Source organism: Hemitrygon akajei, chromosome 23, assembly GCF_048418815.1.
Source record: "Hemitrygon akajei chromosome 23, sHemAka1.3, whole genome shotgun sequence".
In the NCBI taxonomy this organism is placed as follows: domain Eukaryota; kingdom Metazoa; phylum Chordata; class Chondrichthyes; order Myliobatiformes; family Dasyatidae; genus Hemitrygon; species Hemitrygon akajei.
The window spans coordinates 53,174,485-53,246,573 of record NC_133146.1 but is presented as its reverse complement, the minus strand read 5'-3'; the positions used below and the strand labels follow the sequence as shown (position 1 = coordinate 53,246,573).

General features: G+C 38.5%; 3 protein-coding genes across 5 annotated transcripts; all 3 read left to right on the top strand.

Annotated features, from left to right (window-relative positions):
* The first annotated feature begins 21,947 nt into the window (after positions 1-21,947).
* hmx3b (H6 family homeobox 3b) lies at positions 21,948-23,987 on the top strand. The gene is made up of 2 exons (XM_073027636.1): positions 21,948-22,536; positions 22,633-23,987. The coding sequence occupies exons 1-2, from the start codon at positions 22,242-22,244 to the stop codon at positions 23,235-23,237; spliced, it is 900 nt and encodes a 299-aa protein (XP_072883737.1). The 5' UTR covers positions 21,948-22,241; the 3' UTR covers positions 23,238-23,987.
* Positions 23,988-26,864: 2,877 nt separating this feature from the next.
* hmx2 (H6 family homeobox 2) lies at positions 26,865-34,808 on the top strand. 3 transcript variants are annotated; one of them, XM_073027637.1, is made up of 4 exons: positions 26,865-27,029; positions 32,770-33,035; positions 33,669-33,743; positions 34,115-34,808. In XM_073027637.1, exons 2-4 carry the CDS (start codon positions 32,771-32,773, stop codon positions 34,651-34,653), a joined length of 879 nt encoding a protein of 292 aa, XP_072883738.1. In that variant the 5' UTR covers positions 26,865-27,029; position 32,770; the 3' UTR covers positions 34,654-34,808. The 3 variants fall into 3 exon arrangements, with proteins under 3 accessions (XP_072883738.1, XP_072883740.1, XP_072883739.1); XM_073027639.1 differs by lacking the exon at positions 33,669-33,743; XM_073027638.1 differs by lacking the exon at positions 26,865-27,029 and having other exon boundaries at positions 32,644-33,035.
* Positions 34,809-37,736: 2,928 nt separating this feature from the next.
* On the top strand, positions 37,737-59,525 carry bub3 (BUB3 mitotic checkpoint protein). The gene is made up of 7 exons (XM_073027635.1): positions 37,737-37,862; positions 40,553-40,747; positions 44,835-44,904; positions 45,956-46,107; positions 50,128-50,286; positions 52,795-52,972; positions 58,651-59,525. The coding sequence occupies exons 2-7, from the start codon at positions 40,553-40,555 to the stop codon at positions 58,869-58,871; spliced, it is 975 nt and encodes a 324-aa protein (XP_072883736.1). The 5' UTR covers positions 37,737-37,862; the 3' UTR covers positions 58,872-59,525.
* The last annotated feature ends 12,564 nt before the right edge of the window (positions 59,526-72,089 follow it).

The window sequence follows — 72,089 nt, the reverse complement described above, 5'->3', positions numbered from 1 at the left end:
CATAGATGCTGCCTGGTCTGCTGAGTTCCTCCAGCACTTTATGTGTGTTGCTTGGATTTCCAGCATCTGCAGATTCTCTCTTGTTTCTGAGGGGTATACCTTGCATGGTGGTCTTAACATCCTTCAATATTCAACCACCAGCTCATTTTTATCTACAAAAGATTTATATCATAGTCAGATGTTCACAGAAGCATAAGACAAAATCCCTCACTATCAGATGTGGTCAGCTGGGGAGAACTAATTTTTCTGCAGCAGTTAATACTTTCTCCCTTACCCCAGTGGTATTAAATGTGCAGCAATTACCCGGAATATATAAACCATTGACAGAAAAAGACTATTTTTGTGGATAGCTTTTAACAAAACGTTCTCAGTTACTTTACTGTTATTTGACCTTGGAGAACTATAACATGTAAGAGGTCAACCAATTCACACATTCCTCAGAGTCTCAGCCATTCAGATTGCATTGATAGATATAAGCACAAGAGACTCTGCAGATGCTGGAAAACACCCACAAAGTGCTTAGCAAGACAGGCAGCGTCTATGGAGGGCAACAGAGTCGACATTTCGGGCCGAGACTCTTTAGTTCTGATGAGGGGTCTTCGGTCAAAACATTGATGGTCTATTCCACCACCACAGTGACAGAGACTGCATATCCTTTCATCCTGTTTTGAGAACATTCAAGCAACTTTTGTAACAAAGTAAACATGCAGATTCTGCTGATGCTGGAAATTTTAAGCAACACAAAACTTAGCAAGTCAGACAGCAACGATGGAGATACGTTTGGATTGTTCGTGAATGCCAAGCAATTTGTTCTATGAAGTGGTGGTACTGGATTTGCACAGTACTGTATTTGTCCATGTGGAGTGGAGAGCAAGTTTGTAAATCTGGCGGGAGCAAAGGATGTTGGCAAGGGTGGAGCACTGTGGGAGGGGTGTGGGACAGGGTGCAGGGAAGGAGTGCCGGGGTGGAGGGGAGAGACGGGTGCAGACACACCCAGCCCTGAGGTGCCGGGCAAGGTCATTTGATTCCAAACAATTGGTATATTGATCATTACAGAATGTCTCTCTGGTGCTACCCTCTCCCTTCCCCTTTTCCCAACCATGATTTCCCTCTCCCTTCTCCTTTCCCACTCTCCATCCCCAATAGAGACCCATAACACAATCTGTGTGGGATGGATGATAACATATCCTCCTCGCTGACAATGAACACTGGTGCACCTCAGGGGTGTGTGCTTATCCCACTGCTCTACTCTCTCTATACCCATGACTGTGTGGCTAGGCATAGCTCAAATACCATCTATAAATGTACTGACAATACAACCATTGTTGGTAGAATCTCAGGTGGAGATGAGAGGGCGTACAGGAGCAAGATATGCCAACTAGTGGAATGGTGTCGCAGCAACAACCTGGCACTCAACATCAGTAAGACGAAAGAGCTGATTGTGGACTTCAGGAAGGATAAGATGAAGGAACACAGACCAATCCTCATAGCGGGATCAGAGATGGAGAGAGTGAGCAGTTTCAAGTTCCTGGGTGTAAAGATCTCTGAGCATCTAACCTGGTCCCAATATATCAATGTAGTCATAAAGAAGGTAAGACAGTGACTGTACTTCATTTGGAGTTTGAAGGGATTTGGTATTTCAACAAAAACGCTCAAAAACTTCTATAGATATACCGGGGAGAGCATTCTGACAGGCTGCGTCGCTGTCTGGTATGGGGGGTGGGGGGCACTACATGGGACTGAAAGAAGCTGCAGAGGGTCATAAATTTAGTCAGCTTCATCTTAGGTACTTGCCCACAAAGTACCCAAAATATCTTCAAGGAGTGATGTCTCAGAAAGGCAACACTCGTTACTAAGTACCTCCAGCACCCAGGGCATACCCTTTTCTCATTATTACAATCAGGGAGGAGGTACAGAAGCCTGAAGGCCCACACTCAGCGATTCAGGAACAGTTTCTTCTCCTCTGCCATCAGATTCCTAAATGGACGTTGAACGCATGAACACTACCTCACTTTTTAATATATTTTATTTCTGCTTTTGCATGGCTTTTAATCTATTCGATATGCATATACTGTAACTGATTTACTTATTTATTTATTTTTACTTTTTTTGCTTCTAGATTATGTATTGCATTGAACTGCTGCTGCTGAGTTAACACATTTCACAACACATGCTGGCGATAATAAACCTGATTCTGATTCTGATGCTGACATCATCATTCACATGTGTCATGAAATCTGTTTTTTTTTGCGACAGCAGTACATAAAATTACTACAGTACTGTGCAAAAGTCTTGGGCACCCGAGCTATATGTATGTGCCTCAGACTTCTACACAGTACTGTAACTGAGTGTTTGACCTTCAACTTGATGGTGTCCCTCATTAACTTGGATGTCATTTGGAACACTTCAAAGTTCAAACTAAATCTATTATCAAGGTACATATATGTCACCATATGCAATCCTGAGATTCCTTTTCTTGTGGGTATATGATAAATCTGATTGTTGTATCGGTGTTCCTGTCTGTGCCTTGTGCCATATCAGGCAGCAACTTTGCCGTTTAGCATTTTGTCTATTTTGTTTCTATGAGGCAGAGTTGCTGGATTGGTGCTTCATCCGGCACGGATGGAAAGCGCGCAAGGAGCTGGCCAGATTCAAACCCACGACCACTCTCCACGAAGTCCAGTGTGAATGCCACTACACCACCGGCCAGTAAATAAATCCAATCACCATAATAGAATCAATGAAAGACCACACCAACAAGGCAGACAACCAATGTGTAAAATGCAACAAGCTGTGCAAATGCAAAAAAGAAAGAAAAAAAGAAGTAATAATGATGATAAAGAAATAAGCAATAAATAATGAGAACATGAGATGAGACTGCAGAACCAACTGAAGACATTTTAAGCTTACATTGAGTATTCGTGATCTATCCAAGGTTTTAACAATTCTGTAATCAATTGCATCAAAATAATTACTAAAGCTTCTATATACTCAGTTCAAGGCAGAACATAACTGAGACAATTGAAATTAAGGAACTTCATGATCATATGCCATAGAATTTGCTACCAATATAACTAACTCTTTTGAATGCTTTCCACACAAGATAGAATGACAATCTGGACTTCTTTCATGATGGCAGTGCTGTTATTGTTCAAAGGTTTTTGAGTTATTTTTAGTGAATTTCTTCATACTGTTAGATGCAGGAGATTCCTCAGTCTCCTAATGATGAACATTGAGAAGTGGACTGGAAATAGATTCCACTACAAGCCTTTTCATTATTGTTACTTATACTATTTCTCATCCATATGCAGTTATTATTAACATCAATGCACAGTAGAATGGTTTTATTTATAACCATTGAGTTTGTGTGCTATATAACACCTCTGCTGCTTTCTTAAGCTAATGAGTTTCATTTCACACGGATTTTTGTAGGTATTTTTAAGGCATCCATGCGACTGGAGCCAGGACAGAACCAGGCATAAGAAGGTGATGAGTTTTCAAACTGAAGATATAGAGAAAAGCACAGAAGTATAAAACAAGAAGTTTTCTCTAAGTGAAAGGAAAATTTGGACACCAATCAGATTTATATTTTCCTGATTACAGGGAACACCTTGAAATAGATCTTTGTCCTTTTGCAACTAACCTCGAAGAGTTGGAGTAGCACAGTGGGCTAACACACTGATCCTGAACTTTCCAGGCTATAACGTGACTCCAGCTTAAACTGTGGATCAAAGGTTCAAAAAGTTTCAAAGTTTCATTTATTATCGAAGTATACAACTCTGCAGTTCTTCTTCTCCAGATAGCCGTGGAACCAAGAAAGAAAAACAACAGCAGCAAAATCATCAACCCCCAAACCCCCCCTCCCCTGCACAAAAAAAAATGGACAAAAACGTAACAGGGACATTCACCCCCAAATCCCCCTTCCCCACACACAAAAGATGAGAAAGATAGGGTGAAAAACACAGAATATAAGACTGAGAAAAATTGCATTGTCCATAGTCCAAGTACATATCATATCCATATTTAAAATGCAGAAAACCTGAATAACATTCTCCAGACACAGTGGCAGGCTCTCTCCTCTCTGAGAGCAGAGCGATCTCACCAGCGATGAGAAGGCACTCCCCTCTACTCCTGACCCATTGCTGTTTCTCTTCTAAATGCTTCCTCTCAATGATATATGAAAACACAGCACCATATTCCTCTCATGGCAAGACCCATCTCTGGCTCACCACAAATGGCCTTGCTTCTTCCACTGACTTGGGCTTGCCAGACTGCCTGGCCAGTACTCAGAAATGGTTCAGCAGAAGTTTCTTCCAACTAAGTACTGGGAAAAGTGCACCCACTTTCCTAACATCGTTCTCCGTCTCTGACCACTGACCACATCCCTCACTCTGCTGAATGAGATTATTTGCAACCTAGGTGTCATATTTCACTTCAAGATGAACCTCCAGTCAGACACGCATGCCTTCAAGGTGAACACAGATTTCCAGTTGGTAAACGTCCCTCATCTCTTCAACTGACTTCACTAATCTGCTGCTGAAACTCTTAAACAGCTCTTTCGCCATGCTCTCTCCTCACTACTGCCATCAGGAAGGAGGTACAGGAGCCTCAAGACCACACCACCAGGCTCAGGAACAGTTATTACCCCTCAACAATCAGACTCTTGAACCAGTGGGATAACTTCACTTGCACCACCACTGAACTTTTCCTATAGTATTGTGCAAAACTCTTATACATATATATGAGTGAGAGAGTACTGTACTCCATTTTTGATTTCCTGCTTTAACGTCATTTTCATTGTATCCGAATTCTTGAAAATACAAATGTGAAAATAAAATGCAGTCACATAATGTATCTAATGAATTTAATGTTATATCCTCACGGCAGCTCACATTGATACAGCAATTTTAACAATTTAAAACACCTTGTCTGCAGCAAATCTTTGAATCTGCAATGATTAGTTGCACTAGCAAAATAAGAGGTCTCAGTAGTGTTTATCCAATTGTGTTGTTCATATTAATCTCCAATATTAGTTATACTGTAGCACTTAGAGATACTTCAGTTAAAAATTAGAAAATATTCCATCACTTATTACAATCATATTCAGGGAAAAGCCCAGAAACAAATACATTCCTGGCAGTATATGACTAGCTTGGCATAACCAAAGGTCAGTTAGGTGAATTAGTACAAGCTTTACCTCATGCATCTACATTATGAATCCTACATCTGGAATCATATTTCATCTCTTCAAATTAGACTGACACTGTATATTAGAGACTCTTTTCAGCTTTCAGAAGTTCAGTTTTAAACATTGCCAGGTCCTACGAATCTATGTATTGCCCAACCCACGTGATATTTTGAAATAATAACCGAAAACACTGGAAATATTCAGCAGACCAGGCAGTATCTGTGTAGAAAGAGAAGGTAGGAGCATGCGGACAACAGATAGGCCAAGATGGCCGACATCCTGGAGGGAACTTCCTACTATCAGCCACCAATGGCTCGGCTCATATTAGCCAAAACATGAGACCTGAGATGAGCTGCAGAGCAAATACCAGTGCATCCTCTGTTATCAAAACTGTTAGGGTGTTTTGGGGGAAGGGGGCTCAGAGTTACACTCTGTGAGATTTAGCCACCAGATGGAGCCTTCTCCCAGAATGCCTGTTTCCTGATTGCAGGGTTCTGCCCACCTAGCAGAATTGAGTGTGGGTTGAATGGGCACTATAGGCAGCGAGACGGCACTGCATGTTGGACCAGGCAAAATGAGACCTGAAGTATTTGTTATAGTGTTTTTCTTTCTCTCCACAGATGCTCCACGTGACTGGCTTTTCTGTTCCAATTTCAGAATCTGCTTTATATTGGTTTAACTCTTTTTCTCATATTTTAAATGATAAATGATTCACTACTAATTCCAAACTCATTCAACCCTTGGCTGCTTTCCTAGAATCGATCATTACTCGGGTTCAGGGGTACACTCCCACACCGCTCCTCAGTGTTAATAATTAGTGCCTGCCCAATCATCTTTCCCAATGACGTTACTGTGCCATTCCCTTTTCTCAAATATATCCAAATATCCAACTCTTTTCCAAAGTAAAAGCCTTAGGCATTTGTTATAATGAAAGTTTGGTTTTAAAAAAATATGGTTCATTAGAAGAGCATGCTACCAACCTTATCCAATTAAAATAATACTTCATTAAAAACTCAACGATGAATTTAATTTTAAAATTAAATATTAATTCAAAATTAGTACATCTGCAGAGTATACCTCAAAATATTTTAAATCATTTTCAGCTCTGTGAGTATTTAGTGCAAAAATGTTTAATCATTTGCTTTTCTTGCTAGAAATGTGGGAATGAGAGGGTTAATAGGAGTAGACTAAACAGTCCCAAAGGGCAACAGGGTGGCAATACATTTAGCATAACTGTGCCAGCAACCCAGGTTCAGTTCCTGGCAGCGTCTGAAAGGAGTTTGTACATCCGTGTGGGTTTCCTTCGGGTGCTCTGGTCTCCTCCCACATTGAAGATGTATGAATTAGGGGTAGTAAGTTGTGGGCATGCCAGAAGCACGGAGACACTTGCAGACTGCCCCCAGAATGTCCTTAGACTTCGGTCGTAATGATGCATTTCGCTGTATGTTTCGATGGACGTGCGACAAATGAAGCCCCCAAAGCACAGCTCAGTAAGACCACGGTTAATCCTGTGCTCCTTCACACACAAGGTACAGCAGCCGTAAGTCCCACAGCACCAGGTTCAGGAACAGTTTTCACCCTGCAAACATCCGGCTTTTGAACCAGTGTGGGATAACTTCTCTCAGCTCAACTCTGAACTGACTCCACAACTTATAAACTCACTTTCAAGGATTCCGCAAACTCATGTTCTCAGTATTATTAATTTACTTGTATTTGCACAGATTGTCTTCTTTTGCACATTGGTTGGTTGTCAGCTTTTGTCCATGTGTAGTTGTTCATTGATTCTGTTGTATTTCTTTGTTCTACTGTGAATGCCGGAAAGAAGATGAATCTCAGGGTATATCTGGCGACATATACATACTTTGTTAATTTACTTTGAAATTTGAACTTTCTCACCCTGACCCCCCAGCACTTGATTTCATTAGTGCCCAAACACATATAGTGTTCATTTCATTCTTAACTATCCTCACTCACCAGGTGAACAATTCCCAGAACTCAAGCTTTATTTATTCCAACACCTTGAGCCCTGATATGGTGTTAACTCCCTTAGTGCTAACCCCCCACTAAGCTCTGCAGCTATGGTGCAGACTTGGGCAAACGCCCTCCGAATTCCAGACCAGCCTTTCTCAAAGTCTCCTTATGAGGACAACCCCGTATCACAGGAATTAGTCAATCTAAAAGGTGAGTTTATCAGTCCTTTTGAACAAAAACTAAACGTGCGCACAATACTCTTGCGTATGACTTTACCAAAACCTGGTTAATTCCTTACTTTTGTATGCCCGGTTAATGAAATGCTTTGGAGATTCCTCCTTAAAAGATGACCCTGTATTAAACGTGGAAGAAACAAAGACACTACGCTTTTAATTATTGCTTTAACAGTGTCAGTTTTAGTTTGAAAAGACAAATCATAATTGGATTTGTATAATCAAATGTACAGCAAGGCGTCATCGGGTAAATGTTCTTTTCCTGTTCGGGACCGTTCAGGAACAGATTTTGTTTCGGCTGGTAACACACTCAAACTGCTGGAGGAACCCAGCAGGCCAGGCAGCATCTATGGAAAAGAGTAAACCTGTGTCTCGGCCCGAAACGTCGACTATCTGATTCATTTCCATTGGTGCTGCCTGGCCTGCTGAGTTTCTCCAGCAGTTTGAGTGTGTTTGCTCTGGATTTCCAGCATCTGCAGATCCTCTCGCGTTTTGATTGGCTGGCTTTGCCTCTCTTAGGTAACGTGTACACTCACCTCCCGACCTTCAGTGTGAGCGCTGTAAGTTATCTGAGTGCCAATCTGAAAGCCGATGCCACTTAGACAGTGATTGGCTGTGAAGCTGGGATAGAAAACGAAGTTCAAACAAAGAACTTAATCAACATTTTTGATTATTTCACTTTCCTTTCTCCTAAGGCAAATCCTCCGGTAAATTGACTGAGTGGACAGTGTAAACGAATAGGTTTGACATCAGTAGATAATCATTATCACCTCAACAATTACGTATTCTTCTCATTTTAATGGCTCAGAGCTATCGCCTAGCCAGTTCCCCTCATCAACATTCACTCAATAAAACAGCGGGAAAAATATTGGAATGCACTAAGATGGTCAGTCTGATCTTAACAAGAGTTTAATAATAGTGAGATTTTTAAGTTCCTCTAAAAGCAAAAGCAACAGACAAGAGGAATGTAACTCATTCGATAAGATGGCACATTACCAAGGCTAACAGAAATCTCCGAGTGAAGTCCCGCAATTTCAATATGCGCTTTGTTTAAAAATAAAATCCGGCAAATGAGCTCGAACCTGGCGCAGGGAATTACAGCGCCATCAGCTGGTGTCAAATCGCCAGTATTTAACAATCATTTTTTTGATTTTCGGAATTGCTAGGGAACGCAAGTTTTTCTTATGGTGTCACGGTGTCATGTGAAAAGAGCGCTTGTTTTCCTAGCCTGTGAGCTATTTGGTGATTTGTGGGATTTATGTTCACAGAAATTGTCAAAATGTGGAGTTGATTGTGGCCATTTGTTGCTGGAAAGAACATTGATTAAACCGGAGGCAACTTAAAAATGACGAACCTATTTTGATCCATCATCGTAGCTTTGTACCGTTCGTTTCTTTATTGACGCCCCATCTCTTGTACTTTCATGGTAGGATGTGCTACAATATAATAATTGGCGCAGTGGTCACAACGGTATTGTCACGGTTTTGGCTAAGATTGTGCGAGCAGTTTATCATTCCGATTAATTTAGACAATTGTTCGGACTGGAGTGAAAATTCCTTTTAAAAATCCACAGATTTTAGGCGGCAGCTGAAATGCTTCATAGGGCATAGCTTAATAGTGGCACAGCATTTCAAGAGCAAAGATATGTGAAATACATGCCACGCACAAAACAGGCCGTCTTTCTTTCCCTAAACAATTGATGTGGTAAATTGTCGGAGAACAAATATTTACTAATGATTTCTGCAAAAATCAATATTAAACAGGTAGGTTTCAGAAATTAATAATCCCCTGTCTGTCCTCAAGAGTGGAAGAGAGGCTTTAGTTCTATAATTAAACTGATTAAATGTTCCATTTAACTTTATTTAAATATTTTATACTTTTTAAATGACGTGCTTTGTGTAATTCATCATATGCAACCCAGATGTGCTAATTTACCTTTCTAACCTAATTTGAAAGAGTACAAATCTGGACAGAGGTAATGTTTAATGTGTGGTTCTAAAAGCAGTAATAATGATTTGTATTTATGAAATGCTTTGGACTTAATATAAATGCTCGAAGTGGTTCTCTTGGGTGTAATCAAACAGTATTTGACACCGAGCCACGTTAGAAATCTCAAGTGAGATGATCAAATTATTAATGTTAAAGGATGTTTGAGGTGTAGAGGCAGGGTGTTCAGGTAAGGGCTTCCAGAGTTTAGGATTTTTGCAGCTAAAGACTCAATTGCCTATGTAAAAGCCATTACATTTGTTTATAATCGAATTGCTGGGATTGGAGAGACACTAATAACTCAAAGAGTTATATAGCTGGAGGAGAATATAGAGATGGATGCCAGAGAGGCCTTAGATGGATTTGAAAACAAAGGGAAGTTCAATTGGAATTCAATGTGGGCTAATGAACTCAGGATGACTCCACCATGGATGGTCCCAAGCCCAGCTGCAAAAGGGACATGGTTGGGCGTGGGTCTAGTAATTCCATCCCATAAAAGCCCAAAGCTCCAGGAACACAGCAGAAACTCCATAGACCTAATCCTTGGGAGAGGAGGGTTCTTTGAAGATGAGCTACACCTGGGGTCAATTTGAAAGACTAGCCCAGGATAGAGGACTCTGATGAGCTGTTGTCAGCAGCCAATGCCCCAGCAGTGGTGATGGACTTAAGTAAGCAAGTAAAGTAAGTACAGGTATATTGGATGAATGGACTTAAATTTCTTTATTTCACATTTCTTTCAACTTAGAACAAGCCCAACAAAACTACACCAGCTCACAAAGCAATCCTATTTTTCCCAGTAATTTCCTATCAACTTCCCATTGCTTCCGTCACTCATCTACACACCAATGACAAGCCACAGAGTTAATTAACTGATCACCTTGCATAACCTTCAGGGTGTAGGATGGTAACTGGAGCACTTTGTGGAAACACATGCAGTCACAGGGAGGATGTGCAACTCCACACAAACAATGGCAAAGATGATTGTTGAACTTGGTTCAGGAGCTATGAGGCTATACTCTCCACACTACCGTGCTAGGATACAGGCTGCGGAGATTTGGATGAAGTCAGGTTTTCAGAGTTTATTCATTCCTTATGTGTGACTTTACCATTTCTTGCGTTTTTCACACATTGAGTGGTTTCCGTTTTGAGGAAAGGGACAATTTGGAGAAGTGAACAAAGAGAATCCAGAGAAAGAAGGTAATTGACAATATCAACCAGCATGGGAGACAGGAAGACGGCAAACAGATTTGTTGAAACATGGTCAAACAAGCCAGAAAACCTATCATGGAAAAAGCAAACTCAGACATATGGGAGTGAAACTAGAATAAGATATACATTTGAATCTACCACGGTGGGAGCTTAGACATTCCGTTTGGTGGGCAGCATGACGGACAGGAAGAAGCGAGGCAGGAGACTGCAACCTCAGTCTCAAAAACAATAAAGTTCATGAGCCCTTCACACATGTCAGAGAGAGGCAGAGGACACAGCAGAGAGGGGTTCATTTGTATTAGGGAAAAGAATGATTCCACTATGAGCAATTTGACATTTGACAGAGATTTTTGTGGAAGTGAATTGGTCTGTAATGAGCTCGCCGAAGCCGGAGGGCGGACTCAGAGTTTTAAAGACACCTGAATTGGTTAATTGTTGTTTAACGAGATTCATTAATTACTTATATTTCCTTGTTAAGTTTATTTTGATAGGCTTGGGAATTCCGTGTTATTTGTATTATTTAAGTACACCCTCTATTGGTACTATCATGGGGCGCTGGTTCTGGAGATTGTTTTATCTTGTAGTGTCGCTCAGTCGAGCCAAAGGAATTTTGTTGGAATTCGTATATAAACTCTGTTTGCTGTCTCTACATGGGAGTCTGTCTTTCCTTCACATTTGGGCTCCATCATTGCACTATGACAAGGTCAGCCAGACCTGACTGTAAATTCATAAGCTAGGTCCACTATATCCATGCATGTCTATAGCCTTTGAGCTTAAGTGGCTGGAGTTCTGTACTATATCCGATGGGGCATCTATGGTGAGTGGAAATTATTATTTTAATAGATATGAGAGCATGAAAGATGGGGAAGTGTACAAATCAGTAAAAATAATGTGGTGATTGGAGGGACAATTATAGAGCACGACAGACCTTTACCACATCTAATCCATGCTGAACTGCCTAGTCTCATTGACCTAACCCTGATCTATAACCCTCACTAACCCTTCCTACCACATTAAATTTTCAAATTGAGCCCACACCCTTCATTTCTGCCAGCAGCTCGTTCAACACTCTCACCATCCTCCGAGTGAAAAAAGATCCCCCTCATGTTTCCTTTAAACATTTTACCTTTCACACCTAACCCATTTATCTAGTTGTGGTCTCACCCATCTTCAGTGCAAAACTCCTGCTTGTATTTAGCCTGGCTGTACCACTCATAATTCTGTATACCCCTATCAAATCTCCCCTCATTCTCCCAAGCTTCAGGGAATAAAGTCCTAACCTATTCAGCCTTTCCCTATAACTCAGGGCCCCAAGAACCAGCAACAGCCTTATAAATTTTCTCTGCACTCTTTCAAGCTTACTGACATATTTCCCGTAGGTAGATGACCAGAACTGCACATAATACTCCAAATTAGGCCTCAGCAACATCTTATACAACTTCAACATAGCATAGAAACTCCAGTATTCAGTACTTCGACTTATGCAGGCCAATGTGCCAGAAGCTCTCCTTATGACCCTGTGATGCTACTTTCAAGGTTCAAAGTTCAAAGTAAATGTCATTATCGAAGTTCATAAATGTCACCATACATGACCCTGAGATTCAATTTCCTGTGGGCATACTCAGCAAATCTATAGAATAATAAATATGACAGGATTAATGAAAGATCAACTAAGACTGCAGAAGCCACCAAACCTGTGCAAATGCAAATATAAATAAATAGCAATAAATAATGAGAACATGAAATAACAAGATGAAGAATCCTTAAGGTGAAATCATCGGTTGTGGGGATATCTCAATGGATGGACAAGTGAGTGTAGTTATCCCCTTTGTTCAAGAGCTTGATGGTTGTAGGGTAGTAATTGTTCTCTAACCTGGTGGTGCAAATCCTGAGGTTCTTATACCTTCTACCTGCTGGCAGCTGCGAGAAAAGAGCATGATCTGAGAGGGGATCTCTTACGCTGGATGCTGCTTTGCTACAACAACATTTCATGTAGGTCTACTCAATGGCTGGGAGGTCTTTACCCATGATGAACTAGGCCCAATCCACTACCTTTTGTCACATTTTCCATTCAAAGGCATTGCAGTTTCTATAGCAGGCTATGATGCAACCAGTCAATCAGTCATAGACTCTCCACTACACATTATAAATCTGTTTTCCCAGGTCTCTCTGTTCTACTGTACCACTTAGTGACCTACCACTCACTCTATAAGTATTATCCTGGTTTGCCCTCCCTAAGTGCAACACCACATACTTGTCTTCATTAACTTCCATCTGCCATTTTTTTTCAACTGGTCCAAATCCCACTGCAAGCTTTGGTATCCTTCCTCACTGTCTACCACACCACCCCACCCCCCAATCTTTGTGTCATCCACAAATTTGCTGATGCAGTTTACCACGTTATCATCCAGGTGACAAACAACAGACCCAGCAATGATTCCTGTGCACACCACTGGTCACAAGCCTCTATTCTGCCACAAAATCAGCGTCTAATCTGATTTACTACCTCAACCTGAATGCTGAGCAATTGAACCTTCTTGAACAGCCTCCCATGTGGGACCTTGTCAGAGGCCTTGTAGACAATGTCCACCGCTTTACTTTCATCATCTTTCCTGGTAACCTACTTGCACGTGACCTACCTTACAAAAGGCTATGTTGCCTATCCCATATCAGGCCCTGTCTATCCAAATACTTATATATCTAGTTCCTTAGAAAAACTCCAAATAACTTACCCACTGCTGGTGGCAAGCTCTGTGGCCTGTAATTTCCAGGCTTATTCTTAAGCCTTTCTTCAACAACGGAACGTTAGCTATCCTCCAAAAATCTGGCACCTTTCATGGGCTTAGGATATTTTAAATACCTCTGCTAGGGTACCTGCAGTGTTTCCACTGGCCTCCCACAAGGCCCCTGGGATTTATCACCATAATTTGCCTCAAGAGAGCAAACACCTCCTCCTCTATAATCTATATATGGTCCATAACCTCACTGCTGTTTTGCCTCACTTCTATAGACTATGCGTCCATCTCCCATGAAAATACAGATGCAATAAAAACATTTAAGATCTCCCCCACCTCTTTTGGCTCAATGCATAGATGGCAACACTGATCTTAAAGAGGGCCAAATTTGTCCTTTGCTGTCCTTTTTCTCTCAATATATCTGTAGAAGCCCTTATCCTTGTCTGTTCAAGAAACCTCATGCTTCCTTTTATGACTCCTGATATTCCTCTTAATTGTTCTCTTGCCTTTTTATACTCCTCAAGTACCTTATTTGTTCCTTGCTTGCTGCCTATACCTGCACCTCCTCCTTATTATTATTAACTAGGACCTCAATATCTTTCAATAACCAGATTCCCTAAACCTGTTATCTTTGTCGTTTATTCTGACAGGAACGTGCAAACACTGTACTCTCAAAATTTCACTTTTGAAGCATGCCTTTTCCAGGAAACAACCTGTCCCAATCCACACTTGCCAGATCCAATCTGATAGCATCAGAACTGGCCATTCTCCAATTTCAACCTGAGAACCAGACCTATCCTTCTCCATAATTATCTGGAAACTAATAGAACTGTGATCAGAAAGGTGTCACCAGACACCTTTAACTCTTTTGAGAATTTTGTGCCCCCACCAATACTTCTGAGTGAAAAAAATCTTCATCTCCTCTCTAATCAAATGGAATCTATGTTCCCTAATTATTCTGGCAAGGTAAATAAAACTTTTCTGTTCACCCTATAGAGCAGCTCAAAATTTTATTTCCCTCAAATTAATTCCCCTTCAGTCTGCTTTGTTTCAACGTAATCAACCACATCTTCAGTCCTGCCAACATCCTCACAAGGTCAAAGCAATGGCCTTGAAAATGTACCAGGGAGTTTAAATGAAACCAATGTGCTCTATTGTGATATTGATTGGGCATCAGTATTTAATGGTGATTAGTGACGTTCTATTACTGTCCTGAGGTAGAGCTGACGAGTTTTCATGCACCCCAGTCACAATAATGATTCCACCCCCCCCCCCAATCGTTTCTTCAGCCAGTTTTACACCATACTGGATTTGTACTGCAGCGGCAGGATAATCGTGACATTATACAAACCAGTTTCAAAAGAATCAGACGTTCTCTCTGATTTCCAATGGCATTTAAAATATATTCTTTAAATATCCATCAATACATGTCTCTGGCATCAGGTCACTGGTATAGGAGTAACCTTTCGATTTACGGAACTGAGGTCAGTGCAGGCTCTAGTTTGATTTTTCATTAAGAGGAAGCTTGCGAGTAAGATATTAATGACATATATTAAGTATTTGGCTGATCTCTGGGTATCTGTTTCCTTTACTTCTGACCAATGGATTGGACAGATCGAGCACCGTGCAGACTCTAGACTGAGTGTGGTTGGAACTATGGCTGATGCCAAACCCCTTCTTTAATCCAACGTCCTTTTATTTCCAATACAACATAAAACTTTGAACACTTTTGATACATATTTAAAGGCGGTTCAAATTCATTGGTTTTTTTTTAAAAAGGCAGACTAAAAAACAAACGTTGTTTCATTAAACATATTGCTGTCCTGTTATGGATGATTCTACCACAAACAAATCAGAACACGGCAGATTGTACAGGGGACCGGGCTCAGTTCCCACTGCTGCTTGTAAGGAGTTTGTACGTTCTCCCCGTGACCGCCTGGGTTTCCTCCCTTTCCTCCCACAGTCCAAAGACGTACCGATTGGTATGTCAATTGGTCATTGTGAATTGTCCAGTGATTAAACTAAGATTAAATCGGGGGTGCTAGGCGCCGTGGCTCGCAGGGCCGGAAGGACCTATTCCACGCTTTATCCCAATAAATAAAATAAATAAAAGGAACAACAGCTGACCAAAACGATACCCGTTTACTGTGGTGTTTGGGGAAAGAATGTCTCCTGAGCCATCAATATTGAGTAAGCAGGCCTCATCAATATCGTTGCAGAGAAGGAACTTCTTATATCTAATGCAGACGAGAAATACTGCATTTGCTGGAAATCCCAATCACCGCGCACAAAATGCTGGAGGAACTCAGCAGGTCAGGCAGCATCTATAGGAATGAATAAACAGTCGATGTTTCGGGCTGTGACCCTTCTTCCGGACCTAAGTTAGTATAGTGAAGTTACGGTGCAAACAATCCCATAACAGGGAAAGGAGAATCCATCTACCGTCAGATGTTTGATGCTAATGGTACCGACTGTTTGGGCTCGAAGAATAATGTCGAGGTTAACATTTTCTCCACTACACATTTCCCAGTGACTCAATGCTTTCATTCTGGCCATTCACCAAGGCTGAGCAAGATAATGAAATAATATTTAATAATTCACGTAGACTGAAATTGTTTTGGTCGGATATTGCTTTTTGCGGATAAAGGAATTATGACATTGTTATCGACAGCATTTTGAACCTTCCGTAATTACAATGATGAATATTATAAACTTTGAATCACTCACAGTTAGCTATGCAAACGCTGACATTATTATTGACAAAACATGTCATATTATTTCTTCCTTGTCTGCCAAGACTCCAAACCGCTACACCAGCCATATTGCGTTTTTTTCCCCATGATAATCAAGAGGCATCAAGATTTCTATCGCTGTTGCTTTAACAGAACGTTCGTGCCTGTGTGAATGGCATAATATTAGCATGACCACTGCAATTGTTGAGTACCTTATTTCAAATCCATTTAGCAAACTACTTAAATGTCACTGTCATATTCACAGGGAATGAGATCTGGTGTGAAAAGACATCATTTGAGTTGCCATTGCCTGGTTGGCCTGCAAAAATAAACAGCATTTGGAAACTTTCACACCTGCATTGTAAAGGGCAGTAACGACTGTATTTAAAATAATATGTACAAAATTGCTCATCAGAGTGTAAAATTCGAGTGGTTATGATAGACACAACTATGTATCTACTCTAATATAATCGGAAAATGCTGTTATTTGCGCCCTTCCATTAGTTTCTGGGTTTTATTTTAGATGAGCATTTTTCTTGGCTTTTCTAAAATCAAGTATAGTTTGATTTGCAACAATTGCAATCGAGCAGACACAAAGAGGACCAGTCGGCCGACGTTTTTTCTCTCTCTCACCGGCAGGCTCTTAATAGCAGACTTGAGCAAGCAAATACATACGCAATAAATTAGTTCTAAAGAAAGGTTGGTGTTAAATAAAACAGAGAACCATATCCTTCTGAAAACGTTCTGTAACTGCCTGGGCTTTTATACCGCTTCATTCATTCCATATAAACCAGAATGATTTTAATATATTTGAAATGAAATACTTCTAAATCAAGTTTCAATTCATTAATTTTCCATTTAGAGCCAACTTCGGTTTTTTTTTTAATGCGGATGTTGCCTGGTTTACATTGCTAACATTATCTTGAGCGATGAGTCTAGGTTCCCTACGTTAAAATCAGGCCTTTCTGTTTCCCGGCATCTGCTGAAGCGACAGATGTAGTTGGCAAGGCAGCTCATTTAAAGAATTATAAGAAGAATAATTTATCCCCTCCCTCTTTTAATTCTATTTTTAATTAGTCTTGTAATAATTCACAAGTTAATAATACCGACCTCATTTTCGTCGATCTATAATATTGAGTTGGAAACCAGAATTCCAATTTCCGTCATGATCTCCTCCAAGTGCTTTAATTGTTATCGTCAACTCGCATATATTGCGTTAATAATCTATTACAATTCCGTTCTCTTTTTACATCAGTCTTGAACACAGAGAGAATAATGGTTTGGTTTCGAGACTTGGAATTTACTCAAAAGAAAAAATAGTTAGACTTCTCCCAGACTCAGGAAACTGAGAGCTGTACAATTCGAGGAATCTAAGTAATTCGAGATTAATTTTAATTTTTAAAGCAGCCTTTGTACTAATACATAAACTTGTTTCAGTGTTCCGATATTATGCTGTTTCTGCTAGCTATTACAGGAAATCTTTCTGTCCCATTGTACGCAATTAATTCATTTACGTCGATCACCTGTAATTAAAGAAATGTATAACTATATATCGACAGGGGTCCTATACAGAAATCTTTCAGAACACTCGAAGTTAGCTCTGAATTAATTTCACTCGGACCCATTTTGGATTTGCTTTCTGGTTGCTGTTCAAGTACTGTACCGTGCATTCAGACAACATATCAGAAAGTTTAAGGTTTGCTGTAGGAAAACTTACAATAACTTTGAGAAGAGTTAACCTCTCCCCAGCCCTCCCCAAACGGCTAATTCTGCCGTTTATTTCCGTACCACAGTAGACTGAACAGACCAAAGGGCTCTTTGACATAACTGAACAGAAGGAAAAAGAAATTCCGAGGTGCAGTTTCGAACTCTGACTGCGGCATGCAAATGGTTAATTGGCATTGGTTGCGGTCTCTGCGTCTGTCCAGTGAGGCGACGTCATCTCTTTAAAAGGAAACTTTTTAAAAATCAGAGGGATAAAGAATCATCCCCTAAAACGATGTAAGTCTTCAACATTCAGGGACAACACCTAAAGTATCAAGCAGCTCGTTTATCTCTTGTTCCAAGACTTCATGTTACAAAGGAGCTCCCTGGTGATAAGCATCTGCCGTCAGGGAGATTGACTACCCTGACCGACATGTTGGCGGCTTCTGATGTCTTCTCCTCAGGGGTTGTTTTATGACCTCGAAATGTGTAGCTCTCTGATCTGTCTTCTTATAACCTAGAGGGAAATAATTAGCAAAAAGAAAATCAGTTTGTAACACAGGAGAGGGCGAACCTGATCTCCAAGCGACATCAGAGTGACAATGCATTCCTTTAGTGAAAGTCATGTAATTAATAAGATGGTGGCTGCTTAAAAAGGACACCTCATCCAATCAGGATAAGTAACAGGTAGCTTTTAGGTGCTTACCATACTCGTAGGAGTCAAATCAAAGTCGTTTCATGTTTTTTTTAGACGTAGTTGCGTAATTTATTGTTCGGGTGTTTTATAGTATTGACGTAACGTTTTATAACATAAGGTTCGATTCTGGATTTTACAGCCGAATATCAAATTAAAGTTCTCACTAAACCATCGTAACTTATACTTATTTTAAAATAAACAGCATAATGGCGAATACAAGATAGTATCTTATGTTCAACTGGATATCTGAATCCATGTTCTCGAAGACTTGACCCAGGAATGATCTCAGAATTTTGTATGGTGTGTATATGAATACAGACCAAGTCTGGGGCGGTGTGTGTGTGTGTGTGTGTGTGTGTGTGTGTGTGTGTGGGGGGGGGGGGGGGGGGGGGGTTGTCCATCTGCCTGTCTGAATGTCTGTCTGTCTGTGACTTTAAAATGAATCCAATAAAATAGAAATAACGAACTACTATAAATGTCCATTTGATATCAGCCTCTTCAATTACCAATATATGGTAAGTATGTAAAACACTTTATAAGTTATCTAAAGTATTCCAAAACTCGAACAATATAGCCGTTTATAAGCTCAGAGTAAAACCAGGGTAAACCATTTGAGTATCTTAAACAGATTTTAAAATAAACTTTTACAACTAAAAAATGATATGGACAACTTAAATCTAAAATTTTGGAGAAAATTATACCTAAAATCCAGAGTAGACATTTTCACTAATCCGTCTCAAATTATATGTCTCCAAAAGTAGCCGAATGCATAACATTCCCTAAATCTTGGATCACATTCTTCAATAGTGTCGGGTATTCCACCTTATTAATAAAATTGTCCATTTTAATTCATTTCAATGCAGATACATTAATGCTAATGTACCAGATATAGCTTCTTCTCATCTTAATGACAGCGATATTCACCCAGAAGGTAGACAGAATATGGAAAAGTGCCAAAATTATATTAAGACTAAACTATTCCCAAACCCATCCACTTGTGTCTACACAAACTGAAATTAATATTCTGATGTTCTCTGTTTTCGGTTTTTCCATCTCTAACGATTATGTGCATAATGAAACTTCCTGCGTTCAACAGTTCTATCGGCTTGCAGGCAAAAATCAGAGAGAATCACCTACGTACCTGCATTTCATTAAGGGAGAAAACACACACTATTTCATAACTAAAATTTTCTGTGTATTTCTTCGTCGGGTTCTGGTGAGTAAACAATTCAAAATTGTGGTAAAGCGAATCCCAAATTCCCATTTGTCCTTTAATACATATCACACATTTATCCACCCATTCAGCGAGTGGCTTTAAATAACTGACGGAAGTCTTGGCGGGGTGCGGAGGGGGTGGGGTGGAGGCTGGTTGCCTGTAGCTCACAAACAACCGAACTCAGTCTCCTTCAGTTCGGCAGGCAAATTTGTGTAACTGTAGAACAAAAGAGCTTTATAGTGTTGTACTAATGGTCCCGAACTTTAGAAGCAAGTCCACTCCCCTTTATAATGAGTATAAATACGACATTGTCTTTTGTGCGCGCAGGTGATTTGCTTTTTGAAAGACAAATTAATTACAGATGCAAATCATGAACTATTCCGGAACCTGTAGGGAAGTGCATTGTAGTTGTAATTATCGTTGCAGTAGCTACCTTATCCTGCCCTGTGCATCATTAACTGGTATTTTTATATCTAAAGTTACGCCCCTATGTCTCAGTTCCTCCAATAGATTTGAATAAATGTTTTTTTCAGATGCCACAGAACGCTGTGATGTTTAATTTGAGTCGATTGGAATTGACAATAATGCAGTTGTAACACGTGCTGAAAGATATTACGTAGCCTGTTATTGAGATATGAACATTGGTAATCATCCTGTTAGAAGAGTCAACTTTGGATACCTGGCTCATTAGTCTGGTCGCTGACGCTAAACTAGAAGCTAGTACCCCGGTGGAATGACATTAAGGTGTGAGTGTTGTCATTCAATTGAATGAAACGGAAGATAACATTGGATAAACAACAGAGGTCAAAGGTAACACTTAATGTACAGGGAATAAAGATGGGTGTTTCAATTTCCACGCACACTCATCCAACTGCGTTGACAGGTTCCTAGTGGCATAAATTAACTGCATAAGAGCGGGATTGTTGCAATCATTGCCTATTATGTATTGTCGGACTAAACAGCAAATCGACGGCTTCAGCCTGATTACAATCCGGATACATTATGTAAATAACAAAACACTGCACATGTTGTCCTGTGTTCAGATGCAATGTAGCGAAGCACATTCGCAAAGTAAAAATAAAGATAAACAAATAGGAACAAAAGCCCTTGATTAAATCTTCCAAAACAAATGAGCTCAAATTCCCTTACATCTCTCGAATAGAAGGTTTGTTTTGAGAATGCAACAATATAAATTGGAGGATGAGGTGGAGGCGGGGGGGGGGGGGGGAATAGATAAAAAATACTAGTAGCCCGCTGCCACGCGAAGAGATATGAGAGCATCTGAAGTGTTAGTGTAACCTTAAATGGTTTGGTTTTTCAGCCTAATGTTCCCTTCTTCCTGAATTGTGGTCCTAATTAGCTCTCTAACATTTGCAAGTGTTTAAGGTGTATTACTGATGTTATTGTAGGCGGGATAAAAACACATTTTAATATACTAGGCATGTTTTTGTTTTTCTTTCATAAATCATAAGTGCTCCAGAGCTTCACGACTTTCGACGGGAGGGGTGGTGGAATGGGGTGCTGTTGGTTAAATCCGTCAAGCAAAAGTGAAAATGGTTCGTCTCTATTAAACGGACTCATGAGAAATACCGCACAACATTAAAATGACATATGCGAAATCCTGCTTGAATCGGAGGTCACAGCATATCCGTTCTACTTATAAATCTTCATATACAAATTGGGCTTGCTTCCGTAATAAAATTATTGCTATTTCTTGCAGTGCTACACTTCATAAAATCGCGTTTTAATGTGCAATATATCCCTGGCATATAATCCTTTATCAGGAATACCTCACAAATTGAACGTCTCTGTTTAAAATCGCATGGAACATTACAGACATCTCTTTTTGAGTCTGGCTGTTTCATACGCGAGTAAGCTTTATTTTCTGGATTGCGTCTACCTACCGGGATAGAAACCGGACTTTTAAAAAGAGAAGTCCGTAAAATATCATATTTATGGAAGCAAGTCTGTTTGTTTTCACGTTGGGAAATTTGTTGCCTCAATGGGCAACCAGTGCTGAGGCGCTCTAAGTGACAGAGGAGAGCAAGCCGGTGCGCTTTAAACAAATTTCCCCCACAGATGGAAATGAAATAGCGTTTTGTGCCAATGGACAAGAGTAAGTCATTTGCCTACTGGTCGTCTAGTGGTGGTTTGCAGGACGAGTTTCTTTTCTGGTATTAGTCTCGTCCTCATTTGCTGCCTAATTGGACTATATAAAGCCAATAACAGGCGAGCTCTTATAGCCTTAAGCGAAGCGCAAAGTATAGGGAGGTGGACTCATTATATGCCATTCTTTTTTTCCTTCGGTAATCCCATTTGCCATTGTGCGTGCCCAATCGCCGTATACTTTCTGCATTTAACTTGTATGACATTTTTATTTCATCATTATCATCCGCCGCCGGATTGACGCTGAATGCCTCCTACTCTGTTCCAAATTGCCGTGGATTTCCACTCTACACATATGCAAAAGTTTGGGGCGTTTTTCTGAACTCGCGGGATTCTGATCAACGCACTGTTTTCCTACCAGGCTCCGCGCGGTTCGTCCTGTTTATGAACGGAGTCAGGCCAGTATGCCCGAGACAGCAGCTCAGGAGAATCCCACTCCGCCCAAAGAATCGTCCTTCTCCATTAAAAACCTGCTGAACTGTGATCGAAAGCCTTCGAAGCCCAAGACTTTGCTCTCAGCGGTGAAGGGGGTGGTTGAAGGTGCTGCCTTTCCCTTACCTCACTGCAGGGAGCCCGGATTCCCAAGGTTTGAAATCCCGGCGCAGAGATTTGCGCTCCCGGCGCACTATCTAGAGAGGTCGCCCGCCTGGTGGTATCCCTGCACGCTGTCACCGGGTGTCCACCTCCCAAGGACAGAAGGTAAGAAAGCAAATTGTCCTTTCTTATGCACAGTGGTCTGGGCTTTAAGCTCCACAGCACTTTTAACGGGAATCCCTTTTAATTTTCTCGTCCCAGCTACTGAGAAGGGCAGCGCGTGTGCGAGAGACTCCTCTCCGGACAGAGACTCTCCAGAGCCGGCGCTCAAAATCGAGACAGATCGCAAGGAAAAGGAAGATTCCAAAAGTCTGGAAGAGATCGTGCTGGAGGAATCTAGCGACGCGGAGGAACAAAAGAAGGAGGACAATAATAACGAGGACTGGAAAAAAAGGGCAGAAAGTCCGGAAAGGAAGCCATGCAGGAAGAAGAAAACTCGTACGGTTTTCTCCCGAAGTCAGGTTTTCCAGCTGGAGTCGACCTTCGACATGAAGCGCTACCTGAGCAGCTCGGAGAGAGCGGGACTTGCCGCCTCTCTCCACCTGACTGAGACGCAGGTTAAAATCTGGTTCCAGAACCGCCGGAATAAGTGGAAAAGGCAGCTGGCTGCCGAGCTCGAAGCGGCCAACCTGAGCCACGCGGCTCAAAGGATAGTCCGGGTGCCCATTTTATACCATGAGAACTCGGCTTCGGAGTCTGGGAGCCCGGGTAACGCACCAGTCACTCAGCCTTTACTAACATTCCCACATCCAGCCTATTACTCACATCCTGTAGTCACATCCGTACCCCTCCTGCGGCCAGTCTGATTTTATTTTCATATTTATCTTGCAGTTACTTTTTATCGTAAGAGGAGACCGTGTAGTTTTGAAGTAACGAGCCACAAGAGCAGCTGTAAATTTCCAGGTTACCCAAATCCTCTATCAACCTCATCCAAATCTCGTCTAGCTTTACGATTTCATTTGACAATTTTTTTTTATTTTTGTGAAATCAATCCCTGTAGTTTTGAGGAATCATTCCTACAGGAGGATCTGCTGTAAATGTTCTTTTTTAATGTTTGTAAGTACTAAAAAGAGTGGTGAAAATGTTGTTCCTTATTTTGGTTTCACGTACCTGTGCAATATTGTACTATAGCAGTTAAAGCACTATTTTAGATGGATATCATTGCAAGTTGCATTGGCCTGGCCGGAATAACAAGTGACGAATAGCACTGGTAATAGTGAGCATTATCCAGGTTCAGAACGCGAGGCGCTTTAACTGAAGGACAATCAGTAAAAAATAAGGTTTTGTTTCTTTATTTATTTAATAAATGTACCGTTTACGTGGTGACGATGTATTTTGATTTACCTGGATTGTAAATTTATTGACAGAGGTCGTAAGATTTAGGTTCTACTATTTTCTCCAGCCAATACTTTGTGCTTATTATTTCTGATGGTTTCTCCAGATGTAAAATAGTCATTTACTGCGAAAATAATGGGTGTTCTGTATGTTTTAGCAAAAAAATAAAATATTGGCGTTTTTTGATATTGTAATATCGAATTTTGTTGAATAGACTTGTTGTGAACCAAAATAAAACGTTAACATTCCTTATTCAGTTGTGTAGTTTCATACAACTACCTGCTCAAGAAAGAGTTAAATTATTGTTTTGTAAATAAAGCATACAATTTCTATCTGTGGCCCAAAAAAACCCACATATGCAGTATTCCCAAATATTGAATCACGATCAACTGATGGGCCTAGTATCTCATGGCGCCCACGCTTAAAAGGCATCATTTAAGGGAACAATACCGTTTCTATCAGATTTCCGGAATACTTTTTTTGAGTCTAGTAGCAAAATATCACCCAAACACTTAAGAAATTATTCCTAGTTTTCCTCATGGTTTACTACTTATTCTCGGATACATATTGCGCTATATTTCATGTTCACAAAAGATTGTCTGCCGCACAATGCCATATTAATAACATTGAAATCTCGGATAATAATTAAATAAATTCACGGCAATAAGAATACAGTATATCTTTCAAAAGGTTCTTTTAAAATATGAAGCCCATTCGAAGGAAGGGGTGGGGGCTTTTCGTGGTGGTAGTGATTTATGAGCCAAGGGCTTGCGGAACTGAAACTGTAAGCGATTGTTAGAAGAATCACCTGTAGATGAATGAATGTCGCAATAGTTGGAGCAGACAGTGACTGCACTTCAACTGCCAAGTACCTGGACACACAAAAGATAAGAATATATTTAATTATGCATCAAATAATTCTCTTTATGTTAAGTGACAGTCAATGCTTTTGAAAGGGATGTTCCGACAAGTAAGAGGACAGTTTCAATCCTGACAAGAGTGCGAAATTTCAATGGTAGGTCCCAGACAAGGTGAAGCAAATATGTGAGATTGTATTGTTGAATCAAGTACGCACCGTCCGAGTTTGGTAATCCCTTGATTGCACAGATAAATGCCGGTGCTGATATACTGAAAATATCTTTTAACTATTTATTTTCTTTTTCGCAGAAGGTCACAACTAAAGTCATTTACAGTCGGACAACTCTAAATAAATTCCATTTGTGTTTTTATGGTTGACGTCCAATAAAACAATAGCGCAGCGTTCTGATTTCCAGATAGCGATGTTGTGAGCTTTATCGCGTGAAACCCTGTCAACGGTTCCGTAGGATGATTCACAAGTGACAAGACACTAAATAGGTGTCTCTGTGCTTTGATTTAAAAAAAAATGTTATGCGTCATGGATGAAAATAAACAGCGCAGAGGCCAAAATATGTTCCCCTTTGTGTAAAGATGCAACAAAATGGTATCTTGTATTGTTGGCGATACTAACTTTATGACAACATTGTCAATATGAACTTTCAAGCCGTTTACATTATAAACACTAACCGGTTTAATCAAGAAGAAACAGCAAAAAATACGCAAAAGTATTTTCATTCTGTATTGAATATCATGAATACAACGTAATTTATTCTCTGCCAAGAATTAACCGGTCCAATTGAAGCAAAATCATATTATAACAGCACTTCAAAATTCATCAAGTTGCAAACCGTTTACTAACTGAGCTACTTTCTTGCACAAAGGGGTGTGATATCTTTTACGAACGCAGCTTCACTGATACAATTGCTGCATATCTGATGGTTCATCAAATCCAAAATAAAACAGATAAACCTCAATATCAGTTTAACTTTACTGGCTAGTGCCAAATTTTGAATCTTTTAGCAACGTGACGTTGCTCTCTCCACTACCCACACCCGATATTCACCCATCCACGACTCCCCTTCGTCTCTACAATATTTGAAATATAAACTGTAGCCAGTGCAATAATGTTGAAAATTACAATTAGCTTGTTAAACCACACAGTACGGCGATGAGATTTAATCACGCTTGCGTATGTAGGGGCCATTTTACAGGCATTCAAACTGTCCAAACCGATTTGAGAGAAAAATATTATATTCCAGCAATTGTACCGCTCTTCAAGCCTATCTTGAGTAATTTTGTGGACTTACCTTTTTGTAAATACACGTGCACATTTGGTTTAGATAGAAATAGACAAGTTTCTTCAGATTGTCTGCACCATTTAGGTAAAAGGCGTGTATTTCTCCTTGAGTTTTGAACCAAAAAATTATCATGATTACTAGCCCAACCAAAACAGTGAAAAAATGTAGGCTGATTTTGTTTTATCATTCATCGATGGGTTTTATATTATTTTATCTTTCCATAATTGGTTTCGCCATTAATTGTACTTGTCACCCACATAATTACATTTCTTGATCTGTAGCTGAATAAACGCTTTACTCTGTAGAACGTTGAGGAAAATTGAATTTTCAAATAGTATCCAAAGTCCATTTCAGAATCCCGCCTAAATGAAATGATTCCTATTTAGAAAAGTTTAAACCTTTAATACACTTTCCGCCTAAAACGGGGTTCTTTTCAATAGGATTTCAACTTTTACATTATTTTGCCAAACTTTTTGTAAATGATTAAACAACCAGATATAAGATCATAATAAGATGGTTTTAATCGTTTTTGTAAATAAATCAAGAGTATAAAATATGTAAATTTAATTTAGAACAGTATCTATATATAAAGGCCATACTGATGCGTACTTGGGACAAAGAAACCATTGCCATTGTTCCACATACTGGCGCCTCAGAAATGAGAGAACGCTACAGTGCAAGGACTCATGACAAATATGAACAGTTCCTGCTTAGCACTTAAGCGCTCCAGTTTCCAAATCTCTGCTTTTGTTTGATATATTGTGATCCCTGCTCATTTCTGTAAATATGGCCGTTGTCGTGTTTTTACCCTACACACACATGTATTTCTTTTATTTGGTACAAAACACGGGGAACTTTTGTATAGCAAACACTCCAATCATTCCAAGCAGATATAACCTTTCCATTACTGCCCGAATAGTCTTCAGAACCACCATGCAGATCAGTTGTGGATGAGGTCAGTACAGCTCCAGCGCCCCGCGGGTATTTTACAGTTTAACAACTACACTAATTTCGTCGAACTCTCCAAAATCTGTGTTTAACTCTGGCACTGATCTGTTCTTCTGAAGATACTTTCGATTTTCCGAAAGGAAACGGCACACTTGGCAGGTCAGTAAGGCATGCTTTCAAACTTTCATTTTCCTTTTTTTTAAAAAAGTGCTTATTTCAATAAAGGGGAGAACGACAAAGTATCTTCGAGGTAATCACGTTCCTTTATTGACTAGAGCGATGCAAACTCAACGAGAGGCCATTAAAGAGCATTAATAGATTGGCATAGCATTATGCTTTAGTTCGTATTGATCGCAAAATGTCTGCAAAATATTGTTTCAATGAGTTGCATTGTTCATCTTACGCTCCTAGATTGTTGTGACCTTGATTTATGAGCTTGGAAGGGGAAAGGGGGAAGCACAATTAGCAATTAGGACATCTTCAAACTTCACGCCAAAACTCAATATACGGTATATAGTGAAACTCAACACACTCGGTGAAAAGAATGCAGCACAGATACTACAGTACATATCTTCATAGGTGGTGTGTATTTCGACCCTTCGTCTCTTGTAAAACAGTCCTGAAATCGCTTTACTCAGTAATTAACCCTGATCCGCGCTTTGTAACGGCTCCGGCATTTTAGTCAACAAAACAACTTCATCACCCGTTATAATAAACAGCAAATTCTAAGTACATACGACTCGGTTGGTAACTGTTACCTTGGTCTACCTGGTTTAAACGTGAGCACTACAGTACATCACCCGGGTCTATTTTTTTTTAGAAATGCAGTTTAAAGAATCCTTTGCACCTCTGAGTCCCATTCGCCTCAATGATGGAGTGTAACCATCAGATTTTCATCAAAGTTCTATTAAGTGAAACATAGGTTGCAGGGCACCTCTGATTGAAACAGTTTAAATTTTAATTGTGTTTTTAATTTGACATATAGTTGCAGAAAGGAATGACACTGCACGCTACGGGGCGGTCGATTTTCTTAATTCATCCCCGAGGAATTGATGAGTCTATCAGTCCAGTAGATTGGAAACCCATTAACGCTCTATGGTTTACGCGTCTTAGGTTGTTAATTGGAACTTGATGGATTGTAGCCCTTTGATAGGCTATGCTGATCTAATCTTGATGACTTCTGTTTTCCAATAAATTACACAATTCATTTTCCAGCCCCGATTACATAAATTGTACACCTCCAGGCTCCCGTGGAATAGGGAGCCTTTTTGCAGCCCGTTGTGAGATGTCATTTGTACCAGAAACAGCAAGCTTTTGAATGAAAATCGAAACATAATCAACGTTTATACTTAGAAAATTTATTGATATCATTTTCTTCGGTAATTTCCTTATTTTAAAGTTCGACGCGCCATACATCATAATACACACGTGTAAAGGACTGTGTTTAATATTTATCGAAGCTTGATTCGCAGATCAAACTTGTTTATGACTTCATCTGTCACTGCAGGTGGAACCTTCGCAATATTATAGGCGGTCAGGAGGCTATTTTCGAGCAGCATAAACCTACTCAAGATCAATTTTCATTAGAGACAATGCGCGCCTGACATTTTCTATACTTTTTTTTGAGATGGGGTGGGGGGGGGGGGGGGAGAATGCTTCCATTTTCTGCGCTTTCACAATCTGTGCTTATAAAGCATTAACAGGCATGATACACTGGCAGTGATTACAGACCAGATTTACCCGAGGTACGTTTTCTCCGACCGGCTTACAAAAGAAAATACCAGCTATCCCCTCAAATCTACAGACGTGATCTACGTTATTGAGAACAGCAGAGGTCTTAGAACGAACAGGTTTTATTATAATATAATTTTAAGAGTTCTTTTCGAGCAGATGCGGGCATTTAACAGTCTCTTAAACAGTTAAGGCTCGCAAAATGTGCCTATTTAATACGTCAATGTAGATTTCACGGCTTATCTTTATTGCCTCCAAACACTATTCAAACGCAGTGTCCTGCTTGGCTGTCGGCAATACATCACACAGCAAAATGTTTGCTCCTGTGCACATATGTCCGGCGAATCTGGATTTTTGGTGGGTAACTGAAGAAGAACCTCAGCCACTAGTAATTATACTCTGTGCACGTACATCTTTAATTTGACCAACATTACCACAATGGGTAATGAATAAACTGACTTTAAAATTTTGAACCAATGAGTAGTCAGCGGGATCAAATTGGGTGCAACAATATATTTAGCGAAATAATTTGATTTTGCTTTACAAATTACACTATTCGAATATCCCAAATGGATTAAATGAAATGCTGGTACCTGACGTGATCCCCCAACAAGTTGCACCATATCCCTGTTTAGTGCCTACGTAAGATCAAGTAGGCTAATTGCGTCCAGTTTGTAACTTTCTGAAGCCGCTATTGCTTCTTTTTGTGGCTACAGGCTGGCGCTAGCCCCAGCGCCTGACTAAGAGGAGAATGAAGACTGATCATCCAGCGCCTTTTGCAGGGGCGCGCCACGTTAACGAGCTGACACTATGATTAAAGCTGACCATTTGTAATGTGTCGCGACCCTGTGAAAGCATGAAAAGGTTAATGTGGTAGAACGGAGCAGGACGCTCACACCTGCCTCCCGGAGCAGGACAAGAGCGCAGCCCCTGCCAATCAATCAATTAACCGGCCCCTTCCATCGAGAGCTTTCAGAGCCAGCAAAATAACCAAGTAAACACAGTCGAACTCCAATAAGATCGATTCAGCTTTGCCACGGAAAGCATTTTAGACGAAAAGTATTAGCAGAAGTGACATTTAATCTGATGCACTTAATAGGTGAATAAGCGATCTTATTTAAAACTAACTCTAATAACAACTGTATTTCAATTAATATAAAAAAGACGAGGTTGTTACAAGGCCTTATATATGTCAATCGACCTGTATTTGAGAATCAAGATGCTTTTGTTTTGCAACTGTTCATATTTATGAGATATTCAATAAAAACGGTCAACAAAAGTCTGTAGTTGATCAAGGGGATGGAAGCGGGGTGGGTTATCATAAAATCATATGAGTAAAATATACTTTGGCTCAAGACTTCTTTACTGAGTAATCAGGTAATTGATGGGATGAATGTTGCTAATCTTCAATAACCTAATAACTTCATAGCGAACCTGAAACTGACAGTTGCATCACAGACGTGATGGTTTGAGGAGAATTATACCAAAATTCATGTTCATAACATAGGATTTTCAGTTTCGTTTATTAACCTGATACTTTAATTACTTAACAAATTGACATGTCCTATTCATTCTGTCTGGTCACGTGCTCATGCCTTATTTTAATAGCTCGCCAGCAGTATCTCCTGAAGACTGGCTAGGTGCGCTTTACTTCGATCAACTGGTTAACTGGCTAGTTCCTTAATTAAACCCTCTATTCAATTAGACAGTCATAAATTAATTCATTTCTTAATGGTACGTCTACTTCAACTAATCTAGCAGCGATGTTCGAGGTTTGGTCATTGATCAAGGAACTGATTAATTTATTCACTAACTGTCGGTCCAATGGACGCTAAATATATCGTATGTTACTCACGCTTGCCTTTAGATTGCTGCTAATAGTTTATATACAAACCGTAGAGACATTCAGTGTCTCGGATTACAACCGTACATTGTATTGTTGGAAAATATCAGTAATATTTGGTGCCGCCACAATGAAGAGAAATTGGGTTAAGAATGATCTTAAATGTGATAGATATATATTTTAAAAACTGTACATCGCGTGCATTTTCTTCTGTACACGGGTCAATGTTGTATCCCTGCATACAGTACATCATAAAATGCAGTAGGCATACACAGGGCACAACTCCAGACAAAACATTGGACGAATGAGGAGGTGCAGCTGGTTAAATCTGCTATTTTACTTTCAAACGTATTTTCAAAATGCTTTAATGGAACTTCTCTTCCAAAAAAGTAAATCCAATCAGTTTCTCTTTATCGCTGATATAAAGGATACAGAAACGAAACGGTTTAAAGGCTATAATTCCGTTGCGTATTAGCAATCGATTTAAGGATAAAAGAGGGTTCATTTGACATAAATTATTCAATTTTGCCCATTCCAATAGGAAAGTCAGGTAACAGTATCTGGTCACTGGTAATCACAGTCCGATTGAATACCAATGCAAAGTTTAAAACTACTGACATCAATTACGTTTACTAAGTTGTTTATCTTAGTTCCATTCCTGTCATATCAATAATTGGCTGAGCGTCTGCAGTGATCTCGTGTTGCATCTCTCCTGGTGTCGCCATTATGCCTGACGCCAAGAAATGAGCATCCTATGTAGTTGCTGTACTTGGTACATGACCCATCCAGCGGCACTTAACCTTAGATATTTAGTCAATTTAAAACTAAGATCAGCTTCATCCATTCAGTCTCGGGTGCTATTCCAACTCATGTGCCAAGCACCACAAACGGAAGGGAGGGGAGGGGGGCAACCTTCCAAATCTTAATCTTTGACATCCAGTGCGTCTTGTTGCCACCGATTTCCACAGCACAGATTGCGCACTACCACTCCCTGGTCATCACGCAGACTTGGTAAAGTTCAGTAAACCCATCTCTCCACAAACTCCCCACGGTGATCGATTTTAAACCATTTTCCATTCCAACGAATATTATTGCATTTGTCTCTAAATCTGGTCTTGTTAAATAAGAATGGTTAGCCAACCTTGTATTGAAGAAAAATACTGAGTATTGAATATTTTTTCTTTCGAAGTCAACACTACTTACAACCATAAATAGTCGCCATCCAAAATCAATTAAGGTTTAGTCCTAGATTAAGCCCAACCAAAACCGTTCAATCTTCTGCAGACCAGCGACTAGAGTTAATCCAAACTACCATTCAGGCTGCAGCTATCGGTAACCTCAAGCAAAACCAAATTCGAGATATTTAAATGCTTTATTCTTCTGCTGAATATGCACTTATGGTCTTGGAAGGCCCCAGGTATCCCCCAACACTCACAATAAAATTAACTGCCACTGAACATGCATTTTGTTTCAGAACTAAACATTTTTATAAATCAGTTCCGCCGCTGAAGCAGCATTTGTTGATATCACTAGGCTGTTCCATTCATAGCTTTGTGCTGCTCAGGTCACGAATTTTCAAAACCACACTGTAAAAACTAAAGCACACCCATAGAGATCTGACAGATGGAACGAAGAATTCTCCTAAGTTCCATATCCTCGACAATATAATCGGAAGAAAGACTGCCATATAAATTATTTTTATTATATTATTTTACATTTTTGGCATAAACATTTTATAATTGTTTTGATTTGTGCCTATCCCACGTTATCGACTTAATTTGACTACTTTTATAAACTCTGTAGTTATTAATGGCCCCATTTCCTGATCTCACTGAGCAGGAACTATTTAATATTTAGGAAGACAGTCACATAGTCAAGTGAGCTATACCGCAGCCTATCGTTCATTAAAACATAAAACAACTAGACGCATTTGTGTCACCACGTGCGCCTATTGGGCCATATCTATTGTCACACTGTGTTGCATCATATTCCTCCAAAGTAAGAATATGTTTATAATGTTACAAACATCAACAATCAATCAGATACTTAGGTTAACCTAATCATCCCTTAGCTTGTGTAAAGTTCAAAATTTCCGGCACCGACTGCTGTTTTTGATTGGCTGCAACTCAAACCTACATGCAAATCAGCCAACGCCAGCGACTAGGCAGGAGATCAATACAGGTTTACGGGACACAGAGAATGCATTCAGCCCGTGCATGCTCAGGGAAAGCGACCGCAGAACAAAGCCAGAAGAATATACGTCCACTAAGACTTCTTCAAGCGACAGTGAGGCAATTAAGTTTCTGTTCTTTTTTATGCACGCAGAATGAGCAACAAAGACGACATTACAAAGTGTTCCCCAGCCCCGATCTCCAGCTTCACCATCCAGTCCATACTTGGGACCTCGTCGAAGGAAGAACGCACAGGTTGCAAAGACAATGCTAAAGTAAATGCCAGGCAGCGATGTTTGTCCGATTCCTCGGACGAAGAGTTAACCGAGGAAGGATACAAAGATCTAGACTGCTTCTGTTCTGACTCTGGCCCGGGAGAGCCCTGTCGCAGGCACCAGACTATCAGCTACACGTGTGTGAGTAAGTACAGCCAAATGTTTCCTATTTATCGTGCACTATTATCCTTTATTTTTTGGATATTATTTATAGAATAATTTTATTAGAGAAAATATTACCAGCTTCCAATATTGTATTTAAATTGAAGCGTTTAGGGTTGTTTTCATTTTGTTTTATATATAGGGGCCGTAGGGTAACTCATAGACGTCTTAACACGATAATACCCACGCATAAACCAATATTTTAATGTCTTTTTATAAAACCAAACAAAAATAATGAAAACATCATCAGACCATTCGCAGACGCTGACACTTTGAATTAATGTCGTCAAGGAAGGTGTATTAAATTCATGTAAAGAGCAAAAGCCACATATTTTGTAGCGGATAGAGGGGGCATCCATGCGATTGATTTTTGAAGCATGACATTTGGTATTTTATAAATTCATATCAGAGCTTGATTTAAAAAAAGAATTCAAGGACTTGGCTGTGGTAGATGCGTTGTGACAGAACCCTGGCTATCACACAACGGCAGCAGCCTGGCTCTTGACTTCGTTCACACCACAATGGTCTCACGACGTACTTACATGATTATTTATTTTCATCAACTTAAATTACTGCACAGATTAAGGAATACGTTTCTTCTTCATCTTTCATTAAGGGTTTACTAAGTATGAACAATGGGATTCACCAGCCGCTTACAGCAAAATTATGACAGTTTATGTTGCGCGTTCAGGTGAGGCTTATTAAAAGGCTGCGTATCGCTGTAGAACAATTTGCAATTTTTTGGCCTATGGATGATTGTTCAGAGACGGTGGCTGTTTCTTAGCAAGACAATATGCTAAATTCCGTTCAGCTTGCTCTCTTGCGTTACCCGATATTAGTTTCAATTATATTTAATGTCAGTGCTTAAAGGAAAGTGTATTTCAAACGCCACTTCATTTAGATGAAGAGACTAATAAACGTAAACGCTGTATGTCGTTCCGTTATTTTGGAGTGTATACAGCAAGAGTTTGATTTTAATTTGTAAAAGTAGTGGAAATATGATTACTGCAAAGACCAGTGAAAGAATATCTGAAAAAAATGTTTCATTGTTTTACACTTTAGGTAATTCTAAAGGAGTTGGCAATTCTGGGCAGGAAAACACTGAGAGGAGGCAGCAGTACCTTTCGCAAGATGGTCAGATTTACAAGGAAGAAAAGGAGAAAACTTGCTTGCAGACACCCTCAGACAGACAGAGGGAGGCGGACAGACAGGGGAATCCGGCCAAAAAGAAGACACGCACGGTTTTCTCCCGGAGCCAAGTCTACCAACTGGAATCCACGTTCGACATGAAACGTTACCTGAGCAGCTCGGAAAGAGCTTGCCTCGCCACCAGCCTGCAGCTCACAGAGACCCAAGTCAAAACCTGGTTCCAGAACCGTAGGAATAAGTGGAAGCGACAGCTCTCAGCAGAACTTGAGGCAGCTAATATGGCTCACGCGTCAGCGCAGACTCTTGTAGGAATGCCTCTAGTTTTCAGAGACAACTCCCTGTTGAGGGTCCCAGTCCCCAGATCAATTGCGTTCCCAGCTCCTTTGTACTATCCGGGCAGCAACGTTACGGCTCTTCCCTTCTACAATCTCTACAACAAAATTGAATACTGACATTTTCTGTCCACGTCTCTTTATAATTGTTTAACAATTAAATTGTATATTTATATAATATCCGTATCTGTTAAAATATATCTTTCTTATATGCAATCACTTGCATAATTATAAAGACAATGTGCTTCTCTATAAATTGTATTAAATATACAGTGTATATATGGATTAAGTTGCAGTTTCTTATTTGATAACTACCGGTATTTTCTATTAGTGAAGATGACGCTAAAATGGTCACATAAAAATCGAAGGATACGAAGCATTGCATTCATTATCGAAATATTTCTTAACAGGTAGCAGGAAATCACAAAATATACGTCTGGTTTGAAGGTTTTGCTCGAAATTCGTGCTAGGGTTCTTTCTTTTCATCACAGAAATTGCTCACATGGCAAGCGAGTTTAGCAGAGAACAAAACCTGAGAAGGAATAACGCAAATGCTGATGGTTTTCTTTCAAGAATCTTTGGCCGCTATTTTATTTGCACTACGAAAACCACCATTTATAAGGTGCACATGGCTCCTTAAACATCTATTAAGGATACTTTGTTCCTGGGGTAAATTAACAAATTGAACTCATGACATAGTAAATGTAAGAACAGTTTTGCGTGTAACGCTACCGAAACTTTTATCAAGCAAAATTCGATGAATGCGGTACCTTACCTGATCATGAAGAGTTCTGTGCAAAATATGCTCATACATAGCAGTTCAGAATCTCTTAACTTATTATTAAATTAATTACGTTATTAGCTTTACAGAAAGTTAATAAACGTAATTAAGGACATTCAAAATGTTTTGCAATGTCTTAAATCTAGTGCCTTTAATAGGAGAAATAAATTTAGGTTGGCATTTTCAGAGAACATGTTGGGCAAAAATTAATTAAAAGTAATTCTTAATCTATAGAGTTATATTTTGGCGCAATGTAGTTGCAACGATGGTAATCCCATTTCATTATTTACTTCAACTGACTGATATATAATTGGAAAATTCAAAACCTGAATTTTTGAAGTGACTATTTGCACTAAAGCCAGTGGTCGAAGTCACATCGAAGTAAAACAACATAGAACATCTCTTAAAAATAAGTTCTAGATATGTTTTAGAACAGTTCACGAAAGGTACGCCTCGTTTTGATACAGCAAATAATTAGGAACCCTGCCCAGTGTCATAAAGAGTTATTTCTATATGTCCTTCCTTTCCGGTCCTGATGAAGGGTCTCGGCTCGAAACGTCGACTGTTTACTTATTTCCGCAGATGCTGCCCGACTTGCTGAGTTCCTCCAGCAACACTTGTGTGTTGCTTTGCATTTCTAGCATCTGCAGATTGTCCCGTGTCTGAGCATAATATGCTTTTTTTTTACGGTCACATTCCATTTTAATTTTGGTAAGTTTACGTTTACTTTAAGAATTCGAAGTGAAAGATCAATGCTATCGACAATCGGTGAAATTAAAATGCACGATCATTTAAAACAAACATCCAAAATTCGCATCTCCTGTCTGCCGTTCATTGAAATATATTTCAGCCACATAAATCAAACAGGCTCAAAATATTTTGGATAAACTACAAAGGATGCTCTACAGTGCAGGAGCTGCACTGAACTGGACGCCGAATATATATTTCCAAAAGCGTTTTGATCAAAATGCGTTTACGGTATTGTACTTTTGTTCTGCTGAATGTTTGTCTTCATCACGAATACCCTATGCCTGTCTTATCTTGACCCAATAGGTAAATATGAACTTCCACCTGTATGTTGCGTAATTGCGCAGCACAGTGTAGCAATTTGCTATCCTGTTAGAATATTAGAACATATTTTTCAGTTTTTTACGACCACGCATCAAATTTTCCAGAAAGGCATTAAAGGCTATAGCACACAATACCATTTAACTATATAAATTATATTTAAATGTAGTAATATTTACTTAAAATTGAAATTCGGAAGCACCTTTAATGGACAATAATTTGCACGGGTATCGGGGAAAGAATGTCAAAGTAGTTTGAAAATCGACACAGACTCGAGGGGCCGAATGTTCGCGTGCAGAGCTGTATCAAGAAAACATCACAAGAGAACGTTATGCTTTCTATTTGCTGATTATTATTCAGTTTACTTTAACACTGTAGATTTATGGACCACTGATGTAATCCATAAATGAGCTTATATCGGAGTTGAACTCTCGATGCAATATGGAAAAGGATTTTTTATAGATTGCATCTTGCACTTCAAGAAAAAAATATCATCCCAGTAGTATTATTATTTTGTAACGTACTACGTGCATTATAGACGGCAAGTGCGTGAGGGGACAAGCAAACATAATTATGGTGATTTGAAAATAACTTCAAAATCATTTTACAGAAAATACATATTGTATAGAATTTACAGAAGATCGTGCAAATGCTTATATTCATTACTGATAGCAAATAAAACATGTTAAATTAAAGGACATGTGTTATAGACTAAATGAAATTATGACCATTCCATTCTATAAAGTACCGTGAAAGTACTTAGGAATTACATTGTGTAAAGGTAGGTTTGAATAACATCTCGGTTAAAAATGGACACAATATTATATATGTAGATAACACTTGATAAGAACCTACTCAGGTAACTTTCATCCATAATACATTTATGTTACGTTTTAATTACTTTACCCTACTGATACCGTCAATATATTATCAGTGCATTCACCACACTGCTGCAATTTCTTTAAAACTGGGAGGATTACTTCCTCCACAAGCGAATTCGAAATTATGGTAATGTTTATGAGCTTTAAATATTTGCATTAGTGTTAAAGATCTACAAATGCTAAACTTCCAGAGTAATTTAACCCTCTAAAAGAGGCAAATTATAAAGTGACATTGTTGCACCAAACTGCATTCTTAATAGATTTTCCTTTACACTATTTTCTCTTATAAAGAAGTCTTTAAATGCAACGCTCTCCTTTATTTGCAAGCTCATTTGCTCAAGCTGAAGTTGAGATTTTGCAGGTGGGGGATAAACCTGTACAGTACGAACGTGAGTCACGTGAACAGCTCACCGTGTGCGTCACATCCTCATTCCCAAACCGACGTGGGGCGCGTCAAAGCGGTCCGACTTCAAACTGGCCAATCAGAAGAGAGGGTTGCGAGTGGCGGCGACACACGAGATCAGCGGTAGCTGGAACGGCAACGCTCCGGATTTCAGTTATAAATTCAAAGGGGAGGTTAACGAGAAGGGAGCAGTGAGGTAGGTTAATGGGCATAGAATGAGACTAATATACCCTCGGTACGGCGGCGGTGTTGGGGAAGTTCTCATGCACAGTTAATGTCTGTGGAGCTGGTGTAGGCCGCAAGGCCGAGGCGGGCCGCGTCTGTGGGTGTCGGGCCTCTGGTTTTACTATCTGATCACACTTTCCCGATAAATGTTTGGTCTTTAACGGGCGCCCTCACGGTTTGGCGTTCGGCGAAACCTTTAACAAATATAGATTTGACAACAATCTTCATTCTTGTAACATTGCATGATTTTATTTTGCATAATAATAGCATTGGGTCAGGTATTGAATTGTTATTACTCCCAGTGTTCCAGCCATTGGCTGGCTTTTGAGTCATAGAGTTACACAGCACAGCTGTTCCTTCGGCCCGTCTTGTCCGTACTCCCATTTGTTTGTATTTTTACCCATATTTCCCAATCCTTTGTGATCCATTTACCTATGTCAATATATTTTAAATATTATAATTGTACCCACCTCTACAGCTTCCATTGGCAGTTATTCTATATATCTACCACTTCGTGTGTGGGCAACGTTTCCCTTGGGCTCCTCTTTAATTCTTTACCTTATCTTGTATCTGTGTTCTCTAGTCTTTGATATCACTATACTGGGAAAAGTCTAAGACCATTCAGCTTATCTATGCTTGTCATGATTTTATAACGTTAACCCTTGGCCACCAAGGCTCCAGGGGAAAGAAGTCCATCCTCTCCTTATAACTCGAGCAATCCAGTCCTGGTAACATATAGTACTTACTCTACAGCTGAGGAACTAGAACTGCATACACAACTGAATATAGTCTCATAAAAGATTCGGGCTGTTACATGTGTCCTAATCCTGTGCTTGATGTCCTGACTGACAAAGACAAGTGTGCCAAATTTTGCCTTCATTTTCAAGGAACTATATACCTGTACTCATGGGTATTGTTTATTGTGCAAGGACCTGGTTTAAATTTGCCCAAGTAAAATCTCTTGTACCTGTCTGAGTTAAATTCTCTGCTGTTCTTTAGTTCACTTCACCTATTCAACCAGATCCCATTTTAATCTCGGGTACACAATGTCATCAATCTTGTTGTGATTGGCAAAACCATGCAAACTATAGTCTCATTCTGAGGGTCAATATAGATGGCAAGAAACTGGATGCAAAAATTAAAGCAAATTTATTAGAAAATTCATACCTATCACAGTAATAACCCTGGGATTCATTTTTTTGTGGGCATACTCAGTAAATCCAAGAACCATAATAGAATCATTGAAAGAGACTGCCCACAATAGGGTGGACAAATACAAAAAAAAATAAATAAGCAATAAATATGGAGACCATGAGATGAGTAGTCCTTGAAAGTGAGTCCATAGGGAACAGTTCAATGATGGAGCAAGTGAAGTTAATCTCCTCTGGTTCAAGAGCCTCTTCACCTCTGATCTCCCAATGATGACTGGCTCATGAGCCTCCAGTTTCGTCCTGGTCGATAATCAGTTCCTTGGTCTTGCTGACATTGAGAGTGAGGTTATTTGTGTAGCACCAATTCCTGTGGTCACTGGCCTCAAAAACACAACCCTTCACTACCACGCTGTGAATCCTTCCACCAATTGGCTTGCTCATCCTAGATCCCATATGATCTAATCTTATGGTGTGGTGAGCCTGCTGTCAATTAGAATAGGACAAATTTTGAAATTTTTCCATGATTATTTTAAAACTAAGAATTGTGATCATTGTTCCCATAGTACTCCCCCCACTGTTATCTCAGTCACTTGCCCATATTAATTTCCCATTAGGCGATCCAGTGTTGCCCCCTCTGGTAGCACCGACTACATCTTGTTTGAGAAAAATTTCCTGGACACATCTAACAGATTTTACATCATCCAAGCCTTTTTCGCCCTGGCAATTCCAGTCAATATGCACAAACCTTGGGGGAAGGGCTATATCACAATCCCATCAAAGTGATCATCTCATTTCTAAGTTTCACTTTGATAGCTTCACTGGATGACAACCAAAGAACACCCAAAGTACAGCTGTGATGTAATAAAAACTGACCCTAATTAAAAGTGCAAATCCCTTCTTCTCTTTCCTCCACTTTTATTATGCCTGTAGTATGAGTATCAAGGACACTGAGCTGCCAGACCTACCCCTCCCTCACCCATGTTTTTCATAATAGGTAGAATATCCCAGTCCCAAGTACCAAATCATGCCCTGGGTTCCTCTGCCTTACCTGTCAGGCTTTTTACATTAAAATAAAAGTTTCATACTTTCTTCACTCCCTGTCAAACTCCTACCCATCCTTTCTTCGAACTTGCTTATTTTAATACTTATTTTAGCATCAACTTCTCCTTCGGCTACTTTGCATCCCATCCTCTTTCTGTTAGTTTATACCCTTCCAAGAGCAGTAGAACATCTTCCCAGCAGGATATTGGTTCACTTGCACTTTAAGTGCAGCCTGTCCATGCACGGGTCCTACCTGCTCTGGTAGTCATCTATATACTTGAAGCTGTCCTGCACCAACTCTTTAGTCACACATTTAACTGCTTCCTTCCTGTCTTACCTTGCTTGTTGTGGCATCAATAATAATTAATACAGTAAAGTAGTAATTTGTTTTGGTCGCTGTAATAATTGTCTTTTTTAATTTGTCAAATTTTAATAAAGATTGTATTGAAATATGTTGTTTTGTTTTCAGATGACTGGCTCAAATGAATTCAAGCTAAACCAATGTCCTGAGGATGGAATATCAGCTATCAAGTTCAGCCCAAACACATCTCAGTTCCTCTTGGTGTCATCCTGGGACTGTACTGTCCGTTTGTATGATATCACGTCGAATAATATGCGCCTAAAGTATCAACATTCAGCGGCTGTCCTGGACTGTGCTTTTCATGTAAGGGACTATTTTCACTTTGCTATTAAATTGTGATCAACAGATTAGTTTTGAGTAAAAGGAAACGTGTCCTCTTCAAAGTTAATGTTGAAGTCATGTGATAACAAAAAGTTCATTATTTTAATGAATTGGCTTGTGGTAATATTTTGTGTAATGTTTGTAAATAAACTCACATATGCTGTCAAATAATTTTAATTTTCTTTTGATCTATTTTTAATTCTTTTTTATGTCATGACTTTTGATTGTTGACTCCGAGTCTGTTATTTTCCATCTTCATTTTTAATTACTTTTAAAGGCACTGTTTCAAGCTTTGAGGTATACGCTCAAGTTCTAGCTTATGCTATGCTTATGTTTCAGGATTCCAAAAGTCTACAGTTTTGTGTGTGTGTGTGTGTATACTCACATGCACACACAGAGGATTCTGGTTAATTGGGACACAGTACCTTTTTGGGCCAATTAAGCTGGTGCACCAATTAGTTGAAGTTTCATGGACACAGTTTAAAAAGTATAAAAAAGACAAACTGCAGTTTAACTGAGTAACAAGTTATATATTTAAATGAAATACAGAAATTGAAACACTATTAATACTACTGCAGTACTATAAAGCTGGGTATTAGTTCTTAATAGTTATCGATGAAGAAATTCATCGTTCTCTTGATTAAGTGGATGCAACTGATGCTATTTAAAAATTGTTCACTCTAAGTATGGTGCAGTGTCTATCGACCACGTAATGCAATCGTCTGATGCCAGTTAGAAACTGTTCAGCAAGTCTTCTGCCCCAATTAGGTGACATTGTGTCCCAAATAAATAAAGGAAATCCTGGCTATTTTCTTGATTTGTTACTGTTCTTTAAGAGTTGTTCAAAATAAGAGTCTTGTATTTGGATGAGCATCTTTAATTCGGACCGTACCTTTCTTGGATAGATATATAAAAAAAAGTTAATATACATTTAGGGATTGTCTCTAGAATCATGACCAATAGTTGTATCTTAATATGAAAACATTTACTTGTTATCATGTTTGCATTTGTGAGAATTGACTTGTATGCAAATTGGTTTCAGTGCTCACTATGTAGTAACAATAACTACATTTTGAAAGATACAAAATTGCTCTGAAATTATGAAGTTACAATGAGGACATAAATAAATAAAATCAAGATTCCAAATAGACTGATCTGGGGAAATGGAAACAGTTCATATTTCAGGTCAAAGAATCTTCAATAGTTCTGTGTGACCTGTTGAATATTTTTAGCAGTTTTGTTTATTATTTCATGTTTCCAGCATCTACAGTTTGTTTTTCATTTACTGGTTAAATATGTTTTTTTCTGTATTTCAAGTGCAGAAATTCCACCTCTGATGTCTTCATTCTAATTCGGTTTACTGCTTCCAATATCATTCATGGCTTAGATTGTTTCGTTTCAGAAATCTTTTGTACTTGATTTTTTATTTTAGTACCCTGGCCTCCGAATGGGGGGCGGAATGACTCGTATGTGAACTTTGTTGTAGCTCCAAACTACCAGCTTACAGTTCTGGTATCTGTTGTCTATGTGTAAGCATATATGATGTAATCAGAATAACAAGAATTTGCCGTGTGACTAGCACCCAGTCTTTGCATATATTTTTCATTTGTTTTGTACTGTATTGTTTTTGTGTTCTATTCACCTGCAAATGTTTTGGTGCTTTGCTTATAGATAAGTTAATCTCACTCATGCAACAGTGATGCTAATTCATTTTCATTCAATACCATAAGGCATAGAAGTAGAATTAGGCCATTTGGACCATTGTCTGTTTCACTAATTGATCATGGCTAATTTATTTCTCCCTCTCAACCCCATTCTCCTGCCTTCTAGTAACTTTTTAACATCCTTACTAATCAAGAACCTGTCAACCTCTGCTTTAAATTTATCCAAAGACTTTGCCTCCACAGCCATCTGTGGCAATGAATTCTACAGATTCACCACCCTCTGGCTAGAGAAATTTCTGCTCCTCTGTTCTAAAGGAACATCCTTTTATTATGAGCCTATGCCCTATAGTCCTAGACTCTAACTTCTGTAAACACCTTTACATCCACACCATCTAGACCTTTCAATATTCAGTAGGTTCAATGGTTCAGTAGTTCAATTTAATATCAGAGAATGTATACAATCTGAAATCCTAACTCTTCAAAGGGGTTTCAATGAGAACCCCCTCCAATCTTCTAAACTCTAGTGAGTATAGGCCCAGACCATCAAACATTCCTCATTCCTCTTCATCCCTGGGTTCACTCTTAGAAACCAGCTCTGGACTCTGCACATTGACAGGACATCTTTCCTTAGGCTGCATCCACACTACGCCGGATAAATCCGTAGCAGAAGTTTTTTCTCTTTGTTTTTACCCTCCATCCACACTAAAACGGCGTTTTCGTCCCCCGAAACCAGAGCTTTTCAGAAACGCTTTCCAGGGTGGGTATTTTTGAAAACGCTATCAGACAGCAGCGTGCTATTTCATTGTTTTCTTGAACGCAACCTAACAATTTCAGAACAGATGGCAACGAGACTGAAGCCAGAAGAGTTAGAAATGTATCCACCAAATACTTTGACCCATAACTTACTGAATAAATAAGTATACTCACTTTGCCCTGTTTTCTGTCCTTGTTCGTATGAAGGTGGTTTACCTATTTATGCAAACACTTCTCTGACAATAAATGTGTAACAGCCTACATGTGTAACATTGTATGGAAATACAAGATAACACTGACACAGACATGTTTTATACATTTAACAAGGTGTTTTATTAATGCAACAGAGTTAGTTAGCTTTTCAATGTTCGTCGTCAGTCGGGTCAATCTGTCCGTGAACTCCCTGTCGGTTGCCGCCGTACACTCCAGTATTTGTTTTTTTTTAGTTTTAAGTTCTCCTGCGCGAGAGCCAACAGCTGTCTGTCGTTTAAGTTTCTCTAGTCTGTAACTGCACAAATGCGTACTTTTACAGCAAGATTCGACACCAAACATGTCGCTTGTTTTCGGTAGATGTGCCCTGCGCATGCGCAGCAGGAGGAGATTCGCCGAAATCTCCGTTTCAGTGTGGATGGAGATATTTTCAAAAATGCATAGTATGGATGCCTATCGTTTTTATGCAAAACCAGCATTTTCAAAATTATCCGGTCTAGTGTGGATATAGCCTTAGATATCCTGTCAAAACTGTTTACAATACGCCATATGTGGTCTGATCAGTACTTTCTAAGGCCTTAGCATTAAATTCTCACTTTTATATTCTAATCCTCAATGCTAACATTGCATTTGCCTTCCATACTGCAGACTCAAATTGCAAATTAACCTTCACGGAATCTGCATTAGGACCTTTGTACTTCAGAGTGCACGACCATATTCTATCTACCACTTATTTGCCAATTCTCTTAGCTTGTCCAAGTCATTCAGCAGACTCCCTGCTTCTTTAACTCTACCTTCCCCTCCACCATTCTTTGCATCATCCACTACCTTGGCCAGAAGGCCATCAATTCTATTATGCAGATCATTAACATATAATGTGGAAGTAGCAGACCAATCACCAACCCGTGCAGAAACCACTAGTCACTGGCAGCCATCTAGAAGGCCCCTTTTATTTCCATTATTTGCATTCTGCCAGTCAGCCAATCTTCTTTCCACGTTAGTACCTTTTCTGTAGCACAGTGGGTTCCTATCTTATTAAGCAGCTCATATGCAGCACCTTGTCGAAGGCCTTTGAAAATTTAAATTAACAACATTTAGCTACTCTCCTTTGATTATCCTACTTGTTAATTTCTCAAAATCTTTCAGCTTTCCAAGTACTTCCTTGGTGGTAGTGACTATACCTACTTTTGCCCTCCTGACATTTGGATTTTGGCATGTTGGTGTCTTCTACAGTGAAGACATAACAAAATACTACTTCAATTTGTCCACTGTTTCTTTGCTCTCATTACTTCTCCTTAATTGTTCCACTCGTTACAGATATTGTTTGAATTGTTAAGAATTTTCAGTATTGCTTTTGTTTCAGGTTTCCAGTACCTGGAGTTTTTAGCTTTGTATTTGGGTAATATTCAATGATTGTTAATTTTTTAATTCACTGTAAATAGGATCCAACTCATGCATGGAGTGGTGGATTGGACCTTTCTCTGAAAATGCGTGATTTAAACACAGACCAAGGTGAGAAATGTTTGTGTTAAACATGCTGCTTAAGGAGGTGCATGATGTGATAAAATACACTTTTGAAGTAGTATAGGGACAGCAGTTCTTTGGAAGATTGCTTTTCTTGAGGTTATTTTTTAATGTAATTAAAATGGGGGAATGGCTGTTTCCCCATTTTGTAAGGAGAGATGTCCTGTCAATGGGCAGAGTCCAGAGCTGGTTTATAAGAGTGAATCCTCAGGAAAGGGGTCTAAAGGTGGGAGTGGGGGGGGGGGGGTCATAGATTTAGGGTGAGAGTGGAGATGTTAAAAGAGACCTGAAGGGCACATTTTTCACACAGATGATGGTGAGTACTGTGGATTCTGGTTAAATGGGACACATCAAGACCAGTAAATTTTAGTCCAGTTAAGTGGCTGCCCCAATTAGCTAAAGTTTCATGGAAATAATTAAAAAGGTATAAAAGAAAAAAAACTGCTGTTTAACTGAGCAACATTAAATGAAATAAAGACAGATTAGAACACTATCAATACCTTTACAGTACTATAAAATTATGTATTAGTTCCTAATTATTATCGATGGAGGAATTCATGTAGAAAAGATAGAGGCAGGAAAGTTGTTTCCACTGGTAGGTGAGACTAGAACTAGGAGGCATGGCCTCAAGATTCGGGGAAGTAGATTTAGTATGGAGATGAGGAGGAACTGCTCTTCCCAGAGAGTGGTGAATCTGTGGAATTCTCTGCCCAGTGGAGGCCACCTCAGTAAATATATTTACGACCAGGTTGGACAGATTTTTGCATAGTAGAGGAATTGAAGATTATGGGGAAAAGGCAGGTAGGTGGAGATGAGTCCATGGCCAGGTCAGCCATGATCTTACTGAATGGTGCAGCAGGCTCGACGGGCCAGAAGGCCTACTCCTGCTCCTATTTGTTATGTTCTTATGTTCTTACATTGTGATACAGGTGAGTTTTTTTAAAGTTTGCTTTTCTTATAAAATACTCACAGTTTGTGACGGGGACAAAAACTTTTTTCATGTGATGTTCAGTTCAGTCAATTTTTATCTTTCATATAGAATCTATTGTGGGTTCCCATGATGCTTCAATTCGTTGCGTTGAGTACTGTCCTGAAGTGAACGTAATGGTCACTGGAAGTTGGGATCAAACAGTCAAGCTGTGGGATCCTAGAACACCTTGCAATGCTGGAACATTTGCACAACCAGAAAGGGTATGCAGTGCTGTTATAAAGTAAATGTTGAACAGTGTATAAACAAATATACGGTTGTAGTATTTTTAAGAACAAAAATGCAGGTTATTCAAAATGCGATGTTTTGTAGCCTAACTTTAGAAGTGAAAGTTGAATATTTACTTGTAGGTCTCTCTTTTGGCCTTGTACAGAAGTAAATTCATGACCTTGTTAGTGTTTAAAATACTAAATGGATGGTATGTTAGACAAACTGAGTCCTTTGTATTCTGAACACAGATTTGAAACGAGAGCAATGTTATTCAGAGATGCTACCAGAAAATATTTCTCTTTGCATGGTAAAAAAAAATCTAAAACTCTTGTCACCCAAAAAACTGTTGTAGCTGGATCAATAGACATTGTGAGTGATGTAATGGACTGGCTGGAAGGACTGATTGACGTGCTCCTGCATCTGTGTAAAATTTTGTTTGCAATGAAGTTATCTTTGATTTGGTGTATTAGAAATGATCCAAGCCTTTGCCTCAAGTAATGAGGATAATTGATTCTATTCTCATTTTCATCTGTAAAAACTTCCAAGTTGATAACTGAAATGTGTTTTAGATTAGGGTAAAGTTTTGTTTCCTAGTGTTGAATTATTTTAATTATGGAGATAAAACACGTGGAATTTGAACACATCGGGAAAATGTTGCAGATGTAAAGGAGCACAAAGAGCAATAAGGTTGTTCGTGTCACTTAGCACTAAGGAAGTTTATTTGACTTAACATATCTTCATTTTTTAAGGTGTTTTAATGAGCTGAATAATGCCTTTGTCTGGATGACTAGAGAATTTAATCTTTTTCCAAGTAGTCTAGAATCTTATTATACATGTTAAATCTTAATGTAACACTGGAACCAGGATAACCCTTTGCATTACTTCTTGTTCCCCTTTTTTTCCATACAAGATATGATGTAAAAAGTAGATTGGTATTTGTATTGTAGACCCTTAAATGATACCAGCACAGAAATACATTTTAAGTTCTCTTGAAATAATTTTCACCTTTTGCTAGTAGTAATATATAGACCAGTTTCAAATCTTGAGATAGTATAGTGTTAAGAAGTTAACCTCCTGCTCTAAGCACCCTATTACTACATCATTATTTGCTGCAATATCTACTAACTGACCATGAAACTATTCCATTACTCTTAGCCTAATTTTTTTTAGTAATATCTTTGTTTAGTGAAAATAGCTTGTGGTGAATGAGTGTATGATTTATAGCATGTTAGGTTCCAAGAGCCAGTGATGAATCTGTGACAGAATGGAGTGGAACAGACAGGCATTGTCGATGAAACTGTTTATTGGTTCACTGGGATTCATTATGGCATCAGTTTTTTTATCTGATTGAGTAATACTATTTCTGATGAATGTGTTCACAGAGTAGACTGGCAGAATCTGCATGACCCATCAGTTCTATCATTTGATTTATGAGTGCGTAGGAGTTGGCAATATCAAACTTGCAATGCGGAAAATACCTGACAACCAGTATTTCAAAGATGCACGTGCAATACATGTAATTCAAACTGTTGATACAAATTGCAAGCTTGAATTCGGCAAAATCACTTTTAAAACTCTTAATACAGGATGTGTATGGAAGCTTAACTGCAGTGCATGATGTGGCTTTAGTCTTGAAGCTACTTACAAATTTGAGCATTAGCAAATTTTTTTAACTGGGGCCTGTTGACTCTGGATTTAGTAATGCAGACTGAAGAATGACATTCAGATCCAATTGTACATGCTGGAGAAAAAAGGTGACTTGGGGATGATGCAGTGTCTAATCTTCACTGTGTAGATATTTGCGAAGTCCGAAGAGGTTAACTTCACTGCTATATTGTCTGGATTTTAGCTTTCATTAATAAAAAATAAAATTAGAAATTGTTTACTGTGGTTCATCACTATCAGTTACATGACTATTTGGGAATAGTAAAATAGGAGGTACTCAGTCTATTTAGGAGGCAGTGCTTCCTCCTAATGCTTTTATTACATCAAAATAAAATGGAACAGCAAGAAAGGCACTGGGGTATTTCTGAGGGAAGAAGTGTTGGATATACACAGTATCCTGTCCACGTGCATTTCACTGTTTAATTTGATGTACATGTGACAAATAAAAGTAATCTTAAATTTCCTCAAGCTGCTATCTTGGTTTTTCATTAGGTCTTTCTATTTGGAAAGTATTTCTCCATGTTTGTTAGTAACCCTCAAGTTACTTCCCTGCTGTTGTCCTTGTCTTTACTGTTTTATTTTAAATTGAAGCCAACAGAAGGTCCATGAGATCACTAGTTTTAATTCTGCTTTCTCTTTTTGCTATCTCTGCACATTTAAATGTCATTTTTTTCAATTTATTTCTTTTTGAATTTTCCTGTTTTTACGCAGTAGTTGTTTTAATGAAACTGAATCTGAACTTTCACTGCAAATTTTTGCTGTTCGTCATCATCCCTGCTGGCTGGTGGCATAGTGACTTCGGAGCAAAGGCTCCCGAGTTCGAATCCAGCCGGCTCTCTTGCATGCTTTCCATCTGTGTTGGGTTGAGTGTCGAGCTAGCAACCCTGCCTCGTAAAAACAAGAAAGCCTGCTTAAAAACGCCGTCACGACGGCGTCCCGATAAGTCCACTCAGAGATAAGGGCTTTCTCCTTCTCCTTCTCCTCCTCTTCCTCTTCCTCCTTTGATTAATTGCATATTCAGGTTCATGAACGTTCATTTTATACCAACATGGTAGATATTTGTTTATCATTTAGTTTCTGTCTGTTGCTTATAGGTGGTACTAAATGACTTGAAACTTAATGCCTTTGACCCTCACACATCTTTTTTCCCCATGTACATCTCATTAATTAGCCTGCTAATCTTGCCTGTGATGTATTCTAGTATTTAGTGACGGTATTGGGAGACGCTAGGTGTTAGCTAAAATAAATGAATTGCTGCATACAAGTTTGTTTGAGGAAGTTGAAAGTGAAAACTGAAGTGGAAAGTTTGTCCCCAGTGTATTTCAGTTGTGAGTACTCCAGAAACTTCTTTAATGATTTACAAGGCAACAAAGCAGAACTTAACTGAAGATATCAAATTGTGTAACAGTATTGGTAATGTGAAAGACTGAGGCTGTGTATTGTTGCCTTTTAAAAATATATTTGGATAGTTACACAATGAATGCGTATTGATTTCGGACAAATGTATAAGGATAAGGTTGACTGAGCATTGATGAGAAGACAGTAAGGATTGATTATTGCTTGGTCGTGGTTTTCTCTTAAGTGCGTTGCTGACCACTGCATGGACCTTCCACAACCCAGTCAATCAAATATGCTGGAATTTGACTGTCCCATCAACTTTGCCATCTCCTGGTAGAAATCTAAATTATGGGTTAATAAGAAAAAAATGTTTTGCAATATTCTCCTGAAAATTAAATGGTAACTTTTATCAATTATCAATAAAACAACTGTCCCCTGTGATAAGAATGATGCTTCCACTTGAAAGCATCAAATGAAACAAGTAGTGGAAAATTAACTACAAGAATGTTATCTGATGTGGCAGAAAAGCAGTGCATTGTGAAACCATAAAGGATGTGTGTTCGATTTGCTTTTATTGAAGACTCCCATGTAAGTTGAATACACTAACATCAATCACTTTAAGCACTCAGTATTTTGTAAGTATTTGTTTTAATTGAAAAACTTTATGAATGGACTCTTAAAGGAGAGATGTGTATTTTTTGTGTGCTGAATAACAATATTTTCTATCAAGCTCAGTGAATGGCACGCAGTAATTTTAAGCTTAAATTTAAGCTATCAAGTGTAGTTTACTTCATATGCTACATCCTTTTATTGGATGACTTGCTAAAACCAATTAGCTTCAGATTATTGCCATCAATATCAGGCAAAGAGGATGCTAAATTTATCCTATCTTTCTGGGCTCTTAAAACCTAGCATAAAATGTGGAAGCATTTCCATCTCTATTACCTGTATGTACTTATAAGGGAAAATAGTTGAGCTTTTTAACCTTCTCCCCATACCCTCAATTTTAGGTGTACACTCTTTCTGTGTCTGGTGATCGTCTAATTGTTGGAACAGCTGGCCGCCGTGTGCTGGTGTGGGACTTGAGGAACATGGGCTACGTACAGCAAAGGAGAGAATCTAGTCTCAAGTATCAGACCCGCTGTATTAGAGCATTTCCAAATAAGCAGGTAATATCCATGTTTAACAGTGTTATTTGTATTCTTTAAGTTCAACCTTTTATTATAGTTCAATGTAAACTGAATATTCCACGTCTGAAATATTCTTGGGAAAAGGATGAGAAGCATTTTGATCATTTAAGATCAGTGTATCCACCTGCTTATAATGACACATCTTATTCCTCCTCCCTCATCATGCTGCTACCTGGCTAAAACCTCGCCCAAACAAATAATATTAAAACTAAACTAAAACTATTTAGTATAATTAAATAGTATAACTTTTTAATATTAAAACTATTAAAATTAATCAATTTTTTTTTACATTTTGTACTACTGTAAGGGATTGTTTTTCTCTTCTGATCTTACCAAGTTTCCTTTGAAATCTGGTAACAACCTCATTTACAACACAGGAGGCTGTACATCTTATATCGCTTGCTTAAAATGTGGTAATCATATTTATCAGCACTCAGTCGCATAGTTTGTAGGATCATGTGGTTTTCCAGTCATTTTTTTTAAATGTGATGAAGTCTTTTGATTCCACTGCCCTACTGAAGGTGATTTCTAGATGCCCATCTCTTCAATGAATTTTTCAACTCTTCTGTATTTCTAACAATCAATTTTCATTCATGTCCTTTAGTAAATGGTCTCTTTGTTAAATGAAATTGATCCTTATTACTTACCCTACCTAGCTTCTCATTGTTTTATGCACTAAGGTAATTCTCACTTCAGTGTCCTTTCATCCAAAGTAAACAAATCCACACAAGACAAACTGATTTCTTAGTTATAATTCTCCAGGCTTTGTAAGATATTCACACATCCTCTCAAGCTGTCAAATCCTTCCTGTATTGGGATTGCAACTTTTCATAAAACTTCGGTCAACTACGATCTAACTAAAGTACAGTTCTACATCTTTTCCAAGCCCTTGCCATCTTTAACTCTCTGTGGGGTATGGTGGATAGAACCAAAACTTAGAAGTGTTTTCATAAGCAAAGTTTTGTGTAGTCCAGTGTTACATACAGAGGTCCTTAGCGATACTGATAATTTACCTTTACTGTAGGATAGCTACATCAAGCTTCTGCATTTTATGAAAGATCAACTGTTACTCTTAAAGGCTTTTTCAATAGTTTCTTCCAAATGCATTCCAACATAATTGCGCACTAAAGTTTTGCGTCCTGTACTAGTGGGTCTCTTTCATCCATTTCATTTTCAGTGTGGTTATTTTCGTAATTTCATTTCATTGCTTGGGAGGCAATAGTGGTTTATTGGAGTTATTGGCCAAATTATGATTGTTACCTGCTATTCCAGAGCTTTGACAAAATTGGTTTGTTTCTGTTAGAAAAATCAGTCTTGATTTGTTGAAGTATTTCATTAGGCCCATTGGTGCTCAGGAAGGTGAAATTTTAAAAATAGTTTTTAATGTTAATGTGCATGAAAACTATAAGTTGTCAGTAGCCAATCTGGTGACAGCCATATTGACTTTTTTGTTGTTGCTTCCACAAGCTGTATTAGAGGAAAGCTAATTGATGTTAGATTAGAAAAGCTACCCAAATGATGGCTCAGTTTAACAATGTATGTCTGGAAGTGTATGGTCATGCACTTTGGTAGAAGAAATGAGAGTGTTGACTATTTTTAAATGGAGAGAAAATACACAGACTGAGATGCAAAGGGACTTGGGAATCCTTGTGCAGGATTCCCTAAAGGTTAATTAGCAGGTTGAGTTTGTGGTGAAGAAGGCAAATGCAATGATAACATTCAATTCAAGAGGACTAGAATATAAAAACAAGGATGTAATGTTGAAACTTTATAAATCACCTGTAAGGCCTCACGAGGAGTATTGTGAACAGTTAGGGCCCCTTATCGTAGAAAGGATGTGCTGAAACTGGGGAGGGTTCAAAGGAGGTTCACCAAAATGATTCCAGGATTGAATAATTGAATAAGGAAAGGCCTTGATAGAGTGGATGTGAAGAGGATATTTCCTCTGGTGGGAGTCTATAAGACCAAAGGACTCAGCTTCAGAATAGTGGGGTGACCTTTTAGAACGGAAATGAGGAGGAATTTCTTTAGCCAGAGGGTGATGAATCTGGAATTCTTTGCCACATGCATCTGTGGAGGCCAAGTCTTCATGTATATTTACGGCAGAGGCTGATTCTTGATTGGTCAGGGTATGAAGGTATAAGGGGAGAAGGCTGGAGATTGGGGCTGAGAAGAAAATTGGATCAGCTGTGATGAAATGGCAGAGCAGGCCCGATGGGCCATATGGCCTAATTCTACTCTATCTTATTGTCTTATGATCTTAACAGATCTGTATGCAGGCAGGTGAGCAAAATTTCAAGTGATCCTGCTCTATTTACACTGTGTATGTATAATCTGTTACCTGCATTTTTAATACTCCTCTGTATTTAGACTAAATTATGAATGGATTCTCTTGCAATTTCTTGAAATCATAAGATTTTGGGAGGGTTAATGAAAAGCTTTGAGTCTAGTTTGTATAATCTGTGCATTGTGTATCATCTTTTTTAGGGCTATGTTCTTAGTTCAATTGAAGGACGTGTTGCAGTGGAGTACCTTGATCCTAACCCAGAAGTACAGAAGAAGAAGTATGCTTTTAAATGTCATCGATTGAAAGAGAACAACCTTGAACAAATTTATCCAGTCAATGCCATTTCATTCCACAGTGTTCATAATACATTTGCTACAGGTAAGATATAACTTTAAAAAGTTATAAACTTTACTAAAGTATATCCTCTAACTTTAGGATCAAATCTCAACTTTTCGATTAATTGTGGCCAGTTTTAAAAAGCAGTTATTTTTTATACCATTTCAGTCTCAATATGTGAATAATATTGTGTGCAGATTTCTATTTGTTCTAAGCCTGATTGCTGTTGCTTAGGTTCCCCATCTAGCTTTTTATTTCCCCATTAAAGGATATATGGCAGAATTGATTTGACTTGTGTACTGAAAGCTTTGTAGCTTCTGGGTTATTTTCCATATCTGCTGTGCTTTCTTCAAAATGCTAGCAATCAAAGGTGGGTTTTAGAATGTTAATACTTTTCAGTTTATTTTTGAATTTATTCTCCTAACCATATGAGCAGTATCAAATCTCAATGATTTAGACACAAGAACCCAGACTTGTGAAATTTGCTAATTTTTGGTAAATTATGCCTAAACTATTTGGAAGCATTTTAATCTCAAGGATGTGAAATATAAACAATAGAGCAGAGGTTGCGAACCTTTTTGAAAGAGTGTGCCCAAATTGACAATAATCAAAAAAAAAATTATCTCACGCCCCCTGGTAATTTTGAGCAGATTAATAAATTAGTCACAACTCTGAATATTCATAAGGAAAAGGATGAGTCCTGTTGCTTATTTATGTGTTTTACTATTAATAAAAGTGTAACAGAGACAAATTGAAATAAATGAAGCATTTTCAAAAACCTGTTCAAAAATTAATAATACTTTTTCAAAAACAATTTAAAAATAACATCATTTCTAAATAGTATTGTAATTGTAGCCATTTAGTATCCAAATTTTGCTGTGTACACCAGGTCTGTGAGGATTTCAAAGCTTAGATAATTTGTTATAATATGCAATAAATTAACTTGGCTAGTAATTTGCTGATGGCATATTGGAATAGCATTTTACATTCTTCATTAAATATTCCAAAGAATAGTAGCTAAAATGCATCTAGATATAATAAAGCAGTGCATTTTAAAATTACCCCTGATGCTTTGTGTGCTTTGCTTAAACAAAAGAAATCCGAATGTTCAGTTTAAATACGTTGAAATTTGCAAGTCATAACTAGTTTTTAAAATGGATATTTAAGCAGCATAACATTCCTGTTGACAATTGTGGGTAAAGTTCAATTTAGGATGTGAAGGGAGTTGTCTAAAATTCAGATTTTCTTAGTATAAATCATATTGGAATGTAGTTGCTGATAGTAATTTTAGAGACTGAATTTGATGATGCTATCGTTAATGTGAACAGATTAATTAATTTAAAGCAGCAGACTTTTGAACTGGTTGAGAGGTGTGGTTAGTAAATTACTAGGAGATTGCCAGTGACCACCAGGTTAGGTGCAGATTACAGCTCGATTAGCGAGTGTGTAGCACATTGGACCTTGTGCTGGCTCAGAGTTAAGCCAATGACATTTGGGGAAAATATCAGAATGGTATTTAAGGTATGACTAAAGTTAAAATTTCAGATAATTCCAGAATATCAATGGAGATTTTGAGAGCGGTAACACTATTGGGAAAGGGATTTACACATGCTCTTCATGAGAGGGTATGTTTCCTAGACCCTCTGGTTTCTTTCCATGTACCAAGGATGTACTGGTAGGTAACTCCATGAGAAAATGGCAAAATAAATCAAGTGAAGTATTTTGTGGTGGTACAGAAAAATAAAGGAACGGGAATAGGGCGAATGGTTCTACCCAGAGAGGAAGTAAGAGCAGCTTGTAGAATGGTGCGAGTTCAACAACTTAAGCCCCAACAAGACAAGGCTAAAGAGATAATTGTGGTCTTTAAGGAAGGTGCAGACTGACCACTCAGCATTGTTCATAAACAGCTCCTCCATGGAGTGAGTTAGGAGCACCAAGTTTCTGGGAGTGAACATGATAGACAATTTTCACCTGGTCCCTCAACACCACCTCAACAGCAGCTTCTGCACTTCTTCAGGTGAGCAAAGCACTCCTCCCCCCATTTTAACCAATTATCCTGACCAGCTGCATCACCTTCTGGTATGAGAATTCCAAGGCATCTGACTGCAAGACCTATAAAGGATTGCTGAGAGGATCATTGGGGTCTCTCTTCTACCCATCTGGAGTGCTGCATACACTGAGCCCTTAGTGTTGTTAAGGATCCCTCCATCTATCTCACAATTTCTTTGACATCCTTTGTCAGGCAGGAGGTGCTGTAGCATTTGGACAAATACTGTTGGTACCCGAGGAAGAAGCTGTTTCCCAAATAGCTTCTTCCCTCAGGCTGTGAGACTACTGAACTCCCAGCCACCACCCAGATCTCATCTGAAGTAAAATTATACCGTATACTTTTTTAGCTTGTTTTGTAAATATACCTTATGCTAAATGTTCTGGAATATTTAATTTATTGATTTATTTGTGGTAGTAATTACTTTGTGTGTCAGTTACCTTGGTTCAAAGGAACATTGTTTCGTTTGGTGATGTACATGTATACAGTTGAGTAACAATAAACTTGAACTTTCCTCTGACAACTGACAGCCTGATGGACTGAATGGTCACCTAATATGACAGCACTGCTCATTCATTTCTAACCTCCAGTGCTGTCTGTAAGGAGTTTACCTTTTCTCCTTTGATCATGTGGGTATAGACCCCCTGGTTTTCTTTGACATGCTAAATGCATGAGGTTGGCACAAATTCCCACTTGTACATGGGTAAATAGTAAAATCTAGGAAGTTGGCATTTGTAGGAATCAGATAAAACTTGTAGGGGAATGCAATTCTTTGTGAGCATGCATGTACTTGAAAATGGCTTCCCACGCAGTATAGCAATAAGTGCAGCACATGGGCAGAGACTACCGGTAATTGATTTTTTGATGAGTTGCAAATGGAACTGAAACCCTAAATTTGCAAATATGGCCATTACTCGTTCTTCTATTAGAAAGAAACTCATGAAGCAGAAAGAGGTGATTGGGCTTAGTTCTCTGCCCTGAAGAATATGTTCTGTCCTGAGATTAAAACAAATTATTCTTAACAAGCACGTCTATATCCCACTATCCTAAATATGACTCTATCCAGTGGACTAGTTTCATTTTGATTTCCAATGATGTTGTCTTTACTAGAGACATTTATGTAAAGGGAAAAAAGATCACTTGAGGTTGATTCTTTCGTTCTCATTTGGTTCCAAGTATTCATAATGTGGCAGTTGGTTCAGTTAGGTTATTACTAAATTTTGTTCCTGGTATACTTTATGCATTTTAGAGTATAGATGCTGGTGTATCTGTTGTGGAACTGGTGGGTGAGGAGTGGAACTAAGACTGAAGACTATCTTTGCTTAAAGCCAGAATTTTAAAGCCAGTGTAGCATTTCCTTTATTTGATGCATTTTTATAGGAAAAGAGTTGACTGAAGTTATAAGATGGGAACCATAGTAGGGTACTGGGTTTCATGGCATGTGATAGGAACCAAAAGAGGGTACTGGCCAACATGAGTTAGATGAAAGTGCTTGCAAATTCTTCTGCCTTTTTATGTACACTTACTGCTGTCATACAGTATAGAATCTCATACTGTGCCCACACGCTGTAACGGCAAATCTCTGCCATGCTCGATGGATTAGCTTGATCTAGCAGTTGGCCCTGTGAAATCTATGGTGTAAGGTTGCTAATTGTTAATGGAATTTTGATCTAATGGAAAACAGTATAGATCGAAAATTGAGGAACTTTAAAAATACAGGAAAGCAAGGAAACAAGATAAATTCAGTGTTTTTAGGGTTTATGGCATATGATAAATAAAACTCAAAATTGCAGATGCTGGAAATTTGAGATAACGTCAGAAAATGCTGGAAACATTCATCAGGTCCAGAATTGTTGTGAAAAGAGAAATACTAGAACTGGGAAAGTAAGTAAACTAGTTTCAATTTGCAGAGGAAAAGATGGATAGGACAAAGGGAATACCTCTGCAAGGATGAAGCCAGGGTTGCTATGGTGACATTAATGAAGCCATCTGTTTGATGGTCTAATGAGGACTGAGAGAAAGCAGAGGCTGTGAAAAGCAGCTCAGAGCTGTTGTGGTAAACTGAAACTAAAAGGGTAATGTTGAAAATGGGCTGCGGGTCTGGCAGACTGGAGAAAGAAAAACAGTTAATTTTGCAGATGGATAACCAGCAGAATTAAAGAGGAAAATAGATATATTGGTAATCTTGAAGTCTTAAATGTAGGAAATTAAAGAACAGTTTTAAAAATTTTATTATCTGATGATACTGTAATTATACTATAACAGACTGGACATTTTAAAGAGTTTATGCGTAATTTGCTGACAATGGGCAAAAACCAGCTTATAGGAATGTGCTAATTATCTAGCACAAGTTTTAAAAAAAAAACTATGAAATAGCTGCCTGCAAACAACTGGCCTTGTACCCAGAAATTAATCACATTACAATCTTTATGTAAATTAGGCAGTTGTGAATTTCCAAGAAGACTCCCAAAATGAAGTTTGTTCTTGCTCTAAGGACATTAATGGGCAATTTCTTAAAGCTTTAGAACTTTTTATTTACTTACAAAATACTGATTTTTAGCAAAGTAACCAGCAAATAATGGTAGTGTGGTTTTTAATTTTTCAGTATTTAAAAGATGATTTGCTTCTGGGTATATTTTCACCAAACCGCTTAAATGTATTAACTGAAGCAGAATCTTAAAATAAATCAAATTAGAGATGCTGCATATTTGTGCTAGTGTTTGGCACAATTAATCATTCAATGTACTCAAATAGATCTTTCAGGAATCGAGAGAGAAGAGCAATTGAAATTTAATGTACTCAGATTGTTATTTGTACCCAGAGCAGAAACAAATTTCCCTACTGTTTCATTACTTGTCTGAATAGGTGGACAACAATGTCTTGATGACTAACCATCTTGAGCATTTACAAAAGCCCCATAACTTTGAAAGTAACCTTTGTTTAATTTTCGGAGTGACAGATCTTGATGCTGATGATCTGGAAGACAAAATAGATTACAGCAGATGGGGCAATTTTGGAACATTTCTGAACACATTCAGTCTGGAATACTGTGTTTATTCATTCATGGAATGGGACATCATTGGAATAATTGTTCACCCTTGTTGCCCTTGGAGATATCTGCTCAGTACCTTAATATCTAAGAAGCCTTTTTAGGTTATGTTTCTGTGTTTTTATCATTGATCTAAATGTTATAAATTATAGCTTTTAGTCTGCAAATGAAAGTCATGAGATTAGTGGAAATGTGTATATTTTAGAAATCTATAAATGCAAAAAATTGGACAAGAAATGGACTATTTGACCCTTTGAGTCTGCGCCACCATTCAATGCAGTCATGGCTTAAATGCAGCGAGTGCTTGGTTTACATTGAAAACTGATGAACTAAGCAGGATTAATAGAAATTTTTTGTTTTTTTTACAAATGGGAGTTTCTAACTCTTGTGTTTGACAAGTGATATTGTGCTAAAGCACTTTATTTAGAGCAGTAGATTTCAAATAAGACTGATGGAGATTTCAAATGAAGCTTGAGCTTATTTAATACAGTATATTGACCTTTTAAATGTTTTAGAAGTCTCACCAACTTGGTGGCCATCAAATCAAACTAACAGACATATTTAAAGCAGTGTTTTAAGTATAAGAAATGTAGCAGTAATTTACAGCAAACTTTTTTTATTTAGGTGGCTCTGATGGATTTGTGAATATCTGGGATCCTTTCAATAAGAAAAGATTGTGTCAGTTCCACCGCTATCCCACCAGTATTGCATCGCTTTCCTTCAGCAATGATGGCTCTGCTATTGCAATAGCATCATCATACATGTATGAAAAAGGTGAAATAGAACACCCTGAAGACACTATCTATATTCGGCAAGTGACAGATGCGGAAACAAAGCCCAAGTGAGTTTCTCCTCAGCTGGCTTTTATCCTTTCTACCATTTGTCCAAACATTTATTAATTTTTCTAATTTCACGAAAGAAATTGATGTTGAGTAGATAACACAGTTGCTAGCAGAGCTAGTATTGATTTTATCTTGTTCTCCCAAGCTTTCAATATCCGTTGGATGATAGACGTCATATTGATAAAAATGTGCCTACTTGTTTTCTCAGACAGTATGTCAAATGTATCTTTTTGTGTAATGTTGCTTAGAACAAATGCCTGGTCTTTTACATTAGAAATATTCTCTCATTTTCATTCTTCTGTGTAACATTGTTCAATTATGGAAGACTCAAACATTGAAATGTGTGCAATTTTCAGCAACGATAATTATAAACAGCTATTCAAATTGCAATGTGCGAAATATTTCAGCTGCTCAGAAATGCTGATTCTTGGTCTAGCTGAAAGTTCATCAGACATCCAATCTGAATTTCTGTGGCAGAAGACCGAAAAGATGACAAATAGCTATCTACCATAATTCTTCATGTTTTAACCAATTGTAAATAAACTTATTTCTGAGGTTGAAGCATACTCAAATTTCCCTTTCAAGTTCATTTGTATGCATTTATTTTGTACCTTTTTAATGTTTAAAATTTCAATAAAAGATATTAATAAAAAGTGATTTTTTATTTGAGGGTTTCTGTATTTCTGATTTAAGTGCTGAATTGTACACATAATATCAATGGAGACAGATGCAGATACATAATAAGACATTTGACACTTTGCCTGATTGTAAGCTTGATTTTCTCAAGCCTTTCTTGAAAAGTATTAAAGGGTTAATCTGCATGAAACTTGCTTAAAAGTCAATAAATTCTAGGATTTGGAAGATTAATAAGTTAATAGAAAAGTAAGGAAGAAAATAGCAGAAAACCTATCTACAGAAATGGGATTTTGTAATTATAGATGAAAATATACCTGAAGCCACTTGAACAATATAATCAACTGCTTGGGTAACAATGCTAGTCCTCCAGAACAGTATGAGGTGTTTTCATTAGGTGGAACTACTGCAGAAGCAACTGGGCTTCGTATCTGCAAACCTTGCACATGATTTCTAAGCTTCCTATTCTGCCTCTAGGTGATACCAGCTGTGCTGCCTGGCTTGAGGACCCTTGTTGAGATGCTGGAAGAGGTTGTATAGGATAGCTTGACATTTCTAGATCTTTGTGACCAATTAGTTATTTTCCAGTTGGGGAATGGAAAGACAAAAGAAAAGATAAAACAGAATTTTATTGGTGTTTATTTTATGATCAGCTTCAACATATGTCTGATGAAGGAATATCATAATCAAAAAATCCATTTAGCAGACTCCATATCCTATTTTTGGCCAAGCTGATTTTATAATCCTTGAAAACACTGCTTGAGATTTCTTCAGTCTGCATAGTTTTCTAGTGGACTTGAAAGGACAGACACATTTCTTGGTTTCAAACACTCAAGTCTTAGTTAATCCTTCACACAATTACAAGAAAGATAATGGTCCTTGAAGGGTACAGGTTATTCTGCTAGACAGCTTTAGTTTGATTGGTAACCCATTTCCCTAAGCTTTATTTTCTAACTTGTAACAGCATTTTATGGAGCTGTATCTGACCTGGCTTGTAGATATGGTGGTGGATGGTTGGGTTGCAGTGTATTCAATACAAGCAGAAACCAACTTCATCTGCAAATGTTTCGCTTAATTTGCAGCTTGGGTGTTAATAGTTTCTACATGTGTTCTAGCCATTTGCATTGAACTGTGGAGAAACAAACAGCTTAATTACAGTTGCCCTTTGGGTTGTGATTGGGGAGTGTTGTGTTACATGAATGAAGTGTTGGGTTGCAAGTCTGTTAACCACATTACAGAATGGATAACTGTAAAGTGGGGGAGAGAGTATGAAGAAAAATAGTTTTAAATTCTGATTATTACATATTTATAAGAGGCTCACAGTTAATGTAAGACTAATCTAAAATTTAGCTGGGTGTAATTTAAAGAATACCATACAAAATCAGAGCAGGAGTAGATTACCTGGCCTCAAGCCTGCCCTGTTACTCCGTATGATTATGGCTCTTATACCCAGGTCTCACCTCATCTGCCAGGACCCTCACTTAATTTTCCAAAACTTTATCTACTTCCACTTTAAATTCTAATGAACTACCCTTCATTATTCTCTGGAGTAGAGAATTCCAAAGACTCACTAACCTCAGGGTATTGGGGAAGAGAATGGAATTTCTGTGCATCTCTTATTGAGAAGCAATGAGACTCCCAGTAGTGAAAACATCTCAACATCTATCCTGTCATGTACCCTTCACAATAATATTGTAATAATATCACCCTTTATTCTCCTAAACTTGAATACAGATCTGGCCTGCCTAACCTCTCTTGATAAGGCAGTCCTCTCATTACATGAGTTGGTCTGAGGAATCTTTTTTGGCCTGCCTCCAGTGCAATGCAAGGGAACTGAAGTTGTGTGTGGTACTCCAAGTTTGGCTTTGCTAACACCCTGTACAATGGTAACAAACAAAGCTTTCCTTTTCCTCTGCAATAAAGATCAATATTTATCCTCTTAACCAGCAGCAACTGCTTGCTAATCTTTTGTGGTTCATGCACAGGAACAATGAGATCTCTACTGTATTTGTTTGCAGTCTCTTTCCATTGCTATAATGTGGTCAGATGTGTATTTAGTGACTGAGATGTGGTTGATTCCCAACGTAAAGTTTAGTTTGCTACTTTTTTTTGAGATTTTGTTTATTCATACTGACTCATTTGTTGTTCACATGGAGAGTGATAGAGTGGGTATTGAGCAAATCAAGGGATATGATCATAATCCTGCAAAATAGCCCTGGTGAAAGATCAACCATTATCTCGACAGATGGTGGTGCAAGCTTGATAAACTAGATTGTATTTGTGTTTGTAAATTTTTACAACAGGAATTGATGGGCATGATTAGATGTGCAACACAGATACACTGTTTGGAATATCTTAATTAGGCTGTAGGATGAATAAAATTGGAGACTGCTGATCAGGAAGCTCTGACATGCCCAATATTAAATTGACAATTGCTTTGATCAATTACACATTTCTGGAAGAGGGGAAATTATCTCCCCTGGAATCTATTTTAGTTCAGTTCCGCTAGAAGACAAAATGTCAACTGCAATCAAAGGAATTAGTGCAGTTCATTTCTTTAATTATAATTCAAAAGGAAGACGATACACAAATTTGTCCTGATGAATATTTTTTTGAATAATTTTGGGTATATTTTATCAATATGAATACCTTTATCCATGCACATTAAATGTCTCCTATTAAACAAGAATACCAAATACAAAGTGCCTATTAGAAATATTCCCAACCCCTTGGAAGTTTTCATGTTTTATTGTTTTACACCATTGAATCACAATGGATTTAATTTAGCTTTTTTTGACACTGATCAACAGAAAAAGACTTGCGTCAAAGTGAAAACATAATCTACAAAATGATCTAAATAGAAATAAAAAACAAAATAATTGATTGCGTAAGTATTCACCACCTTTAATATGACACACCAACTCATCACTGGTGCAGCCAATTGGTTTTAGAGGTCACATAATTAGTTAAATGGAGATCACCTGTGTGCAGCTAATGTGTTTCAATTGATTGTAGTAAAAATACACCTGTATCTGGAAGCTCCAACTGCTGGTGAGTCAGTATCCTGGTAAAAACTACACCATGGAGACAAAACACTCCAAACAAGGTTATTGAAAAGTACATGTCGGGATAGATACAAGAAAATTTCCAACTCACGGATTTTGCCTTGAGTACAGTTAAGTCAATCATCAAGAATTGGAAAGAATATAGCACAACTGTAAATCTGCCTAGAGCAGGCCATCCTCAAAAACTGAGTGACCGTGCATGAAGGGGGTGAGTGAAGGAGGCCACCAAGAGACATGACGACTCTGGAGAAGTTACAATTTTCAGTGGCTGAAATTGGAGAGACTGCGCATATATCAACTGTTGCCCCAGTGCTGCTTTGTGAAAGAGTGGCAAAGAGAAAGCCACTGTTGAAAAAAACTCACATGAAATCTCGGCTAGAGTTTGCCAGAAGTCAGCTGGAAGAAGGTTCAATGGTCTGATGAAACCAAAATTGAGTATTTTGGTCATCAGACTAAATGCTATGTTTGGTGTAAGGCAAACACTGCACATCATCAAAAACACACCATCCCTACCGTGAAGCATGGTGGTGGCTGCATCATGATCTAGGGATGCTTCACTGTAGCAGGCCCTGGAAGGCTTGTGAAGGTAGAGGGTAAAATAAATGCAGCAAAATACAGGGAAGTCCTGGTGGAAAACCTGATGCTGTCTGCAAGAGAAGTGTGAATTGGGAGATTTGTTTTCCTGCAAGATAATGACCCCAAACATAAAGCCAAAGTTCCACAGGAATGGCTTAAAACCAATAAAGTCCATGTGCTGGAGTGGCCAAGTCCGAGTCCAAGTCTCAATCCAATTGAGAATTTGTGGTTGGGCTTGAAAAGGGCTGTTCACTCATGATCCCTGTGCTATCTGACAGAGCTGGAGCAGTTTTGTGAAGAAGAATGGGGAAAAATTATAGTGTCCAGCTGTAATTGCTGCCAAAGTAGCACCTACTAAATACTGACTTGAAGGGTGTGAGTAATTATGCAATCAATTAGTTTGTGTTTAATAATTGTAATAAATTTATACCAATTTGTATAATTAGCTTTCACTTTGACACAATAGTGTCTTACCTGTTGATCTGTATTAAATAAGCCAAATTAAATTCACAGTGATTCAATGTTGTAAAACAATAAAACATGAAAACTTCCAAGGAGGGTGAATACTTTTTAAAGGTACTGTACATGTTGAATGACTGCCATAGTTATAATTGCTGGATTTGACCTGCAGAACATTTCGAGCACCTTACATGAAGTACCTTTTATTGCCATTCCATCCAGATGTTTGGAGGGAAATATTTTGCAGATAGCAGCTGGCATATTCCTTTCATGGTTTTTAAAAGAATCTTTTACATGATTTACTGTTTCTGTGGTTTTTAGGACTGGATGTTATATATTTTCAAATATACTCTTTATGGATTCTGGTTTGAGGTTTAATAGATTTGTTTTGGTTTTTCTGTAGTATTCTAGCCAGAGGTGTCTTTCTTTGGTCTGTTTTTTTTTGCTGGAATATGCCTTCTTCATTTATAAATATTAATTATTGGATAGTAATTAAAGCTTTTGGGATCCTTTTCCTGTTAAAATTTTCCTCAATTTGTACTTGCATCATAGTTAGATAATTAGGAGAGTGCCGTGTTGCAGAGATTGGAGTATGTAATCTAAGTAACTAGTTCAGTGCAATACTGGACGTCGTGCATGCAAGAGGCTTGTTCTTTAAAGTAGATGAGATAGTCTTAAAGGTACTATTTGCAGATTTTGGCTTAGGAGGCAAAGGGGAAGTTATTAATTGTTATTTCGAAGGGTTTTTAATAATAGTTTAACTTCTAGTGACTTCCTTTTTAAAGTCATTTTCAAGATTGCTCAATGTAATTTAAATTACAGATTTACCTTTTGTCTGGGCCTGGTTATAGCTGGAGTAAAGTATAAGTTTTGTCTCAACTTTATTTCAACTGTACTGCATTGAGATATCTAAGATCATAAAGTATCTCTGTGTTGCATTCTCCCCTAAGCTGAAGAGTACATTCGGCCCTCCTTAACCGCGAATTCAACCAACCGCAAATCGCGAAAACCCGGAAGTGCTCTTCCAGCACTTGTTCAAGCATGTACAGACTTTTTTCCCTTGTCATTATTCCCTAAACAATGCAGTATAACAACTATTTTACATAGCATTTACATTGTATTAGGTATTATAAGTAATCTAGAGATGATTTAAAGTATACAGGAGGATGTGCGTGGGTTATCGTGCATTGTGATAAAAAAAATCAGTTCTCTTACTAAGTAAGTCGGAACAGGTACATCCGGTATTATTTAGCGTCAGTTAGTCAAACGTTTGTCTTAGTATATAGTATATATTTTACCTTTCTATGTATATAAAACACTTAAGAACGTATGTTTCAGCGCCAGGCTCGGGAACAGAAGTTCTCGGGACTCAGGACAGATTGCTCCCGAGTGCGCTGTCCACCGTGCCGGGTTGATGTGGAGGATCAAAAACCCAAAACCTAATAATAAAACCACTGCATTGCTTAGTAATAATTGTAGCTTTCATCGGGGCACAGCCTTTCTCACTTTATTCTTTAAAATTGTTCCGATCGTTGACCAACGTAGCCTAACGCTTTTCCAATGACCGATGGCGTTTCACCTCTTTCCGATTGCTTTATTATTTCCACTTTATTTTCAATCGTGATCGTGATTATTTTTGTAAACAGAAACACCGCGCATTCAGAGCTCTGGCGCTGGGTCCTAATGTCCACCGCACTGAGACAGGTTAAATAAGGTCTGGGGTCCGCTGGGTCCTAAGGTTCACCGGATTGAGACAGGTTGAATAAGGGACTTGAGCATCCGCAAATTTTGGTATCTGCGAGAAAAACCAATCCCCCGCGGATAAGGAGGGCCGACTGTAATCACTTTCTTGATTTCTATTGTTGACAAGTTATATATAAATTACAGGTTGAGTACCCCTTATCCAAAATTCCAAAATCCAAAAATCTCTGAATCTGAAATTTTTTTGGTTACCGATATAATGTCACAAATGGAAATTTCCACAAGGCGCTAGAAGTGTTCCCAGGTGATGCTCAGGTCTCTGTGCACCACAGGCCGTTCTGAGAAGTGATCTCACATATGTAATGAACAGACATTAATGAAAAATAGAAAAACACTTAAGAAAGTGAAAAATGAAGATCATGTATTGAAAGAGTGGATTCATTAGTGCTGGAGTAAACATAATTGCTTAATGGTATGCTGATCATGAAGCAAGTAATGATCTATCACAAACTTAAAAATGGAAGGTAATTGTTTAGTGTACAAATTATTTTAAATATGCTATATTTGTATTTCTTAATATTCATATATCTGCTGCCAGAGAAGGAAACTGGCGGCCTATCACGCATGGCAGCTCACTGTGCCCAGAGGATAGGTCTCTGTGTTTGAGTGGTCTCTCTCTTTTGATATCAGAGGATGTTACCGTTTATGGTTGGACTTTGGAATATGGACTTCAGTCTTATAGTTTTTATAGTCTGTGTTTTCGCTTGTTCTTTCTCGTTTTGTTTAGTTGGGGGAGGAGGGTTTGATGTTCTTGTATTATTATTGTGGGGAGGTTGTGAGTTGATGTTCTTGTGTTTTGTATGGGGGAGGGAGTTGATTTTCTTGTTGTGTTCTGTTAGTCTTTTTGTTCAGGGGTAGGGGTTAATGTTGAGTTTTGTGTGGGGAAGGGGTTTTTTGGGGTTGATAATTGTGTTGCCGGTCTATTTTTGTGCGAGAGGGTGGGTTTACTGTTTCTCTTTGAACAACTTCTATGATTTTCTTTGTTTCATGGCCATCTGTAAAAGACGAATCTCAGAGTTTTATACTGCATGCATACCTTAATAATGATAAACGTGGTCGTGGGCAGCCATTCAGCTGACAGTCTGTGGAGGACATCAACTCAGACTGTCCGCTCTGTGAGCTTCATACCAGCTGTACATAAAGATGAATATATAATGTAAACAGATTGCATGTTTAGACTTGGGTTCTATCCCCCAAGGTATCTCATATAGATGCAAATATGCTGAAATCCGAAACACTTCGGCCCTATTTTGGATAAGGGATGCTCAACCTGTGTTTTCTTGGTCTAAATACTAATGCATAGGCTTGACTCATTTACTCTGCCAGTACCTTTGCTATTAATAGGAGTCATGAAGCATATTATCACTTACAGAGTACCATCTGCATTAAGCATTCATTGTGCCATAATATTGAAAGATTTGTTTTCTGAAATGTAATTTGCTGCACAACATCTAGATGTGGTGCCAGATTTTAATGGTGTAGGGATCATTTGAAAATGTACAGTTTTGCCTCCTTGGATAATCAGAATATCTTTTTGCCATTTACAAAATCCTTTGCTTTGTAGTCCCTATAATGGCACAATTATAAAACAATGTTCTTATCTGAGTTGGGAAGTGGACTAAATTGCAATGTCTTGATTTTAAAACTCTCTGTAGAATCATGGTTATTCAAGCACAGGAGGCAGCTCTTTGCCCAATTGAGTGTGTGTTAGCTTTTTGAACGAATAATGCAGTTTATCCCATTCTGCAGCTCTTTTTCGATGGCCTTGCAAAGGTTTTCCTTTGCTGTTACCCAGTTCCTTTTGAAAGTCATAATAGAATTGTGATGTAGTCTTGCATGAAAATAATTTTACTAATGTCTCTTTTACACCTTTAAACACCTGAGCACATATGTCTAAAGGCCTCTGTTTCTCAATTGCACTAGAATTATATATTGCAAACTGCTAGTTTACAATGCTATTCTAATCCATTTAATGTCTTTGTGAAAGTTGTTTTATTAAACAAGGAGAAAACAGTTTCCTATTAAAGGAAATACAATTCCCATAGACCAACTGCTAGACGAGACCCCAGTTGACAACAAATGCAAGAATCATCAATAACCCTTTAATAACATTTGTGACCACAGTTCAAATGGGAAGTCCACTCAATTGATCTAAGAAATGAATGGTTGGCCAGCAATTCAGGATTCTCTCATTTCCTCTGCTGTTCAATACTCCTGGCAACATTGAATGAAAGGGTATTTTTAGCTTTTGGCCCATGGCACTATTTACAATCTCTTTCCAAAGTCCTTTTCAACAGTGGAAAATCTTATATACACATGGTCCTAAAACTTATGGTCATCATGACAAATTGCTGTAGCAAACAAGCGTGAAGCTATTTAACACATTAGCCATTACCACGAGTGGTTTTTAACACAGTTAGCTGTAAGTATCACAATATTAATAAACTAAGTAGGATATGTAATAGTTATTCTAAACTGATTACAAAATGCTTCCTGCTTTCTGTGTCGCACTACATATTCCACTGTATATTACTTCTGGCTAGAATGTGCAGAACTGGCACTGCTGCCCTTCCTCCCCTCACACCCAAACATCTACAGGCTGGGCTTGGGAGAGCCTGGCTTGTTAGCCTTGTGCCCACTCAACTCCATCAGTTACTAGCCCCAATGCACAGAGAAAATATGTTACTTGAGCTTTTAAATGTCTGGGAATATTTAAAGCAGAGATTAATAGTTTTTTGATTAGTAAGGATCAAAGGTTAAGGGGACAAGACAGGAGAATGGGGTTGAGGGGAAAAATAAAGCAGCTATGATCAAATTGCAAAGCAGGCTCAATGGGCAGAATAGTCTAATTCTACTCCTACAGGTATGGACCTAAGGCATTAAAAGATTTTGATAAGTATTACAACTGAAGCAAAAAAAAACCCAAAAAGTTAAATTAGACAGCAGGTTTTTGGATCCTACATTAGTATTGTCCTGGCATAGGGTCAGTTGGTAGTACTACACCGTGATGCTGTGCAGTCTCAGCAAGAATGGACCCCAATAGCCTTTGTAGGAGCTCAAGTCTCATTGTCATACCCAGATCCTTAGCACATATGAATAGCATTGAGTACTGCCTCTGTTTAAATGGCTGAAAACTGATAGTTAGGAACAAAACTGCTGGCTACAGTCAGGGCAGTTTAGTTTTCTGCCTCTTCTCATCCTTCTTACCAGAATGTATCTATCCATCCCACAAGCTTGAAAGGTTTCATGAAACTCAATAAATTTGATACTCTCTCCTAACTGCAATTGTCTTCTGGTAAAATACACAAGAATGATTTTGAATTAGTTGTAAAAGATGATTAAATTTGTGCAGTTGGAATTGGTTATTGAAATCAAAATATTATCATGACAAGGTTAGTCTGTATTTACAGAGATAGTTTGCAAGTGGCCTTCTACATCCCTATGTAGCAGATGGCTTGCAATTTCCTGGATAGTTCCAGAGAAGTATGGTTAAGGATGGGCTCCTGGGAATTACTGAGATTTTAATTTGATTAGGTAACAAAAATATAGCCATTAATAGTAATTGTGGCATCATTTCGTGACTGGAAGCAATTGGCCATTGGCAAACAATTGGTCCCAGTGGGAAGACTGCAACTGCGTAATACTCAGGCAAAAGCAGAGTTAAGCCACTTATTTATAATTTTTTTTAATGGTAATTGCATTGCATTAGAGCAAATGTCGACTCAGACAATTTTTATTTAACTGAATTTAATGAACAAACCAAAAATGAGTTTAATGGGTTAGGAAAATTTCCAGCAACTAACTGAAATACCCTAAACCAGGAATTGACTGTAATAGCTTAATGATTATTCCTTTTTGGTGCATCAGAGTTATACAGAAAGCTATACAGAATGCCAATCTCAGCCCATTTTGAAACTGGGCTCATAAAATGTAGCTGTCTAAATATCTTTATTTGCATTTTCAAATAAATTTAAGCTTGTATTTTTAAAAATCTTAACTGAACATTGAGACATGCCTTTATTTCTCCAGATCCTGAGAAAGGAAGGTATGAAATACAACATTTTTATTTGAACATTATTAATTTTGTTTTGAGTGAGTAAAATTTAATTGCAGTCTCAATCAAACTGGAGAGGCATTCACTGGTGAAAAATATAACTGGTCATGCAAGAACCTGTTTTAGACACTGATATAAGGACAATGTGAATTTGTGATTGTTATCAGAAGCATAGGTAACAACAGGGTTTCACTTCCAGATGAGCTCAATGCCTTCTGTACTTGCTTTGACTGTCAAAACATGGAGGAACCTTCATGAACTCCCATAACCCTTGACTACTTTGAGGCTGATGTGGGAGCATCCTTCAGGAGGGTAAACCCATGAAGAGCATTCCTTAGAAGTTTGCAAAGATTTGGCATGACATCAAAAACTTTGACCAGTTTCCATCGATGTGTGGTGGAGAGTGTATTGACTGATTGCATCATGACCTGGTGTGGAAACACTAATATGGAATGGAAAATCCTATATAAAAAAATAAAGCCCTCCCCATCATTGAGCACATCTACATGGAGCACTGTCGCAGGAAAGCAGCTCCATCATCATGGACCCTCACCACCCAGGTCATGGTCTCTTCTTGCTACTGCCATCAGGACTCACACCACCAGGTTCAGGAACAGTTATTACTCCTCAACCATCATGCTCTTGAACCAGTGGAACAACTTAACTCAACTTCACATGTGTCCTCAGTGGACTGTGCCCACAACTTATGGAATCACTTTCAAGGGTCTTCATTTCATGTTCTCAATAGTTATTACTTTATTATTATTATTATTATTTCTTTTTGATTTGCACAGTTGGCTGTCTTTTGCACATTGGTTGGATTATTCCTGAATTATTGTCTTGTGGAATCAGACTCTGTTTCCTTGATCAGCCATCAGAAATGCTATCTGAGGCACATTTTAACGATGGGTAATCCTTGGCTCTGGTGGGAAAGCTCCCCAACATTGTGGTTTCTTGTTTCCCAACCTGAATTCATATTTCTAAACAGGTATACAGACATTTAAGCCAAAGTTATATTCTGTACAAAGCTCAAGATAATACATTACAGGAACTGTAGGCGAACATGAACAAAGACCTTTCTTGCATTAGCTCCAGTATTGTGCAGAAAGTGATGAAGGCCATGGATCAATGAGATGTGATAGAGAGAAATGTCTAGAGGAGGGAGCTGGGTTGAAGGACTAAGCTTAGTATCTGGGATTTGGGAGGTTGGGAATTGGAATAAGTATGCTATCAGGGATTTCAGGGATATTAGAGAACAAAACCAATATGGAGGTGAGGAAGTTGGGTGGGAGGGAGTGAGAGAATGCATCAAATATAAAACAATGCTTAAACTTTACTCCCTTCTACACTACACCTCAGCTATTGCACAAGTGTCGTCACTATTAAAATAAAGGTAGTCCTCAGCTTGGTTTGTATGGCTCGGATTAAAGTGGTTTGTGCTATTTGAGGGCCTCAAATGTGTAAGGAGAATTTTGGTTGAATTTCCTGGTTTGTGTGTCCTGCACAAAAGACCCAATAACATTCACTCAATGAGTTTTCAAATATATATGTTGGCTTGGTGCACAATAATTTCTAGTCCTTTATATTCTCTTTTTGTATGCTGAATAGCTTGTGCATCATCACTTAACTGTTTTCCTTACTGATACTAATATTTTTCACTAATATTAGAGGTAAAGGCAATAAGCAGACTGTGCAGAGTACCCCTGTGGCTGTTACCCTTAATAACAAAAATACTTCTTTGGTTACTGTTGGGATAACCCACCAGTGAAAACTTGCAGCAACCAGATCTCTGGCACAGAATGGGGGAGAAGAGGAGATGGTCATGACAGGGGATTCAGTAGTCAGGGGAATAAATAGGAAATTCTGTAGATGTGAAAGAGTTTCATTGATAGCATGTTGCCTCCCAGGTCAGGGTCAGGGATGGCCTTGACAGGGTTCGTCACATTTTTAAAGAGGACCGTGGGCAGTCAGAAGTCATACACGAGGAAGTCTGCAGATGCTGGAAATTCAAGCAACACACACAAAATGCTGGTGGAACGCAGCAGACCAGGCAGCATCTATAGGGAGAAGTGCTATCAATGTTTTGGGCCGAGACCCTTAATACATTTGGTTCCAACAAACCAAAGGATGAGGTCCTGAAGAATGAGTATAGGTTGCTAGGGAGGAAACTAAGAAGCAGGACCTCAAGGCTGTACCATGTGCCATTGAGGGGAAGAATAGTATGATTTGTTAGATGAATGTGTGGCTGAAGAATTAGTGCAAGGGCTTGGGTTTCAGATTTGTCCATCATTGGGATCTCTTATGGGGAAAGCATGACTTGTACAAGAGGGATGAGTTACAAGGAAGGAACTTCAATGTCTTTGTGGATATGTTTACGAGAATTGTTGGTGAAGGAGTAAACTAGGCTTGTTGGAATTAGAGTGATAGGTCAGATGATGGAGCAGTTGGTGTAAACGTACAAACATTTGTAGATGCAACATACAGAGAGACCGAGGAGGGAAGGGCAGTGGGTAGGGCATAGGGCATAGATGCAATCAATGAAATGGGTTGAAATAGAAACATAGAAAACCTACAGCGCAATACAGGCCCTTCGGCCCAGAAAGTTGTACTGAGCATGTCCTTGCCTTAGAAATTACTAGGCTTACCCATAGCCATCTATTCTTCTAAGCTCCA

Excerpts from the sequence above, each read along its gene's own strand:
- bub3 (XM_073027635.1), top strand. The coding sequence starts at position 40,553 with ATGACTGGCTCAAATGAATTCAAGCTAAACCAATGTCCTGAGGATGGA. Across the intron at positions 46,108-50,127 it reads CATTTGCACAACCAGAAAGG|GTGTACACTCTTTCTGTGTC; the intron begins GTATGCAGTGCT and ends CCTCAATTTTAG. Across the intron at positions 50,287-52,794 it reads GAGCATTTCCAAATAAGCAG|GGCTATGTTCTTAGTTCAAT; the intron begins GTAATATCCATG and ends CATCTTTTTTAG.
- hmx2 (XM_073027637.1), top strand. The coding sequence starts at position 32,771 with ATGAGCAACAAAGACGACATTACAAAGTGTTCCCCAGCCCCGATCTCC. Across the intron at positions 33,036-33,668 it reads TATCAGCTACACGTGTGTGA|GGTTTACTAAGTATGAACAA; the intron begins GTAAGTACAGCC and ends TCTTTCATTAAG. Across the intron at positions 33,744-34,114 it reads AGTTTATGTTGCGCGTTCAG|GTAATTCTAAAGGAGTTGGC; the intron begins GTGAGGCTTATT and ends TTTACACTTTAG.
- hmx3b (XM_073027636.1), top strand. The coding sequence starts at position 22,242 with ATGCCCGAGACAGCAGCTCAGGAGAATCCCACTCCGCCCAAAGAATCG. Across the intron at positions 22,537-22,632 it reads CCACCTCCCAAGGACAGAAG|CTACTGAGAAGGGCAGCGCG; the intron begins GTAAGAAAGCAA and ends TTCTCGTCCCAG.